The 72,089-nt window shown below is 34.8% G+C and overlaps 3 protein-coding genes and 1 long non-coding RNA gene across 6 annotated transcripts; 1 reads left to right on the top strand and 3 right to left on the bottom strand.

Moving 5' to 3' along the window:
• Nucleotides 1–4,503: 4,503 nt before the first annotated feature.
• Nucleotides 4,504–11,229, bottom strand: LOC120203691. Its single transcript, XR_005523888.1, has 3 exons — nt 11,181–11,229; nt 4,842–4,936; nt 4,504–4,721 (listed from the first exon to the last, which is right to left on the bottom strand). It is a non-coding gene; the product is annotated as an uncharacterized LOC120203691 (long non-coding RNA).
• Nucleotides 11,230–16,344: 5,115 nt separating this feature from the next.
• On the bottom strand, nt 16,345–18,540 carry LOC120203804 (protein GAMETE EXPRESSED 1-like). Its single transcript, XM_039203979.1, has 5 exons — nt 18,010–18,540; nt 17,322–17,909; nt 16,934–17,247; nt 16,701–16,848; nt 16,345–16,615 (listed from the first exon to the last, which is right to left on the bottom strand). Exons 1-5 carry the CDS (start codon nt 18,474–18,476, stop codon nt 16,345–16,347), a joined length of 1,788 nt encoding a protein of 595 aa, XP_039059910.1. The 5' UTR covers nt 18,477–18,540.
• Nucleotides 18,541–21,043: 2,503 nt separating this feature from the next.
• Nucleotides 21,044–23,970, bottom strand: LOC120203690 (probable BOI-related E3 ubiquitin-protein ligase 3). 2 transcript variants are annotated; one of them, XM_039203879.1, is made up of 4 exons: nt 23,851–23,970; nt 22,704–22,880; nt 22,222–22,583; nt 21,044–21,691 (listed from the first exon to the last, which is right to left on the bottom strand). In XM_039203879.1, exons 2-4 carry the CDS (start codon nt 22,813–22,815, stop codon nt 21,149–21,151), a joined length of 1,017 nt encoding a protein of 338 aa, XP_039059810.1. In that variant the 5' UTR covers nt 22,816–22,880; nt 23,851–23,970; the 3' UTR covers nt 21,044–21,148. The 2 variants fall into 2 exon arrangements, with proteins under 2 accessions (XP_039059810.1, XP_039059811.1); XM_039203880.1 differs by lacking the exon at nt 23,851–23,970 and having other exon boundaries at nt 22,704–22,924.
• Nucleotides 23,971–44,979: 21,009 nt separating this feature from the next.
• Nucleotides 44,980–48,810, top strand: LOC120203689. 2 transcript variants are annotated; one of them, XM_039203876.1, is made up of 8 exons: nt 44,980–45,083; nt 45,226–45,362; nt 45,634–45,776; nt 46,280–46,329; nt 46,430–47,019; nt 47,457–47,537; nt 48,287–48,349; nt 48,614–48,805. In XM_039203876.1, the coding sequence occupies exons 2-8, from the start codon at nt 45,309–45,311 to the stop codon at nt 48,668–48,670; spliced, it is 1,038 nt and encodes a 345-aa protein (XP_039059807.1). In that variant the 5' UTR covers nt 44,980–45,083; nt 45,226–45,308; the 3' UTR covers nt 48,671–48,805. The 2 variants fall into 2 exon arrangements, with proteins under 2 accessions (XP_039059807.1, XP_039059809.1); XM_039203878.1 differs by lacking the exon at nt 44,980–45,083 and adding an exon at nt 45,088–45,173 and having other exon boundaries at nt 45,300–45,362; nt 48,614–48,810.
• The last annotated feature ends 23,279 nt before the right edge of the window (nt 48,811–72,089 follow it).

Genomic DNA, 72,089 nt, shown 5'->3' with positions numbered 1-72,089 from the left:
GGTCTACGATTCGGACACGATGATGTAGGCCGGTACACTCGTCATATCACCCGCCCATCATGGTTATCCAGGGTTTTTCCTGATGAGTCAATAGAGAAGCCGAACTTACACGTCGACGACATGAAGAAATTGTTTAATAAGAAAGATGGTTTTACTCGGATGAATGACGTCGATGTTGTCCGAGTATGCCTTCTACTACTTTTGTATGCCGGTTTTTTAGGCAGAGAGGCCAGACAACCTATTCCTCAGGAGCTAATATTATTGGTAGAGGACCTAAATGCATGGAATCTGTTTCCGTGGGGTTCGTATATATGGAAAGCTACCTGGACTAAGTTGTCGTCTGCCTTTGATGACCGTAAAAGTTTACGGGGCGATGGGTCGAAATACACTTTGTCAGGCTTTGTTTGGGCCTTTAAGGTAAGAATTTCTATATAATGTTTTCAAAATTATAATTAATTATTTAACAATTACTAATGTTTGTTATTATATTGTTTGTAGATTTGGATATTCGAGTACTTTCCCGCCATGAAGACATAAGCAATAAAAACTTCAAATGATATTCCCAGGGCTATTTCCTGGAAGAGGAAACGTATGTTGGATTGGGAAGACTTAATACCATATGCGACAATAAATAATGTAAGTTAACACAAATACTATCATATATAAACAAGTTATTAATAGTAGACGTTTAACTTTGTTTGAGTTTTTATATTTTTAGGAGGCCAACATTCCATTAATTAGACTGACACTCACGGAGGCTGCGCTTGCCATTGATTGGTGGCAAGCTAGTCAGCGTTTTCTTGATGGCACGAATGATGAGCAGCCTCCACTTCCTCCACTTCGAGAGCCATCACCTCACCCAGAGCCATCACCTGATCGACCCGACTATACACCTCTACAACGAGAGCCATCACCTATCCCGTCACATCATCGAGCCTCTTCTCCACCATCACCTCATGATAGGCGACCGGAAAAGATGCCAAGACTTCTATCTCCCTGTTCTCCACCTCCACGGGATGAGTCAAGGGAGTTACATGATGAGGTCAATGCCTTGCGTGAGGAGATCGGTACTCTACTCGATAACGATGGTGCATGGCGTGTGGAGGTGTCTACTTTACGTGGTGAGGTTGCCGCTCTACGTGAGATGGTAGTATCGTTGCAGAATGAGGTTCATACTCTATGCAACGAGGTAAGTTTAAGATTTTCCATATTTAACTTGATGATAAATTTACTCGTAATTTCACTTAAATTAACCATTTCACTTAGATTGCTTAGTAAATTTATTCGGTTGCTGCCAATACTGCTAAACTGTTTATTAACACTGTGAAGTTAGTATTTGTCTTTTTGCTTTGTCTTTTGGTTGAAGTAAATTTATTCGGTTGCTGCCAATTCTGCTAAACTGTGTATTCTTTAACATTGTGAAGTTAGCATTTGTCTTTGTTTTGTCTTTTGGTTGAAAGTTTGAAATATATTTGTCTTTGTTTTCACTGTTTAAATATCATGTCTGTTTATTTACTGATATTTGTATTTAATTATTTAGCGGACCGATAAGGTGGATGCTTTACGTCGGGTTTTTCTTGCACGACAGAGTTCACGCATCAGGCGGCGTGCACGTGCTATTAAGTCTCCGTATACCCCAATAGTACGAAGACACCGCAAGAAGAAGCCCGACTCGCCTGTCATCCCTCAAGAGTCCACTCCTATCGTTGAAGAGGCCCCTATCATTCCTCGAGAGTCCCCTCCCACCGTTCAAGAGGCCACTTTCATCCCTCAAGAGTCCACTCCTATCGTTGAAGAGGCCCCTATCATTCCTCGAGAGTCCCCTCCCACCGTTCAAGAGGCCACTGTCATCGTTGAAGAGGTCCCTCCCACCATTCAAGAGCACGATTCACATGGCGTCATATGTAGGATTCTTGAGAAACCCTCTGACGTGCCGGACATGATGGATTCAAGTTGGCTCTCATATGAGTTACCGGCCAGTACAATACCGGTATCTGAAGTGGAGAGGAAACAACTACCGGACACAATTTTGGATAACACCCTTTGGGCTAAGACCGCAGTTGATTTTTATCTACATGAGCGAAGCCAGGGGTGTTTCACTGACATATGCAAGCTCAACGATGATATCTATTTGTTGCTTGATCGGTCTTGGTGGGGCGTATTATTAGGGGTCGAAGACAATGGCTATTTCGATGGAGGGGTAAGTCTTATATTTTTCTTATATTTTAATTTGATTATTTTTTTGTAAATTTATGTAAGTTACTAATATGTCTTTTTTTGTAAAACAGCATATCGATACGTAGGTGTCACGTCTTCTAATAATTAGGAAACTTAAGGAAAATAAAAGAAATACACGATATACAATTATGCCGACGTCTTTTAACGTCGTTCACTTGAAGAATCAACGAGATGAATCATTTGCGTTGGGCAATGGACAAGCTAAACTTTATCCTGCATGGTGGGAGGTCGATAAGGTTAGTGTTTATTTTAGATTGAGTTTAAAGGTATTCATAAATAAGTGCGCAAATGAATGAATTATTACTTATGATTGCAGGTGTTTATCCCTGTTTTGGAACGTAACCATTGGCTTCTCGTCGAGCTTCAGATCTCATCCCTTAAGGCAATAGTATATGACAGCATGATAAATTACATATCATTGGCTGATTTAAGAGATATTATTAAGGGATGGAGCTCTTATTTGGCTAAATTCTTGGATGTGATAAATTATTGGACTCGTTCTGGAAACAAGAAGCCAAAGAAGCTCAATATTATAGTTAGCAGAGACGAGACCGCACCACAACAAACGAAATGACCCAGAGGGGATTGTGGTCCTCTCGTATGCTTGGCGTTGGACCGTTTGATCACAGGAAGTATAAAGTATCTACCTCCCACCGATATAGATAGAGCTGCAGTAGGCTTGTGGTTTCGACATTATATGGCTAGATCGATATATACGAGACGCTTCCTACCTGCATCCGCGTTATAAAAATGTCCATAAACAATTGGTATGTTTATAGGCTTGTGGTTTGAAAATGTTTGGTTAAGTACCTAGAATTCAATAATTTGCTGTTTGTAGGTTTTAGATGTGTAGTAAGTATCGCATTGCGATAGTCAGTATCGCATTGCGATTTACTTATTCGCATTGAGAATTGGAAAAATCGCAACGACACTGTAGACCATCGCAACGCGAAATGCAACGCGAATTTGCGATAATGGAGATCGCGTTGCGAATTAGCGATCGCATTGCGATTTTGTTGGTCATTTTGGCAAATCCGGAAAAAATTGGTTAAAATCGTATATTATATGGGAATTTTGGTCACTGAGGCGATTTTCTCATTCTACAATAACAGGATACGGAGATGATAAAAGTACGACATATAAAAATTTAATAGACGTAAAATATCATAAATAAATTTAATATTTCATAAAAACTTTAGTAAGTAAAACCCACAAGTAAATCACAATATTAAAACATCAAATCTCAATACTCCTATTTTAGTGCATTAATTGTTTGTTAACTAACGATTTTAGTCCACATATGACTTTTTATCTTAAATTAAATGTTAAAGGGATAAAATATTCTATAAAATGAGGGTTAAAGTAATTATTTAATCACGTGTTAGGATAATTTTTTGACATTATATCTTAATTAAAACTAAAATAATTATTGTATTATAGATAACACTCAATGATGAATAGGAAACAAAGCAACAAGAATACCATAAAACAAAACTGGCAATAGAAACTACATCACCTAAATCAGTTTAAACACACAGCACAATTGCTTCAACGCCATCTTCTCAGGTCACTAAGCCAAATTTTCGGCAACCAAGAGGTAGAATAGCCCCATAACTCTGATATGTTGTTGGATACTTCTGTTGTTTGACTCTAGAATTAGAGTCTCCCTTTTAGATATCTTCGCACTTTCTGGCTTCGGGTAGCAGGTCGACATTCCTACGACATACAGCTTCATTTCGGGTAGCAGGTAGAATACCCTCTTTCTATCTGATAATTTTTTTATTATTATTTTTTAATGAAAAATGTCAAAATTACCCCTGGAAATGCATTTGATAGTCACATGCAGTCACCGAAATGTCCTCTGGTAAACATCAAACGTCCCCAAGTTCATTCAGCCGTACCTCTCCCCCGTGGCACGTCCCTGGTACGTACCCCTGCAGTCCCCGTGCCATCCCCGGTGTACCCCAACCGTCCCCGTGTCAGGGACGTATCGGGTACTTGAAAAGGCGTTCCTTTGCCGTACCCATAGCCCATTAATATACTACGCGTTTGCCGGGGACGTATCGGGTATTTGAAACGGCATTCCTTTGTCGTACCCGTTCTTCATAGCCCATTAATATACTACGCGTCCTAAACAAGCCTGTAGCAATGCAACTAACAAAACTGAAAGTCGTTCCCTGCTACATGGATCCGACATTCAGGATAAGTACCCTTAAGCGTCAAATTCATTATTCATTGTCGTTGACCACGTATAGTTTCATTCACTTTCAGCATTTCAAATCCCACATAGTTTTCATACATACAGGGATCCATTATAGAACTAAAACTGAAGACAACTAGAGTAGTAATATTCTAGTCCTTCCATTTTTCTGGATTCAGACCATGGTACACTTGCACAAATCTGAGAATCAAGCACTCACACAAACCGCAACAGATCATTAAGTACTACATGTTTCCTCAACTGGTCTCTGACTTCTCCAACGCTGCCCAAAAAAAAAAAGCAGAGCGTCAGTGGAAGAGAATACAAAAAAAAAAGGCAGCACTAAAATGAATGAATAGAAACATGAGATGTAGAGAGAATCCAAACAGAGTAAGGGCCAGACTGTTATAATTCAGAAGCTTCTCAATGAGGTCAACATGAGTCATAAGCATTCTCCTACAGCAATATCGAACTAATCCCAAAGCATCAAGAGCATCTCTGCGGGTTAAACAGTTCACAATTTACTAAATACTATTCTGAGTGTTGATGTTTGGATGACTATCGTTAAAACATAAATTTTATTATGACTCACATCAACTTGCAACATAATCCATTTCCCTCAATCTATATATATAAAAATATCTAGCCAACATCAACAATCTTGCATTGGGGTGGGGGTTGGAGAATAGGTAAAACTCCATCAGTAGTTCCTCCACTCAACTTTGGGAGGATAAAACTTGATGTTTCAATGTTTACCTTCAACTTCCTTTTCAATAATGAGAGCTTACTGTAATTAATGTTCAATTCAGCAAATGGTACAGGTACAAAACAAAAGTCGATGGAGCTGAATGATTTCAGCACATGATTGTGGAATGGTTCAGATTTCAAATTACTCAAAAGCAATTAGAATTGACTTTTTATTAAGCTCAAGCAGTTCTTTCTTTAGCAATATATCCCTCCACTTCCAGAACGCTCATATTCCCTTAACAATCAAGCAACCTCGCTTTCCAATATTTCCTGTTAAATTCATCCAGTTCCCTATTATATCCTCATTATAGTTTTCCCTAGAAGTTAAATTTTCTAGAAAAAAAATGTCAGGTTTGCACCTAAAATGGAGAGAAATGGTTGAAGAAACAGAGAGAAAGGTAGATTACAAAAAGAAGTTCTTAGTATTTTTCATTCATAATCTTCATTTTTCAATTACATTTCTATATATTCCCCAGCTTGTTCAATTATTTATTGACAACTGGTATATTCTTTCTAACAAACATAATTGTTCCTTGTCCAGCTCAACTATGGCCCGCATCATCTTTATCTGCTAATTGCCTTTCAGATCAGTTACCATCCTCAACCCAATTGTCGTGCCCAGTTGTCGTTTAGTCCAGCTACCAGCCTCATCATCTGCCCGATAACAGGTAACTTCGAAATCCCTAATTCAATTCTCAATTCTCCCATTTTCTCATCTCCAATCCCTAATTCCTCCTCCCCTCTTTCTAATTTCTCATCCAAGGTCATGTCAATACCCCCTTCTACAGTCGATTCTTGTCCCCAAGGATCGAAATCAAGGAACTGCGATTTCAGTACATTAAAATCCTCCCAGGTAGCGTTATCTGGTCCAAAATTCACCCACTGAATTAACAACTAAGTGACTACCTTTTTGTCTCTTTTCACTATACGTTTGTCTAATACCAAGGAAGGAAAAACACGAAGTTGACCCTTGGCATTGACCTCTGGTGGATCTCTAGAGGTAATTGCTTTCTCTCCAATTTTCTTTTTCAATAAGCTAATATGAAAGACAGGATGTATTTTCGAGTTTTCAGGCAATTGCAATTTGTAAGTCACTGATCTGATTTTTTCTATAACTTTGTAGGGTCCATAGTACCTAGCTGATAGTTTCAGATTCTTCCTTAATGCCACTGATGTCTGTCGATATGGCTATAATTTAAGGTAAACTTCATCTCCCACTTGTAATACTCTATCACTTCTTTTTTTATCTGCATAGTGCTTCATGTGTTGTTGTGCTTTGTCAAGCTGATCATGTAGAATTGTATTCATATTGTCTCTCTCCTGTAATAACTTTTGTACATCTGCTACTTTTGAGTCTGTTGACCAAGTCATAGTAGGGGGAGTGTACCCATAGAGGGTTGTGAATGGAGTTGTTCCCAAAGTAGTGTGGAAGCTGGTATTATACCACCATTCTACTTGGGACAACCATTTACTCCAACTTGTAGGTTTCATGAAACACATCCCTCGTAAATATTGTTCCAAACATTGGTTTAATCTCTCTGTTTAACCATCAGTTTCTGGATGGTAGGCTGTAGTGAAGAGGGTATTAGTTCCCAATAGCTTAAGTAATTATGTCCAGAAAAGACTTGTGAAAATCTTATCCCTGTCAGATAAAGCTATTTTGGCTGCCCATGTAGTTTATACACTTGATCCAAATAAACTTTAGCTACCTCTACTGCATTAAATGGGTGTACTGGGGCTATGAAGTGTGCATATTTAGTAAACTTGTCAATGATTGAGGTTGGAAGTCCTTCAATAAAGTCCATAGTAATAAATTCCCAAGCCTGTTGGGGGAATTGGGAGTGGTTGAAGTAACACTGGTTTCAAAACATGCTCATCTTTTATCCTTTGGCAAATGTCACACTGCTGAACATAATCTTTAATCATCTTTTTCATCCCTTTCCAATAAAAATAGGACTTCACTCTATGATAGGTAGCTTGGATTCCTGAGTGACCACCTTGGGGTGAGTCATGTAGAGTCTCTATGATCTGCCTTCTTAAGAAACTTGTCTGTCTAATATAAACCTTACCCCTGTTCCTTAAGACACTCTTTGAATAAGACCATTCTGTTGCATCTTGAGTAGAGACAGCTAGCTTAGTAATCATTTCTGCAGCCACTGAATCATTCTGATAACTCTGCTCAACCTCTTGAACCCATGTTGAAATAACAACAGTAGCTGTTAATTGTTGTAATTCCACCTCATCCTCATCTCTTTTAGATAGGGCATCTGCTGCCAAATTATGTATGTCTTTCCTGTACTGAATAACATAATTCAGTCCCAATAACTTTGTGAGCCCCTTCTTCTGTATAGAAGTAGTCAACATATGTTCCAACAAATGCTTTAAAGCCTCATGATCTGTCTTTATAATAAAAGACCCCTTTTAAATAATACCTCCACTTAGAAATGGCCATTAGTATAGCCAAGTACTCCTTTTCATATATGGACAGATCCAATTGTTTAGGTCCTAAGGCCTTACTGAGATAAGCCACTGGTCTACCTTCTTGAGATAAAATTGCTCCAATTCCTTTAGAGCTTGCATCTGTCTCCAAGCAGAAACCTTTAGTGAAGTTAGGCAGTGCTAAAACATGAGCATGACACATTGCATTCTTAAGTAGTTCAAAGGCAACTTTGCTTTCTTTTGTCCACTGAAAGTTATCCTTTTTAAGCATAGTAGTTAAAGGTTTAGCAATCTTCCCATACCCTTTTATAAATCTCCTATAATATCCTGTCAAGCCCAGGAAACCTCTTAGAGATTTTAGGATTTTAGCAATTTCCATTGCTGCATTGCCTGAATCTTTGCTGGATCAATAGCTACTCCTTGTCTAGATATAATGTAGCCTAGATACTCCACTTCCATTTGACCAAAGAAACACTTGATTCTTTTTGCAAACAACTGATTCTGCTTTGTAACTTCCAAAACAGTTTTGAGATGTCTGGCATGACTTTCCAAATCAAGACTGTAGATAAGTATATCATAAAAAAAACAGTACAAATTTTCTTAGATAATGCTCAAATAATTTGTTCATTAAGGCCTGAAAAGTTGCTGGGGCATTTGTCAACCCAAAAGGCATAACTTTGAACTCAAAGTGGCCATGATGAGTCTTAAAGGCTGTTTTAGGAATGTCTTCAGGAGTAATTCTAATCTGCCAGTACCCTGACCTCAAATCCAATTTAGAAAAATAAGTTGCTCCAGTCAACTCATCCAACAAGTCTTCCACCACAAGAATGGAAAACTTATTTTTTTATAGTTAAGTCATTCGATTGCCTATAATCTATACACATCCTCCAACTTCCGTCTTTCTTCTTAACCAACAGACAAGGTAAGGCAAATGGGCTTTTACTTGTCTGAATTATAGAATAAGATAACATTTCTTTAACTTGATTTTCAACCTCCAAAATCTGATGGTAGGGGCTGATGTTCACTTCCTCTGTACCCTCTTTTAATATGATTGAATGATAATGTTCCCTTAGGGGTGGCATCCCTTTTGGTTCCTAAAAAACAACTGAATATTCCTCCAATAAACTTTGTAACTCAGCATGTACCTTATTACAACTAACCTCCCCACTCAACATAAAAATTTCTCCTGTGATATCATTGTTTTTCTCCATCAATTTCTGCAGTTTACTGATTGATATCAATCTAACAGTAGATGGACTATGTCCTCCTTTTAGGGTAACATCTTTCCTATCTTTCTAAAAGCTCAAAGTAATATGATTAAAATCCATCAGCAGTGGACTATATTTTCTCAGCCATTCCACCCCTAATACCATGTCACTACCTTCCAAGACTAAAACTATGAAATCATGTTCAAACTGAGAACCTTGCATTCTCATATTAAGTTTTTACTCATGGTTGAACTGTACAATTTTTCTCCATTAGCAACTACTGTAATGGTTAAAGGATGGGTCTGCTCCAATTCTACTTCTTCCTTAGACCACTGACCAGTTATAAAATTGTGGGTGCTTCCACTATCTATTAGGATGTTAAGAGGTTTCCCTGATATGTGACCTTGTATCCTTAAGGTGTTATAGCATGTGTGGCCTATTATAGCAGTTATAGAAATTTCAAGTTCTCATTCCACAGATTCTTCTATCTTGGGCTCATTATATTCTGGTTTCACATTCTTAAAATCTCATGTATCCTCTATCTCCTCCATAGAATTCAGCTGTTTGACTTTACATTATTGTCTTGGACTAAATTTCTCACCACATTTGTAACACAGTCCATGTGTTCTTCTATATTCCACCAATGACTATCTATTCTGATTAGTATTTCGAGTAACTCCCTTTTGTGGTTGATTTAAGGTAGTATTAGAAGATTTATACATAGAATTTTGTCCTGTAGATACCACCCTAGGTTGAAACCTCAGCTTTCTGTTTTCCACCTCCCAAGTCAACTCAACCAATTTTGCTAATCTAAAAGCAGTAGCCAAAGTTGTTGGATTATGAGGTTTAACTCTGTGTTTAATTTCTTCATTCAGTCCACTAAAAAAACTGGAAACAAAATACCCTTCTTCTAAATATGGAATATACTACAACATATAAGACCTCAACTCTTCAAACTTCTCATGATAATCTTCTACAGATTTTCTTTGAGTCAACTTTTAAACTCCTCCACAATGTCATTACAATTCTGATCACAAAATCTATGGCATATATCTTCTGTAAACTCATGCCAATTCACCCTATGCTTCTGAGCTATATAACCATCAAACCAAGTCTCAGCCTTCCCAATTAAGTACATTGTAGCTAATTCCACTTTCTGGTATTCAGGTACTTTTGGTATTTCATTAACCACCCTCTCGGATTTGTCCTATCAAACATTTGGATTTCTATTTTAGGCCTAAAAACATAGTTTGACTGAACATCTCCACCAATAGATGACTCCCCTAAATCCATTGTATTTCCTTTCATTTTTAGTTTTTGCACATTTATAGTGTCATTATGTGGACTTTCACCATTTTGAGGAATAACATGTCTAGATGATAATATTCCAGGTTCATCTTTCTTATAAGTATATTTCTCATGCTCATTAAGAATTTTTATTAAGCATGGATGCTTACCCTCATTCCTGGTCTGATTAATAGTTGCTTGCAATCGACCTTTATCTAAAAGAGTTGAATTCTTTTCCTCAGCTGCCTGGCTCACCATCTGCAAGATCCTCTGTAAATATCCATTATTCTCAGTCATTCCAGTTTCCAGTTTTTGTATCCTTGCTTTCATCTCACTTTTCTGAACAGTCTACCACAATGGTAAGGTCTCCTCATTCTTAGCTTCCACTGATTGTTCTGGTACCTCTGTGGTTCCAGTTTTCTGTATCTTTATTGTCTTACCCAGCGTGAATATAATCTTGGGATCAATAATCTAGCTCTGATTACCAATTGTCAGGTTTGCACCTGAAATGGAGAGAAATAGTTGAAGAAATAGAGAGAAAGGTAGATTACAGAAAGAAGTTCTTAGTATTTTTCATTCATAATCTTCAATTTTCAATTACATTTCTATATATTCCTCAGCTTGTTCAATTATTTATTGACAGCTGTTATATTCTTTCTAACAAACATAATCGTTCCTTGTCCAGCTCAGCTATGACCCGCATTATCTTTATCTGCTAATTGCCTTTCAGCCCAGTTACCATCCTCAGCCCAATTGTCGTGCCCAGTTTTCGTTTAGTCCAGCTACCAGCCTCATCATCTGCCCGATAACAGGTAACTTCAAAATCCCTAATTCATTTCTCAATTCTCCCATTTTCTCATCTCTAATCCCTAATTCCTCATCCCCTCTTTCTAATTTCTCATCCAAGGTCATGACAAAAAAAACTAGCACCTTTATTTTAACCAAACTCGAACTATAGAAAATCGGTAGTGAACAAGTTTCTAGAACAAAAGATTAATCATCAAAGAAGAGACTTAATTTCTTCAAAAACATTAAAAAAAGAGGATGATGTCGTCACAAACCCTTCGGTATAGTCAGCCTGAAGAAGATCAAGATAAATGTTCCATTTGTTGCCAATGACCTACAAAATAACCAAAACAAAATTGCAATTTAAGAAGAAAGAAAAAAACCTAAAATCCAGTTGGAAAGGAAGAAAACCAAAGGGAAAATACCTTTCCACAGGTGAAGCAACGAATTGGGATAATCATCTTCCTCGGCTACTTGTTAGTCTTAACTCCGAAATTTGCCCTAACTCTTTCGATCACTAACCTTTTTTTTTATACTACTCCTAGCACGAGAGCCTCTCACAGGGATTTTAACTTTGCCTTTAGGTGATGTCGTCATTCCACCAAACACTGCTTCCTCTAAACTATGTTGTTTCATAATGAACACTACATTACCCCCCAAACTATATTTTCAGTAATCTTGATTCTATATTAGCTCAAATTTTAAAATATTTTAATTACTTTTTAAAATTATCGACGTATATTCATTAGCATGTTAATAAAATTAGTAATATATTCATTAAATATATCATATTCTATGTATATTATGTTAAAATATAATGTGATATAATTTATGATTAATTTAGATTTAAATAGAATTTAGATTTATGTTTTGATTAATTTAAAGGGTAGAGCAAAGTTTTTTTAAATTAGAGGATATTATTCTTGGGGAAAAATTAGAGGTTTGGACTATATGTAACTCAATTTAGAGATTTGAGGTAGTTTATATAGTATCTCATAAAATTATTGTATGGATAAGACGAATTAGGTAAAATTATTAAAGCTTCTGAAAGTTAGTAGGGTTATCATACATCATTTTTACACTAAAGTAACGTCTAAAATGTCCACAACAACTGATCAAGCACCTAACCCCTACATGTTTTTTCACCTCATACAAACAAGTCATGTTAAATGTTATGCACTATGAATAGTAGAAAAGAGTTACAATGTGTTATCTTAGCCTTTAAGCTGCCCAAATACCTCTTAAGCTCACAATAGAATAAAGTCTTCATAGCTTTTGCTCTTTAGGGGTCTTTACACCATATATTCACCATCCAAAAGTCAATCAATGATTTTAACATGAAAATGACTAATGAAAGTTTTTAAACAATAACTAAACTACACAAAAATCAGATGGAAACAATGAGAGGAAATATTTGGAGCTCAAACCCTCTCAAACCTCTAAATGAGCTCATGATCAACATTGAAGAAGATGATGATCTTATCTCAGAACTTATGATCAAAGGATCATGATTCTTACCTTAGATTTTTCGGATGGATTAAAGAGATAAAAAAATATGAAAGTTTTGTTACTTCTCTTGCTTGGAAAAAGGGAAAAAAAGAATGAAGAGAAAAGATAAAGGAGAGAAGTTTGGAAAGATAAAAAAAATGGTCTTCATCCCTCCAAAACTCACGCCCAAAGTCAGCACCAAATCCTCAAAATATCAACACGATTTTCCCAATGAGAAAATTACATCCTAGGTCCTTATCATTCTTTTACAAGTTTAATTTTTTTATTTCCAAGTTTAATTTTTTTATCTCCAATTAAGCTAAATTCTCACATGATTGAACACAAATTCAAACTAATGAATCATCATACCATAATAAATATATTAAATAAATTTTTGGGTTGACACTCAAATGTTGAATTAGAAATTTGGATCGTTACAAAATGTATGTTATTGTCTGTCTCTTCAAGAACATTAAAATCATATGCTATATAACCACATCATTGAAATGCCTCTACTTATTATACATTATTTATTCAAGAAAGTCGATATAACACCCAATTTCCTGTTTACGTTTCCGTACACGAGTTATATATGTCACATCACTTTTAAAACTTTCCACTTTTGAAAAAACAATAAAAATTTGTGTTTCCAATCTTAAAATATTTTCATTTAATGAATTAAAAACATTCAATTACTTATAATATGTAAATAGATCTTAAAGGTTTGAACATCTTTAATTTTTACATCATCATAGTTTAAAAATACTTTTCAGAGCATTATAATAAATCTATTACATGCTAGCTAACAACATCAAAAGTGGACATAGTTGTCGTATAGTTACTGATGAGGCGACCCTTGAATTACAATGTCAGATGCACCCCTTACTCTGCTCGCTAAAACCTGCGCGTGAAATAAACACACGTTAAGTATTTACTTAGTGAGGCAATAACACTAATGAGGTGAAATCAATACATCAGTATATCATAACTATCAAATACGAATTTATTGCTTCAAATCATTATAAGTTCTTTGGGGTGCACACATAGTGTTGATACGGTCGTTCATAAACTTATTATGAATTCTGTGGGTTGCACACCTAGTGCTGATACGATCGTTCATAAACTTATTATGATTTCCGTGGGTTGCACACTTAGTGTCGATATGGTCGTTCATAAACTTATTATGAATTTCGTGTGTTGCACACTTAGTGTCAATATGGTCATTCATAAACTTATTATGAATTCTATGGGTTGCACACTTAGTGCCGATACGATCGTTCATAAACTTATAATGAATTCTGTGGGTTGCACACTTAGTGTCGATACGGTCGTTCATAAACTTATTATGAATTCCGTGGGTTGCATAGTGTCGATACAGTCATTCATAAGCTCATTACGAATTATGTGGGTCACACACTTAGTGTCGATAATACACATAATACTGATATAAAAATGCAACATATGCATTTAACAACATGCACCTATAACTCTTAATGTACTTAATAAATACACTCACCTAGAATGTCTCACTAGTATACAGCAATGATGTCCAACTATTCAGCAACTTTATCATTGCCCTTTTTCTTGCTGGACTCTGGAGCTTGGTTACAATCTACACAAACATCCATTATTTACACATACCATACATATGTTAGTTTACTTTCTAACACTTATACTTTTAATAATACTTAAAAGTACTATTATTTTCAATTTCTATAAAAATTCATCCTATATAAAAATTACAGGCTTCATAGTATCGGTACCCCTACTATGGTATCGATACTCCCTTCAGTATCGATACCATTTTTTTATTATGGAATCCATAGTATCGATATCTTCCTCTTAGTATCGATACTAATCTGATGCGGAGTCTGATTAGTTGTTGATTTGGTATAATATTTTTAATTGGTTGTTTTTCTTAATAATAGTTATATTGATTATTTTTTTTAATTGGATGTTTTTCTTTAAACTTGCAGTGAAATTTGGATCATGTTGTTTGGAGCTGTTTAGGATCATGTTACTGTTTGGAGCTGCTGTTGTTTGGAGTTGCTGATGTCTGGAGCTGTTTTTGGATCATGTTGTTATTTTGAATGTGTTGGCAGTGTTGTTTTATGGAATCTGTTGGAGTCTATTGTATTTTTTTCTTTATCTAAACTGTGATTTGTTGCAATATGGATGCTTGTAGCTTGGGTTGCTGTTCTGGAATGCTTTGAATTTGAACAATTGCACAACTTTTAGTAGTGTATTTGAAGTTTAGAATTTTAACAATTGCATAACTTTTAGTAGTGTATTTGGGGTTTAGAATTTGAACAATGTGCTATTTGAATCAATTTGAGTTGAAACAAAAAACAAAATTCCTCTACAATATAGATGCATACTGAAATTTTGAAGTCTGATTTTTGTTTCATTACATTGAATGTTATGATCTGTGTTTTCAGGTGTTGGTGAATGTTTACAGTACTGGAAATGGAATGCCTAATTGCATAGAAGGGAACCTTTTATGCATATTTAATTATGTTCCATAGAAATGATCTGTGTTTATAGTACTGGAATACCTAATTGCAGGTCACAGCATTGAAACATATGGAGATTTTGGAAAGCAAGGCAGTTAAGGTAAATTCTGAACCATTTGTGTTGGGATGATATAATTTTGAAAAATTAGAATCCAAAAATCGCACAAATCCAAACCGAATCAAACCGTACTTAATTTGATCGGATCGGAAATGATTTTTTTAGAAACATCCAAACCGATCCAAACCGCAAACATTTATTCTTTCGGATCGGATGAACTTTTAGCCAAAAACCGATCCAAACCGACTGCGAACACCCCTAACTGCAACAGAGGTTTTGAAGGAAATGTTTTGAAGGAAATCTTCAATGCAATATTGAAAGGCCTCTATTATGAATAAGTAATGTTGAGATATCTTCACACACCTTCTACAGTTTTCCTCTGAAAGCGTTGAGATACATCCACATATTATAGTCTTTCTATAAGGGTGTAGAGTTGCATCCATCCTAACTTACGGCTTATGAAATTTACTCAAAGGATAGGGGTTCCTCCATTATATTTTAAAGAGTGTTAGGATGCTTTTGCCCTAGCGAGCTGAATCCTCGCATAGCTTCTACAAAGGAGAAGATGCCTCAGCTCAATCTATAGTGTTCCTCTAAAGGCGTGAAGATACCTCTGCTCCTCCTAAAGTCCCTCTAAAAGGGTTGAGTTACCTCCTCTACTGTCCAAGAGCATTGAAATGCCTCTGCTCCTCCTTACCTAAAAGAACTCTTCCACTATTTTTCTAATATCAACCAAAAGAAAGTATAATTAACCATAAAAAATGAGAGGGCAAAGTATAATTAATCATAAAAAATAAGGGGGTGAAATCAAAATAAACTTAAAGTTAAAGGTCTAATTTAATATTTACCCATGCATATTTTTAAATTATAAAAAATAGGGGACAATAAACCCTAAGACGAAGCATAGCTTCATCCCTGTTGATATGCCTCCATTCTTTAAATGAGAGTCTCTCCATTGCACTCATAGAACGTTGAAATGCCTCCACCATGAAAGCGTCAAGATACCTTCGCATATTTCGTAGTATTCCATCATGGATGTAGAGTTGCATCTAAGATTTTTGTCTAAAATAATCGAAACTAGAATAACACATATCTGTCAACTATAACACATATCGCATCATGCTTCATCTGTGTTAAAGGTAATCTAATACAAAATCCGTTATAATATTATCCTATTTCCACTTAGAAACGGAATGTAATACCCGAACCCAATTCATTCAGAAATCAAGCCGAAGAGTTTAATTATAAATAAAATCATCAAAAGAGTTTATTAGTCAATCACGAGATAAAATGAGGAGTAAAATTGTACATAGTAGAACTTTGAGTTGTAATTCTCATACAATATAGTAGCAGATGTAATAGTTTTGTAAGGTTAAAGCTTTAAGTAAGATTAGAGTATTTGCGTTGGCGGAGATTATATTTTCTTGTGGTGGAAGAAGTTGAAACCCAACTCTGTTCCATTTCTTCTCCAATTACAAAGTCTGGGTCTTTCAGTTTGTCCACATCTTCCGGTAACTCTACATCAACCCATGAAGACCACTCCACGTCACTATCCTCCGTTTCCCATGACAATGATGCTTTATTCCTCTGCATTTTATCCACTTTCTCCATCAATGTTAATAGCATCTGATGGTTCAATAATTCATAGTCCCTGCATGCATATTATCATCACCAACTCCTTCAATCCATTTATTAATATGTTTGCATATACTTTCATTGTTAATTGCCCGCCATACCTGTACGTGCAAACGGCATATAGAATCTGAATACAAGCAACCAGCACATACAGTGACCTAACCAGATTTATCATCCATGTTTGCTGTTCGATATCATTTTCCATGAACCGAAGGATGCCGACTTCCATCGAGAATGTAGCACATAGTCCTGCAACCAAAAGAGATATGAGTTTTACAACTAAATTTCAAGCTTTTTCTCATGTCCAAGTAAGGCAAAATGCATGTAGACGTACCGATATATAGCCTTGTTCTTACGGGATATGTTTGCTTTGTGCTGGTGAACATGTAGATGATGAAGGTTGACATAGAGTAGATAAAGAAAGCTTTAATTAGTCTTGATTCAAGCAGCATGGCATTGTGCAGAGCAAATATCTTGTCTAGTGCTATAAACATGCTTGCTTGTTTTGATTCAAATGCCTCCTGAGCTGCCAATATTGATTTCGAATTCTCCACCAAATGATCATGGACTTGTTGAAGCTGTTCTTGTCGTTTTAGAAGCTCCTCTTGTTGTTTTCGTCCATACTCGGCTAACCGCTGCAGAGTATTCCTATAAGTCATAAAAAGAATAAGCAAAATCATTCAAGTTACCAAGTTTGATAATTTTCTTTGTTTTAATTTTACCTGCTCTCTTCCAGTGCTTCGGATTGAAATTGAGTAAGAAACCGAAGACCCTCAAGCGCCATCGACTGCCCATCTAGAAGCTGCTGCTGCTTGTCTAGTGAGGCACCTGCCTTATCTCTAATATCATCTGATGTTGTTTTGAGATTGTTCATGCTTGAAGACATTGAATTTCCAACTTTGTTAATCTCATTCTGTATTGCAATGGCCTCACTTCTCAGGCTATCCACTTGATACCCCAAATTCTTGTAAGCACCATCAAGCATCGATATTCCTTCCTTGAGTTGATCATTCATTATTGCTTGATCATCACGCAACTCTCTCTGCGAATCCACCATCTCTGAAGCTTTCTTGTGAATCGTCCTCGAATGCTCAATCAAACTCTCCATGTATCCTTCTAAACCCTGAGTCATCTGATCGACGTTATGGATTCGAACATCGATTGCATTCAAGGAATCACTAATCTCATTCGAACTCCGCAACACGGCATTCGTCGATTCCTCTATAGAATCTAGTTTGTCCTGTGCATATTGTGCAGAGTGTTTGAGTTCATTGACGAGTCTCTCTGTTTCAATCTTGAACGCCTGGCTCCTGATAAAACAACACAAATGACAGGCCCAAATTCATGTAAGCATTTCAAAACATCAGAAAAATCAAAACTGGGCTTTGTAAGAAAAAGGGTTTACTCAACTGTAACTGATAACAGATTGAATTTGTCTCAAGCCAGAAGTCAAGATAAACCTTGTGTTCCAAGTCGTTCAACTTCTTCAGACAATCAACCATGGCGGAATCTGTGTGACAGAAGGGCAAAGGTGGTCTCCCGGAATCCTTTTGAAAACAATCGCTTAAATGCCAAGCGAATCTCGAACGTTTCTCGGATGTAGCGATGATGTCTTTGCACCCGGAAAGGAGATGTTCGTAGGCAGTTCTCCAGCAAGAATTTGTCCCGACCAACCTGGTTTTAGCATCTTGGAGCAACCTCGTTCCCTTCTCATCGTTTAGGCAATCCATGGAGAATTCGGCCACCGAGTCGCCGTGGGAGAGTTCTTCAGGACTGTGAGATGGTTTGGAAGAGAAAGAGAAAAAACTCCAGGACTGGCATATTGTTGAAACCGAGAGCAATATTAACAGAAAGTGAAGAATTCCATGAGAATCCATTGATGGTTTGGAAAATAGGAAACCTGGACTTATGGATTCAAAGAAAACAGAAAACCCTGACTCAATTGTGTTTATATACACTCCACTGGACAAACTTGGAGGCCAAGGAACGTTAAATAAAAAAATTTGGTTTTATTATTATATTAATCGTTAATCCCAGAAAACCAAAAGATTTGTTTAATGGGTTAAGAAAAAGATCTGTTGATTTTGATTTCCTATTCTCCTTTTTTTAAAAAAAAAAAACCAGAGAGTCGCTAGGGGAACCAGCCGAATGTGAAACGGCGTGTTTCCTTTTTATTTCATTTTGTACAGATCTAATGTTTTATGAAAGGGTTTGGGGTTTTATTAATTAGGGTAAATTTAGTATTTAGTTATTTACCTATTACTTTGGTTTCGTTTGATCACAGACTAATTTTTTTAAATTATATCTAATATTACGTTTTGATCACTCGTTATTAAATAATAAACAAACTATTGCTGTAACATTCTTTATTTCTTCCAATAATAATGTGTCATCATCTTAGGGTAACACATCGGTATCGTCGTTAATATTTTTAACAGTCAGTGATCAAACTGAGACGTTACTATGATTTTAAAAAAAATAATTAAGTGATCAAAATGAAACTAAAGTGATAATTGGGTAACTAAATATATAATTTACTCTATTAATTAATTAAAGTATTCACATAATTTAAGAAAATTATTTTTATTGTATAATGTTTGTGTATCATTAATCACTAATAAAAAGACAATGTTTTGTTATTTGATTTAGTGTTTTAGAGTGGATATTTAAATGTGTTTTATCAATCTATCAATTAAAAAAATCTTTTTTCTGTATCTATGTAAAAATATTAATCAATTAAAATTTAAAAAGGAAATAATATATAAAAGATACGTCCCATCAATCAGTTTAAACTATTGCACTTTATTATATCCATTAAATGTTTCACACATCAGTTTAATTTAGTTTATTCCAACAAAAAGGAAATCAGTGTTGATATGGCTGAGCAAGGGGAGTAGAGAACAGTTCAATGAATTTCATAGGGATTCATTGAACAAGAACAATTTTTCTGAAAATGTAACAGGGAAATTAGTAAAATATTCTCCATCTGATTATTTTACCTTATAAAGTATTTATTTTTCTATATTAAATGCTTATTGAATCTTATGGTTAGTATATGGTAAAAATAGTATATGCTAATATTTTATAGGATAATTTATTCGTATGACCACTTAACTATTGTATCTTTTTCCATTTTGATAACCGATTTAAAATTTTGTCAATCGGATCATTTAATTATTTAAATGTATCAATCAAGTCATCTGTCACTAACCTTTAACAGAGATGATGATGTGACAGTCAAAATTTTTATATAATTACACATTTGATCCATGTTACTTACATATTCTATCAATTTTATCTTAATTTTAATAAATTAAAATAAAGTTAATCCTCCAATATAATGATGACACATGTCATTTACATAGGATGACAATTAAAAATTCTGATATAATTACATATTTGATACATGTTACTTACATATTATATCAATTTTATCCTAATTTTAATAAAGTAAAAGAAATTTAACATTCTAATATAATAATGGCACGTATCACTTATAAAGGATGACACATGTCACATTCTGATTTAAAGAAAACAACCTGAAATGAGAGAACAAGAGGACTCAAACTTTAGTTCCACGATTAACCAAACATAAGATAAATCCATTAACCCGAAACCATTTCTTAGTTTAAAATAGACACCATGATATATATTTTTTATATCTTAGTATTTAAATTAAGATGTGAATTTAAGTTAAAGATATATAAAATATTATGAGTTTAAGTCAAATATTTATAAATTAAGGTACAAAATATACACATCATGTTTTTTTCAAAAAAAAAATGGTATTGACTCAATGGTTGGTCTTATACCTTATTAGAGTCCTCTTGCTCTCTCTTGCTCTCCCATTCCAGGCGTAGTTTAATTTCAGAGTGAAAAATAAATATATCAAAATTGAGACAAAATTAAAAGAATAAGTAATATGAACTAAATGTATAATTATATCAATTTTTTTTAGTTTTTATTTCACTTTTTAGATTACATGTTAATGATAGATGACTTAATTAACACTTAATAGTTAAATGGTCTATTGACAAAATTTCAAAATCAATGGTCAAAATAAAAAGAAAAAGTTTAATATCTCAAGTCTCCGGCCGACTCCTTTTTAAAGAAGTTTTGATGGCTTTTAGTGTTTTATTGAAGATCAAAATTTCACAAAAGGCCAACCACTAAAATCAAAAGTAGGAGGAAGAAGCTAGAAAACTCCAAGACAGGGACAAACAGCAACCACCAGCACCAGGTATCATCATTTAACTTGGCCAAACTCTTCACCAAACAATTTAAACCATTCAATATTTGAAAACCATTTTTCTTACTACTTTAATAGACAAACACCACCTAGCATTGTGACACGCATCACGGAAAACACACAAAATGTAAGATGGGGTAGCTAGGGAGAGACCCAACAAAGTATGCTTTTTGCAAACTCCATTTCAAGAAAATGTCATACATTGTCTCAGTTTAGGAGAAAAGAAGGTAGCAAATTGCTGGATGTCGCACACAAGGGAAGGGTATATTGTTCAAGACTTTTGCTTCACACTTCACAGTTTCAGGATAAGTACACTTGGACACCAGCAGTTTTCATTACCTGGCATACAGGACAAACATTGATTGATAAATCACAGTCTTTACATAAGCAGAGATGCCTACATGGCATCAACAAAATGGATACCTCCTTTGCCTTGCATGCTCTGCAAATGACGTGTTCCTTCATGCCCCTGGAAACACCTTTTGCAGCACTGAGGGGGGTGCTGAGGAAGTTGTTTGGGTCAATATATGAGGCAGCATCATCCACTTCACTGTCTCCGAAACCCTCCTTCCCGTGTTGAGCTCCCTGCGAGATTACTTGCTGAAGGTTGTTCTTCAACACATTAACAACTGACTCGTTGTATTTTGCTCTGTAATGCCAATTTTGGGCTTCTGCAGTCACCTGCTTTATTCTCTCAACCAGTTTCCTATTCTTGTTATTCACAGTCTCTAGTTCTATGTCTTTCTCCCTAAGCTTCTTGCCGATACCTTTCTCAATAGCAGCAAGAAAAGAAGCCATTTGTTTCTGCTTCATCTCTCTTATTCCCTTTGTCATGTGCTCTTCCTATTAAGAGAATAAAATGAACAAGTCACAAAATCATGCAAACGAATTTAAACCAATATCCAATTACATAGTTCTATTAAAAACCTTTTTATTAGAATAATGTGACAGATAATCAATCAACGATAAATAATAATCACAATAAACTGTGTAAGCTTCCTAAGCATCTTAACATAAGCATAACAAACAACCATGAGCATATAAAATGTACTGACCATGAAATGCAAATGCTATGTCATTATCATGACAGAAGTTTAGATCTTAGAAGCGAGAATACTCCAAACAGAAGATTCATCTGAATTATTACAAACATGGAAAATATCGAGAGAGTGCCTTTGGGCCAGCCAATAGCAAATGCATCAACATATATATTTGCTATTAGTTAATACTATGCTACGTATCAGTAAACCAACCTAGAAGACCAGCAGCCTATAGTTTGTTCTTTCTAAAAAGGGAGAGCATCTGATTGTAGTTAAACTATTTCAAATCTGTAATTAAGGAATCCCTGAGACATTCTGTTACCACAATAATACCTGAACTTTTATGTACAGATCAAACTCCTCTTTCTGACGATCAAGTTCTCTTCTAACATGGTCACCAAGAGACAAGATCATCGATGGTCCTTGCATCATGCTTCCACTACCAGAAGTCACAGTTGAATTTCGCTCATCATCATCATATGATAGCCGTAAGCCAGTTGACACAGCATTAGGATTTGGAATGCTAGCCGGACAGTCGGCTTCCTCTTTACAAACATTATAATTCAAGGAAATTTGTAGGTTTTGCTGCTTTTGAATATCTTCGGTTTCTCTGCCACTTTTATTGGGTTGAATCATGGGAGTGAGATGTTCATTTCCAAAATAATTGACAGGATCAACATGGCACCCAACTGGCACTGCAGGTTAAAAAAGTATGAATCAGTTACAACTGAATTTAAGAGGATACAAAATAGGGAAGTGAAAGAAATAATTAAAAAAAGATTCTAATTGCAAAATAAAGTGAAAAAAAAACTTACAGCATCCAAATAACTGCAGTTGGTTTGATGCATTAGTCTGATTCTGATATTGAAGATGATTCTCATCGAGGAAAATGGGAAGCACAGGATTACTGCTGTTGCCTCCTAACATTTTCCTATAAAACCCAAATTACTGTGATTTAGCTCTCTGAGGAATACTCACAACTGAGAATTTGCCTGCCAAAATAGGAAAATACAGTTATACTGCACGTTATAAATAATGAATTATGGAAGTACAAATACAGCACAATGAGCCTAAGATATGGGTTCCTTGTCTAGATATTCAACACCACCATAACACAATGTCCAATTATACTATGTATGTCTGAGAAATATGATCCCATTCAAATAATACATGTTCAATCTATATATTCAGGAAAAAAGAAAAAGAGTGATCATGTACTTTTCTTCCTTATATTAGGTTCAAAATAAATGGAATTCACAATGAACTCGCATGGTTAATCACTCGAAAGTTCAAGCACATGAATATGTGCAAATCCCATATTCTATAAAAAAAAATCTTTAGAAATTCAAACATAAACACTTTGTTGGGGGGGGGGGGGGAATCACTTTTATAAAGTTCTACTTCTACCTCAGTAAAGTAAATTCTACACAAATGAAAGGGTAAAAAAAAGATCACGCCAAAGCTTTGGTGATGGTCTCAAGAATCAAGCTTCAAAAGAAATAAGACTGAAATCGCGGATATTGCTTCCAGGAAAAATACCCATATCTTAAAGAAAAAAAGGGTTTCTTTGTATACTAAGAAATTCCATGATAATTATAGATAAAAGCAAAGGTAAAACCCAGATAGCCAGAGATAAGAATCCAGTTTAGAACTTGTTTAAACGGTAAAAATCTTTACACAAAGAGCGAGATTTAGATCTCTTTGACGATTAAGTTGAATCTCCCTACATAATAAAATAAAAGAAAAAGAAAGAATCAAAACAAAGCATCATCAAAGGCGTGAAACCCCCAAACAAAAAAAAAACCGGGGGAGACGAAAGCAAGACCGAATTCAATTCCAACAAAAAGTAACAACCCAGATCCTGAAATTTCAAAACCAATCTTGAAATTGCCAGAAAAGAAGAAAAAAGCCCATAAACAAGACACGATAAATAGCGAGTAAAAAAGAAAAATAAAAACGCACCTCAAAACGTAAAGCTTGCGGAGAAGAAATCAAAGAGAAGAAGCGATCATTTAGGATCTGAAAGGATTGGGCTCATCAAAAATAGATTACAAAGCAAAAAAGGAACGGTTAGAGAATGGGGAAAAGGCAATGGGGAAGTTGGAGAGAGCAAAGAATTATTGAAAATAAATAAATAAAGATGATGTGATTAATTAAAGAAGTAATAGGTTAAAATTTAGATCAGTTATGTTATATTATTTAATCGAAAATATTATCAAGCATAATAATATATTAGGTACCGCTTATATAATGTAATAAGTAGCGTTTATATAATAAAATAGACATTTAACTAGAAATATTATTAAATACAATAACATATTAGGTAGCGCTTATATAATATAATAGGTAGCGCTTAATTGACTTATTTTCTCATAAACCCGGTCAATTTCAACTGGCTACATTGTAAATTGACCTATTACATTATAATTATCGGTTTCGATGTTTTTGGGATCGATACAATTTTAAATGTATCGACACTTTATGCGTACACCTGTTTGTGCTTTTATTTTGGAAAAAAAGTATCAACACATATTTAAAGAGTGTCTATACATAATGTAGACATATTTGCTAATTAACCGGTATATTTTTACCGGTTACATTGTAACCTATTACATTGTAACCTCGTCTGGACAAATGTATCGACACAAATTTATAAAGTGTTGATATTTTATGTTAACCTATTCTCTCATTAACCCGGTATATTTCTATCGGTTACATTGTAAATGTATCGACACTTTATGCGTGCCTGTCGTTTGGCCATTCATTCTAGACAATAAGTATCGACACAAATTCTAATAGTGTCGATACTTTATGTTGAAATGATTTATAATTAATCGGTATATGTATACTGTTACATTGTTAATTTACCTATTACATTATAATTATTTGTTTCGATGTTTTTGGGGTCGATACTTTTGAAAAATGTATTGACACATATGTTTACATATGTATCGAAACAAATCTTTGTGTTTACTAATTTTGTTATTAAAAAGTATATTTTTACTACCTACATTGTAATTTTATCTATTACTTTAAAGTTATTGAATTTTGTAGTTATTGTACATACCTGAATATGTCATGCAAATTTAATGTTGTACCCACCCTTCAACAACCACTACCAATACCACATCCTATTGAAAGCACCACTGAAACATGTTGTTCAATGAACTTTTACTTACATCTTCATCAACTCCTGTTGGGACCACTTAAATTGTACAACAAAATTTTTGCCATGGATCATACTGATGCAGACAATGTTAAGCCAACCGAGGAATGCCATGAAATACATAATATTGATGAATCTAACATATTGGTTGGTAAGCTATTCTCTTCACGTGATCAAGCTTGGTACTTTTATAAGGGATTCGCACGGGAACATGGGTTTAGTACACGTCGGTGAATAACACGGCTTGACATGGAAGGGAATGTGAAGACACAAGAATTTTCTTGTTCGAAAGAAGGGTTTCGAGTATCAAAAGTCAATACCGTTAATCGTCAACGTGCTCATACGCTAGTCACAAGAACAGGATGCAAGGCTAGAGTCATAGTTACAGCAACAAATACAAACGATCAGTGGGTTATAAGTAAGTCTTATCAGAAACATAATCATGCATTGTGCACACCTGCTATGACACCATTTATGCATTTTAATAGAGTTGTAAGTAAGGCTGATATCGATGAGGCAACAACATTGAAAGAGGTAGGTGTTAGCACGTCACAAGTAATGAACTATTTAATGCAGTAGGCAGGGGGCTATCATAATGTTGGATTTACACATAAAGACCTCTACAATGCACTTCAAAGAGGTAAAGCAAAGGAAATCGTCGATGGGGATGTAAATGCGCTTATTACTTACTTTGATTATAAGAAACATGATGATCCCGGGTTTTTTGTGACATACTCGGTAGACGAATCAGGGGCGTTGCATAATCTTATTTGGTCAGATTCTACATCGAGATCATATTACATATGCTTCGGTGAAGTAATTGAGTTGACACAACGCACAAAGATAATTGGTATGTTCCACCAATTATGCTTATTGTCGGTATCAATCATCACCATAACATAATTGTGTTTGTTACTACCATAATCATTGACGAGACGTCCCAATCTTTCGAGTGGGTGCTACAGAATTTTTTAGAGCCATGATGAACAAATCGCCTATTTCAGTTGTCACCGATGGGGATAGGGCAATGTAGAGGGCTATCAAATCTATTATCCCTAATGCTAAACACATATTATATTCTTGGCATCTTTCTCGCAATGCACAAGGTAACATTGGTGACCCAAAATTTACAACAGCATTCTCAAAATGTATAGCTTCCTGGTGGACAACCGATGAATTTGATATTCAATGGCGTTCAGTTGTTTCAGAATTCAACGTCGAAAAGCATCCATGGGTGATTGAGAATGGAAATACTCGGCATTTATGGGAACAAGCATATCTAATCGGTCATTTCTTTGCTAATATTCGCTCAACACAAAGGTGCGAGTCTATGAATGCTTCACTCGCAATTGCACTGAAACACAAGAAGACATATTTAGATGTTGTTCGTACAATTGAAGATATAATTAGTAGAATGCGTCTGAACAAGTTGAAAGCGGATTACTTAAGTTCACAGACGAAGCCCTTCCAGGTCACAAAACTGGTTGAATTTGAAAGTCATGCTTCTGAGATTTTTACGCGCGAATCTTTTCATGCGTTCCAAGAAGAACTTCAATGGGAGACATTGTACCGGATTCAGGAAGAGATTCAGTCCTTATCAGATAAATGTCAATATTTTTATTTGAAAAAGTACAAAGAAAAAATAGGACATTTGAAATTAGTTTTGATTCTCGTACAAAAACCCTAAATTACTCATGCAAAAAATTCAAGACCGTTGGACTTCCATGTCGCTATCAACTTCACGTTTTGAAGCACTTGGATTACACATATTTGCCCGGGTCTTTGATTCAAAGTAGGTGGACTAAGGATGCGAAGGCTTCTGCACCTAGTTTTGTTGATTTGAATGTGCCTCCAGAAATAACGCAAATGGTAAGGTTTGCTTCTCTACGTGCAACAGCAAGTATGTTATGCTACGATGCATCAAAGATAGGTGCGTCTTTCAAAACCGCAAGAGATGAGATGAAAAGATTAACAGAAGAATTTGGGAACTTGTTTGGTTTGAATGATTCAGTCAATCGGAGCAGTGTATTAAACAACGTTCGCGACCCTCAACGAAAACAACGCAAGTGAAAAGAAGTAACAAAGAACAAGGTTGAGAAGAAAATTAGGCGATATGGGTTCTGCAACGGTGAGGGACATAACAAGCTAACATGTCCTAAAGTCAAGCTGGGTTTGAATACAAGTACGCAGCCTACTTCAACTGATGTTTTTGAAGACAGAATGAAATGGTCATTCAGTCCAGCACATGATGTTAGAGACATTTGGTATAATGCAAACAACGATATCCATATATCATAAGTATCAACATGACTCCTACTGTGTATAAGAAACATGCACAACAACCTATTGTTATTGCTAACTTTTATCATCTCGTACATAATTACATTCACATTCAAATTGTCAGTACGTTAAGTATTGTAAACCACAACATTCAATCTACGACTTTTAACAATTTAACCGCAAACTTTTTTTTAATTCCACTTAAAAAATCACCAGTTGCTCCTCTAGAATCGATCATTTCCATCTGCCATCAACTTCAGATTATCTAGGTTAATCATGTTGACTGCATAGCCAATAAAACCTGGGGGTCCAAATGGTCAGCTAGGAATTGGTAAGACAAGCTTCATTTGGGGGTTTAGGGACTGAATCCCTCCAACGTAAGGAGTTCATGTTTGAACATTACAACTATATTTGTATAAAATTAAAAACAATTCTTCAACAACTGAATACAACTATTATATGTAATGTTCAATCATGTACTCCTTACGTTGTAGGGATTCAGTCCCTAAACCCTAAAAAAAACTTATCTTATCAATTCCTAGCTTACCATTTGGACCCTGAAAGAGTATTTTATTGGTTATGCAGTCAACATGATTATGAGCTTTCTTTATCATTTTGCATTCAGTCAGACTGTAGAGATTTGAAATTTGTAATCACTTAAAAGTTCTTAAACACTTGAATCCAATTACCATTTCAAGAACAATTACATGAATACATTGATATTTACTGGTCGCTTTCGATTTTCTTCAATGTTGATACATTGGGGCTCCATTTGAAGGTCATCACCATCGGAGTGGAAGAGTTCTCTGCCTTTAGGGTTTTTCGATTTGAGTTTTGTATATAAATAATGAAGGGAAAAAAACACACGTAATTTAAAAAAGTGTTGACACGAATTTAAAAAGTGTCGACACATTATGTTAACCTATTTTCTATTTACACCGGTAAATTTCAACCGGTGACATTGTAAATTGACCTATTACATTATAATTTCCGGTCTCGATGTATTTGGGGTCGATACATTTTATAAATGTATCAACACTTTATGTGTGGACATCGTTTGGCATTAATTATGGACATAAAGTATCAACACAAATGTATAAAGTATCGATACATTATGTAGACCTATTTTCTCATAAAACCGATAAATTTAAATCGGTTACATTGTAAAGTGACCTATTACATTATAATTTTTGGTCTCGATGTTTTTGGGATCGATACTTGTTATAAATGTATCGACACTTTATGTGTGCACATAGTTTGGGAACTCATTATGGATAAAAGTATCGACACATATGTATAAAGTATCGATACATTATGTAGACCTATTTGCTCATAAAACCGGTAAATTTAAACCGGTTACACTATAAAGTGACATATTACATTATAATTTTTGGTCTCGATGTATTTGGGGTCGACACTCTTAATAAATGTATCAACACTTTATGCGTGGACATCGTTTGGCATTCATTATGGACAAAAAGTATCGACACAAATGTATACAGTGTCGATACATTATGTAGACCTATTTTCTCATAAAACCAGTAAATTTAAACTGGTTACATTGTGAAGTAACCTATTACATTATAATTATGGGTTTCGATGTTTTTGGGATCGACACTTGTTATAAATGTATCGACACTTTTTCGTGCACTTGGTTTGGAAAATATATTCTGGATAAAAAGTATCAACACTTGTTTAATTTGTGTCGACACTTTATGTATACCTGTTTTCTCATAAATCGGTATATGTGGACCGGTTACATTGTTATTTTACCTATTACATTATAATTATGTGTTTTGATGTTTTTGGCATGGACACTTGTTATAAATGTATCGAAACTTTTTTGTGCACTTGGTTTGGAAAATACATTCTGGACAAAAAGTATTGACACTTGTTGGATTTGTGTCGATACTTTATGTATACATGTTTTCTCATAAACCGGTGTATTTAGGTCGGTTACATTGTTATTTTACCTATTACATTATATCTTTGTGTTTCGATGTTTTTAGTATCGACACTTGTTATAAATGTATCGACACTTTGTCGTGCACTTGGTTTGGAAAATACATTTTGGACAAAAAGTATCGACACTTGGTGAATTTGTGTCGATACTTTATGTATATATATTTTCTCAAAAACAGGTATATTTAGACCGGTTACATTGTTAATTTACCTATTACATTATAATTACGTGTTTCAATGTTTTTGGGATCGATACTTGTTATAAATGTATCGTCACTTTTTTCGTGCACTTGGTTTGGAAATACATTATGGCAACATGTATCGACGTGAATTAATAAAGCAAATTCATTATGCACATTATCACTAGTGTTGATATTTGAAAAAGGAAAGTTGTTACCTTAGAAATGGAATTTGATGTTATCTCCCGATGCATCCATTGAGTAAGTTATTTTTTGGATGGATGAAATTTTGGTTTAGGGCTAATATTTACAGTGGAGCCGAAATTTACATTTAAATTCAAACTCAAATTGAAATTGAAATTCAAACTCTAATTATAAATTAAATGAAATGCAATGTTAAATTGAACATGGAAATTGCATAATTGATTCATACTGTTCAATTAACATGCTTTATGAACCATAAAGCTGGTAAAAGACAATATTGATTCAGTACGAAGCTGAGTTGTGAGTTGATGGGGTTGTCACACTTGTCACATAGAAGAGATAGATAGGCCATCTGAATGGGATATTTACTGTATTAGTCACATGTTATAATGTAATATTCATATTAAAAGACACAATTACTGTGTTATATGATTTATTTTTTTGAATGGAATGAAAATATACACAAAATATAATCAAACCAAAACATACATACACAACAAATTTATAGATAACAATGCTCAAATAATGTACCTACAACGAAATTAATCTGATGGAAAAGGGTTATCGCTAACGAAGTCTAGAACATTAGGCGTCTTCAACAAATTTTCCAAATACTCGCGTATTTTATCACCTTTTTCTGAGGACATATATAAATAATTTCAATTATCAAACTAATCAGGTGCAATTTTACTAACAAGAAACTAAATGAGCATAATCAGGAATAAATTTGTGTTATACTTAGAGCATCGTCGTCTGAATGGGAAGCAGCGTCGAAAGAATGTGGACATATGTAATTGTTTATCTAATAAAAAACATAAATTGTTAATCAATCTATCTATGAACAACTGTGTAACTATAAAAATATGGCATGAATGTAACTTACCGGATTATGAATCATTTTTCGCAGTGAATCATCGACCAACAGTGTATTTAGGGCGTTAAAATCAATAAACTCGTTTCAAACATCATTGAGATCTTTACAGTAGGTAAACTTATCTTCTGTTTTGTACTTTCTTTGATCCTGTTTACAAACAGTCAAACATAAATATGTAGGAATCTTAGACAAATTAAAGTTAGCAAAGTGTAATGATAATCATCTTACCCAAACAAATAGAAAGTGGCCAGAGAACAAACGTAGTTTATCAAGTACACGGTCCATGTTATGCCTGAGATTGTAATCAAGTTTGAATGTTAACATTTAATTGTATATTAACGATTTTGGCTATAGTAATTTGAATTGCTCAATAGTTCTAACCTCATCTTGGATGACCAAATGGCAATAACAAAATTCTGTAAACAAAATTGCATAAATTCATATAATCCATTTCTGAGGAGAACATCTACAACATGAAGAAAATGAGATTAAAGTTGTACACTTATATGTTAAAATAATGGATACAAATTAACAGAATTGAAACCTTCTGGATGTCTTGGGATGTAGGCAAAGACACCATTGACATAAAAAATTACTAGTTTTTTTTATAGGCGGCATTGCAGACACGATATACTTGTTTGGATCATCATCATCATCTTCATTGACCGCTTGGTTGTCCACATCTGTTAAAAGAAAATAAAATACATTTCAGAACGTGTAAATGTTTAGAAACATAAATAATTAATTACCTAACTCATTTGATGTCGTTGACGTAATTCGTCACGCAACATGGAGACTTCATCGCGCAATGATGAAATATCGGCTCGCATTCCGCTCACAAGGGAATCAATATGCTCCCGAAAATTGACCATGTATTCCATCGCTGTCGTAATTGTGACATCCTGTCCAACTTGAGCTTCTGGGGCTTCTGCAGCTTTTTCCATCATTGCGTCTCCCATTGGTTGGTCGTCTTCATTATCCTCCATCTCTAGATCTAATCCGACATCCTTGACATGCTTCCAACCGACTTTTTCAACAAAATCATATCCCATTTTTTTAATAAATAACATGTCAATCTTGCGGGTTAATCGAACAGGGGAGTCAAATGAAAAATCAACTTGTTTTTTATTCAACAGATGGGTGATGACACATCCATATGGTAGTGAAGTTGAAATTGATGTTCCCTTTGTGACCATATATACAATTGTATTAAAAATCAGTTTAGCAATGTTTAGAGCCATTTTGGGTTTGGATTTATACTTTTCTATCCACCAATAATCACTGTCTCAAATCGTTGAATGTTTCCCCCCACTAGGCCGAATAAACCAAGTCGGCATTTTGTGAAACACTCTCAACTCTACATCTAGGTGAATTAGGCTATTTCTAGCAACCCGTTTAATTGTAGACCAATCTACATCATTTTCATCTGAATTCCTTTTATTCGCTACACCTAAACCCTTCATAATAGTTTCCGAAGATATATATATATATATATATCATTCCCCATGACATGGGTATTAATTCCTATTATATTACTCTTATTAGGCTCATACTTGAAGAAAATATTGTTGTAGAATACTCTAACTAGGTTGGGGTAATATTTTGGTTCTACACCAAGGAATTCAAGCCAACCCCAAGATGTAAACGTGGATTTAAAACTAAAATCATATTTATCATCGAACAAGAAACCCAAGTCAATGAGACGTTCGGGACGAATCTTCCTTACTTTAAAACTCCTTTGCCATCTTTCTTTCTCCGCATCGGATCTAAAGTTGTCAGTTTCGAACGACCTGATTTCCTCAGAAGGGGCGATTGTTTGAGAATGAGGTTGTGTTTGAGAAGAGTTGGGTTGGGAAGAGGTGGGTTGAGAAGAGCTTTGAGAAAGACCCCGCTTCTGATGCTGACGTTTCGGAGCCATTTTGGGTGTAGATGTTGTTACATTGGAACAAAAACACATTAAGGAAAAAAAAGACCAATCTGCAAATCAAACAAACCCTAATTTATGGTAAAATATCGACAAATCTACCTGAATATCTGATCGTAACTGTTATGAATGCTGGTATTTGTCGGAGTCGATGAGTTCTCTTCTGCCTTTAGGTTTAGGGTTTTTTGATTTGGAGTTTGTATCATATAAATAATGAATGAAAAAAATGAGTAATTTAAAAAGGCATCGACACAAATTAATAATGTGTCGATACATTATGGTGACATGTTTTCAAATTAAACCGATATATTTATACCGGTTACATTGCAAAATGACCTATTACATTAAAATTATGGGTTTTAATGTTCTTAGGATCGACACTTTTTCGTGCACTTGGTTTGGAAATATATTCTGGACCAAAAAAATCGACACTTGTTTTATTTGTGTCGATACTTTTTGTACACCTGTTTTCTCAAAAAACGGTATATTTAGACCAGTTACATTGTTAATTTACCTATTACATTATAATTATGGGTTTCGATGTTTTTGGGATCGACACTTATTATAAATGTATCGACACTTTTTCGTGCACTTGGTTTAGAAATACATTATGGACCAAAAGTATCGATACTTGTTTTATTTGTGTCGATAATTTTGTACACCTGTTTTCTCAAAAACCGGAATATTTAGACCATTTACATTGTTAATTTACCTATTACATTATAATTATGGGTTTCGATGTTTTTGGGATCGACACTTATTATAAATGTATCGACACTTTTTCGTGCACTTGGTTTAGAAATACATTCTGGACCAAAAGTATCGACACTTGTTTTATTTGTGTCGATACTTTTTGTACACCTGTTTTCTCAAAAATCGGTATATTTAGACCGGTTACATTGTTAATTTACCTATTACATTATAATTATGGGTTTCGATGTTTTTGGGATCGACACTTATTATAAATTTATTGACACTTTTTCGTGCACTTGGTTTAGAAATACATTATGGACCAAACGTATCGACACTTGTTTTATTTGTGTCGATACTTTTTGTACACCTGTTTTCTCAAAAATCGGTATATTTAGACCGGTTACATTGTTAATTTACCTATTACATTATAATTATGGGTTTCGATGTTTTTGGGATCGACACTTATTATAAATGTATCGACACTTTTTCATGCACTTGGTTTAGAAATACATTCTGGACCAAAAGTATCGACACTTGTTTTATTTGTGTCGATACTTTTTGTACATCTGTTTTCTCAAAAACCGGTATATTTAGACTGGTTACATTGATAATTTACCTATTACATTATAATTATGGGTTTCGATGTTTTTGGGATCGAAACTTATTATAAATGTATCGATACTTTTTCTTGCACTTGGTTTAGAAATACATTATGGACCAAAAGTATCGACACTTGTTTTATTTGTGTCGATATTTTTTGTACACCTGTTTTCTCAAAAACCTGTATATTTAGACCAGTTACATTGTTAATTTATCTATTAGATTATAATTATGGGTTTCGATACTTGTTATAAATGTATCGACACATAAGTTTACATATTCTCTCATTAAACCGGTATATTTTACCTATTAAGTTTGGGAACCATACTTGGATGAAATGTTGGAATCAAATCTTTGTGTTTAATAATTTTGTCATTATTATATTATATTTTTACCACCTACATTGTAAATTTACCTATTACTTTAAAGTTATTGCATTTTGTAGTTATTGAACATACCTAAATATGAAATGGTCATTCAGTCCCGCTCATGATGACAATTATGTTAGTAACATTTGGAATAATACAGACAACGATCTCCATATATCGTAACTATCAACATGACTCCTACTGTGTATAAGAAACATGTACAAAAAACATTTGGATAACTTTTCCCATCTCATACATAATTACTTTCACATACAAAATTATAAATCGTATACAAAATTAAAAATCTTATACAAAATTAACCATACATTTACATCAACCCTTCTTTTTGTTATTCTTGTGTAGCATGATAGCTTTTGTCATCTTCTCTCTTAGTTGATTTTGATTGTGGCTAACGAGATCGTTTAATATTCGCATACGATCACATTCTCCAACAACCTATATTCAAATTATCAGTACGTTAAGTATTGTAAACCACAACATTCAATCTACGACTTTTAACAATTTAACAGCAAACTAATTTTTAATTCTACTTACAAAATCACCAGTAGCCCCTCTAGAACCGATCGATTCCATCCACATCATCACATAAATGCCGCAATCATATCCATTCGATTGCTCGTTCATCTTATGCTCCACGAATTTGAATCTTTGCAAGGGGAAATTTTCTAGAGATCCACATGCTTCTACCCAAATGCGTTTCTTATTATAACTATCTAATATTTTCATATGCATTAAAAATATAAAGTTATGATCCAAACAAATTATGCATTATAATTTACATAATTTCCTTTCATACATACCAATCTCTTAACATGATTCACTCTCTGTTTAGCTGCTTCAGATGTAAACAGACTATTATATACAGTTGCAACACGGTCTACCATATCCAACACCAATATATACCAATGTGAATTATTATGGTTTATTGTGATCATGATCTGCAACAAATTTCACACCCAATTTGACAAAATTCAACATTATATATCCAAAAACATCATTTATGTCTATTCGTATGGTGTCTTAACTTCTCACAGTTGGTGAATTTCACATAGTTATGCAACATGGGACCCCAAAAACTCACAATACCCTCAACATTACAAATGTTACCACTTTGTTGGTGAAATTAGAGTTTATCGCACCACAGTCGGATACATCAAGGAATAGAGATGATAACCATTGTTGTTACCACATTGCCCATAATTTAAAGTTTTGATCCAGCTCATGATGGATAAGGAGAACTGGAATTTTATGAAGAAATCTGAGATTCTCCGGAAGCAGATGTTTGCGCTACTGGAGAATTATCTGAAAAAAGATACGGTAGGGGTAGTCCTTTGATAATTACCCATAAGGTGAAGATAGTAGAAAAGACACAAGCAAATGTGGTGATCACAGCACCCTGACCTTTTTTCTACAAGGACAGCCGACAAGTGCCATGAAAATACGAATGCCAAGTGAGCACCCTAAACGAAGATGATAGCGAAGTGGGGTAGGCTGCGGGGAAGCGCTACTTCCAAGAGGCTAAGTCCCTCAGAGATCACTTGAACCCTTCAAAGGGGATGTGTTGGTAATCAATGAGTCGATAAAGAAGGAATAAGCTTTAGAGTTTCTGAAATTTTTAAAGCACAGCGAATACAACATCGTAGAATAGCTGCATAGCTTACCGACACGCACTTCAATGTTGGCATTCCTACTAAGCTCGGAGGCACACAGGGAGACACTTTTGGAGGTCTTGAATCAGACGTTTGTGCCACAAGACATACCAGTCAACAATTTGGATCGTCTGGTTAACAACATTCAAGCTGATAATCTCTTCTCATTTTTATATGATGAGATTTTGTCTGAATGAAGAGGTCGAGCTAAGACATTACACATCACCACTCATTGTAAGGGGCACGCCTTACCGAGTGTGTTAATTGACATGGTTCAACCCTTAATGTGATATCTTTAGTTACATTAAAAAGGCTACCAATGGATACCTTTCACATGAGAACCTGCCAGAGCGTGGTCCGAGCATTTGATGGGACAAATGCTCAGACCAAGAGGGAGGTAATTGGCAAGATTGAGGTGCCTTTAACCATCGAACCGACCACTTAAACATTGAATTTTTAGTGATGTACATCATGCCTTCCTACAATTGCCTTTTGGTAAGTCCTTGGATTCATCAAGCTGGTGCAATATCATCCACACTGCACCAAAAAGTCAAGTTTGTCATTGATAAAGTTCTGGTAATTATTAATGCCGAAGAAGACATTGTAGCGAGTATGACCACGGATGCTCCATACATTGAAGTAGATGAGGAGGCGGTAGAATGTTCATTCTGGTCCTTATTATTTGTGAATGACACAATTATGGCTGAAAGAAAAAAGATTTCCAAACCTCGACTTTCCGAGTGCACTAAAATAGAGATCATGAAGACCTTGGGAAGAGGTGCCAAGACAGGAAGAGGATTTGGTTAGATGCTGCAATGAAGGATTAATCTCATCATTACTATATCAAAGTTAGATCAATTTGAGCTTGGTTTTCAGCCCAATCAGCAACAAAAGAGGAGGGAAATTTAGAAGAACCAAGAAAGAAGAATGACCAGATTAATTGGAACTGAATTTCAATGGGAATCCACGATATTCCCATCTCTTTATGACACATTTAAATAAGGTGGTTATGTGTTTGAAACTACCTCACCAAATTTGGAAATGGCTCTAAAAGACTTGAATATCAACGTCGTAATCACAGTGAATGCTGAAGATGCAGATAGATCTGAAATTCGCCCACTACCACCTGGGTATATGCTTACTAACTGGTCGGCGAAAGAACTACCTGTGATTTTCAAATTTCATTCAGAGTAATATTCAAACTAACCTTATTCGCATATACCCGGGGTAATATATAATCTTTTGTAAGGGTGAATAAATGTTTTGTTTTAAATTTAATAAAAGATGTAATTTATTTCATGGAAAACATTTTTCTTATTTCATTTCTTTTGAATTCAATTTTTTCTTCATTTCAGTACTCTGTTTCATTCTCTTTCAAGTTTAATTTCTGATTGTTCCTTGTTGGATATTTTCCTCTCACGTATACACATTTCTTTTTTCCTTCAGGTCCCAAGATAACGATAATGCAGGCATTGATGATCCTGATTCGGAGGTGGATTTTGAATCATCCATTTGTCTCGGTGAAACAGATGAATGCAACAATGAAAAGGAGTGCAACTTACCTACCGAATTGTTGAGAATGGTAGAAAGAGAAGATAAACAAATACTGCCACATGAAGAGAAAATCGAAGTCTTGAATCTGGGCACCGAAGAGGATAGAAATGAGGTCAAAATAGGCAGAACTCTTTCAGCTGAAGTAAGACGAACTTGATAGTCTTACTTCAAGAATACAGAGATGTCTTTGCATGGTTGTATCAAGGTATGTCGGGGCTAGACACATATATTGTAGTCCACAAACTGCCTATTAAACCATAATACAAACCCGTGCAACAAAAGCTAAGGAGTATCCGACCTAAAATGCTCCTTAAGATCAAAGAAAATGTTAAGAAGCAATTCGATGATAGTTTCCTTTAGGTGGCCAAGTATCTGAAATGGATGGCCAACATAGTGTCGGTTCCAAAGAAAGACGAGAAACTGCGCATGTGTGTTGATTACCGGGACCTTAACAAGGTAAGTCCCAAAGACAATTTTCTTCTACCGTACATAGACACTTTAGTGGATAATACAACTGGGAACACTTTCTTCTCATTCATGGATGAATTCTCAGGAAATAACCAGATTAAGATGCATTATGATGATATGGAAAAGACCACATTTGTCACAATGTGGGGAATCTTCTACTACAAAGTTATGCCCTTCGGATTGAAGAATGCTGGGGCAACATATCAGAGAGCCATGGTGACCATGTTCCATGACATGATGCACAAAGAAGTCGAAGTTTATGTTGGCGACATGGTTGTCAAGGCACAAATTGAGAATGAACATGTCGAGAATTTGGGAAAGCTATTTCAGAGATTAAGAAAGTTCCAGCTGAGATTGAACCCTAGAAAATGCACCTTCAGAGTAACCTCTGGGAAATTGTTAGTCTCTGTGGTCAGTAGGAAAAACATCGAAGTCGATCCCAATAATGTTCAGGTCATCCAAAATTTACCTCATCCATAAACAAAAAAAGAAATTCAAAGTTTTCTTGGCATATTAAATTATATAGAACGGTTCATATCTCAGTTAACCAATAAATGCGACCCAATCTTTTACCTTCTTCGAAAGAACAACCTTGGAACATGGGATGAGAACTACCAAACTGCATTCGAGAAAATAAAGTAGTACTTTTATCACACTCCTATCCTGATGTCCTTCATCCCGGGAAAACCTCTATTCTTGTATTTATCCATATTCGAGAATTCAATGGGGTGTGTCCTGAGTTAACATGATGAATCCGGGAGAAAGGAAAAAGCCATATACTACCTAAGCAAGAAGTTCACCGATTGCAAGGTCATATATCCTCTCATCGAAAAGGTTTGTTGTACTTTAGTCCCGGCTGCACGAAGACTTAGATAATATATGTTGTATCAAAACACTTGGTTGATTTCCAAGTTAGATCCATTAAAGTATATGATGGGTGTGCCTGCTCTCTTCGGAAGATTAGCCCGATGTCAGATGTTGTTATTCGAATTTGACATTGAGTATGTTAGCCAAAAAGCCATAAAAAGAAGTGTCATATCGGATTTCAGAACTGCTAAAAATTACGAGCCGCTGGACTTTGACTTCCCAGACGAAGACTTAATGGCCATATCCTTAGAAGAAGAAAATATTTCTACTGACAATTCCTGGAAAATGCATTTTGATGGTGCATCAAATGCATTAGGAAATGGCATTGGGCTATATTGGTCTCCCCAGAAAGAAATCATTACCCATTCACTAGCAGACTGAATTTTGATTACAGGAACAACATGACATAATATGAGCCTTAGTAATCTACCAGCTCCGTGGATAATGGGAAACCAAGGATGTAAAGCTGGTGGAGTATCAGAAGCTAATATTGGATCTGCTCGAAGAATTCGATGAAGTCACCTTCCACTATGTGCCTAGAGAATAAAATCAAATGGTTGATACTTTAACTACCTTGGCAGTCGTATTCAAGAATGGCAGGGAGTATAATATGATGTCAATTGATATGCAATCGTATGAGTACCCGGCTCATTGTTACCAAATCGAGAAAGCAAAAGACACTAAGCCCTGGTACCACAACATTCTATAATACATTAATAATCGAAGTTATCCAGAGGAGGTCACTGAAACTGATAAAAGAACCATTAAAAGGATGACAATTGGATATGTCCTTGATGGGGAAGTCTTATACAAGAAAAGTCATGATCAAGTCCTCTTAAGATGTGTAGATACATAAGAGGCAAAGATGATAGTAGAAGAAATACACAACGGAGTTTGTGGAACGCATGCGAATGAACATATAATGTCGAGGAAAATAATGAGATACAAATATTTTTTGTCGACATTGGAAAGTGACTGCATCAACCATGCTAGCAGATATCATAAGTGTCAGATCTACGGGGATAAAATAAATGTTCCACCTCAAAATCTTCATGTGATGACATCACCATGGTCTTTTTCTATGTGGGGCATGGATGTTATCAGTCAAATCTATCCGAAGGCTTCAAATGGTCATTGGTTCATTCTTGTGGAAATTGATTATTTCACAAAATGGGTAGAGGTTGCATCATATGCCAGTGTCACTCAGCCCACTATTTGTAAGTTTTTGAAGAAATAGATCATATGTCGGTATGGTTTACCTGAAAGGATCATTACCAATAATGGTACAAACTTGAACAATAAGATGATGGATTATTCTTATGAGCAATTCAACATAAAACATCACAACTCTACTACTTATAGACCGAAAATGAACGGAGCGGTAGAAGCAGCAAATAAAAACATCAAGAAGATAATGGAGAAAACAATTGAGACCTACAAGGATTGGCAAGAGAAATCGCCTTTTGCTTTGTTTACTTACCGAACCTTGGGGCGAAATTCGACTGGGGCAACCCTGTTTTCATTAACATATGGGATGAAAGCAGTGTTGCCCATTGAGGTGGAAATTTCGTCACTCCGGGTCTTGTCAGAAGTCAAACTAGATGATGCAGAATGGATGTAATCCCGATATGATCAATTGAACCTAATAGAGGAAAAGAAATTGAAAGTCATTCATCATGGTCAACTCTACCAGAAACGAATGATTCGGGCACATAATAAAAAGGTGTGCTCAAGAGTATTCCATGAAGGATATCTTATGCTAAAGAGGATTTGGCCAATTCAAAAGGACTCCAGAGGGAAACGAATGCCAAATTGGGAGGAACCTTACGCCATGAAAAATGTCTTCTCTGGAGGAGCACTTATCCTGACTGAAATAGATGGATCGAAACTACTTAATACTGTTAATTTGGATGCAGTCAAAAAATACTTTGGTTAGGATGAAAACCCTAGAGGGCGTCCTAAATTAAAAAAGAAAAAAAAAGAAAAAAAGTTTAGGGTGAAAACCCGAAAGAGCACCCTAAATTGAAAAAAATTGAAAAAGGAAAAGAAAATAAGGTGGATCTAAGATGAAAATCCGAAAAGGGTGTCTTGAAACCAAGGATGGGTCCAAGTTGAAAACTCGAAAGGGCGATTTAGATAATGATTCAGAATCCATAAAGTAAAGCGTCACGGCATCCGAATCTTCTACAAACTTAACGAGTCGGAGAAATGTTGCACTCTCCTAAACATTGTCGCATCTTCAAAGATCCCTTGACAAAGGTTGTGTTCAAAGTTATCTAACATCGTATCAGTTCCGAAGCACCCACATTATTGAGATTTAAGGCCTCCACTCATACTCCATTTATGTATTCACTTTTTAGAATATTTGTCATGTATTGTTTGTTCTTTTTCCCCCTTATGAATAAAGACACCATTTCTCTAAATCAATTCCATTTAAGCATCTTGGGTTGAATTTAAATCTAATGATTTATTCACTTTTGAAAAAGATAATTGCATATTACTGTACAAAGATTTTTCTTGAAAAATACAGATGCTCGGAAGCTAATCAAAGCTTAGTTACCATACTTAAGACGGTTGAAAGCCATTTCCCAAATCAAGAATAAAAAACTACATTCTGCACATCAGATTTAAACATGTTAAAGAATCCAAGATAAAAAAATCAGAAAATCAGATTCTAGAGTCAAAAGTCGTCAAGACTGACAACCAGAGATTGAGATTTATCTACATATCCTAAAATAACATATTTCACATATGCATTTTAGTCACACATAAGAGCATTGCATCCATAAGCATCACATATATGCATAATTTTGCAAATTCTTGTTAGAGTCAATTTCAACTTCACAACGAAGGATATTGAACTCGAAGTGGTCAATTTACACGATGAGATTTCAACTTCACAACGAAGGAAATCCAATTCAAAGTCCAACTTCACAACGAATGATCCATCCACGATTTCAACTTTACGAAGAAGGATATCGTGGCCAACGGATCGACTTAATTTCACAGCAAATGAGTCATCTGCAACAACATATAACTCAATGTGAGAAGAGTTATTTGTCAACAAGTGCCTTCGAGAACGATTTCATTCACCTCGAGGACGTATTACCACAAGCTAGCAGCAAGGAACTACTTTATAGTCAAAATTTCACACCAGGGTCTTTAAATCAAGAAGAAGACCAAGATTGACCCAGATTGGCAACAAATAGCCACTTTCCGATTCACCTACGATTTCAACTTCATAATGAAGGATATTATACCCAAAATATTAACCCAACTTCACGATGAATGAGTCATCTATAACGCAATAATGAAAAAACCAGTTCCATACCAAAATCATCAGGGTAAATTTTAGCTTCACGACGAAGTATATTGGGCTAGAAGATGATCCATGAGATACTTTCCAATGCTTTGAGCTTGGTTTCAACTTTGTAACGAAACATATCGTTCTCAGAATTTTCCAGTTCAACTCAACCTCACGGCGAGGGAGCCATCTCAAGATTCAGTCCAAATTAACAAACCAATCATCATATTTCAACTCTATGACGGAGAATATTCAATAATATGGGGATTGATCCCCCTAATAAAGGATGTTAAACTCAGTGATACATTCGTGATAGACGAAAATTGTGTCTCGTAATCGTTTCCCTATTCCCGCTACGCGACTATGGGCAAAGAGGGGCAGCTGTAGCCACACATTTTCGTCTGACCTTGTATTTCATTATATAATATATTCATATTTATTATGTGACTTATTTTATATGATATACGATAGGGTGAATACACATGGCATAGTTATGACGTATATGGTGTGCATACATTATTATATTATATACATTGTGTTTATATTTATAGTATATAGTATTGTGCATATATTGTATGATATTATATCTATATATATATATATATTATATACATGATATTTGTCAATGTGGTTTCATTTTATTTTCAGGCCCAAACATAATCCCAATGACCATTACAAATGGTGACCCAATACCAACAGACTCAGCAACCCATAACACAACTGCAGCCCGGATCCAAATGCAAATGGAGCCCCGACCCGAGACCCGGTTTAAACTCGAGCCAATCTAACCTTCCACCCGAAGTATATAGGATTTTCGAACCCTAAATCTTTTGCATCTCAGCACCGCATGTCTGGCATTGTTGGATCAACAGGCCACGATCCAACAGTCAAGATGATAGTTGGGAGAGTCCTCACTCCAGCCGCATCTCCCACATCCCGGATTTGTCGAAGCCGTCATGGGAATCAAGCCAAAACAATAACCAAGTCAGACTATCAAAAGACCAACAATTTTAGTCCTAATAAGAGTCTAAATCCGAACTGAAAATATGACTTTAGCACTATAAATACACATGTAACAAGTTAGAAAAAAATACACTAGAAATACACAAGGAAATCAGAGCAAAAGTTGTAAACTTTCGAAAGAAAATACAAAATAAAAAAGGTATTGTTTCGTTCTTACCTTCTTCGAGTTGCTTGTGGCTTTAGTGGTATTTGTTTTGCTTTTTCTTGATTCGAAAGACCCTCGGAAGAGGAACGACCGATGATCGGAGATGAGGGTATTCGAGAAGTCTTTCTCAGATCCAACCCTCCCCGAGGTTATTTTGTAAAAAAAAATATGATTTTTGAAAGGATGATGAAACGGGCTCTCAAAAGATGTATTTTTTGGGGGGTCTCACCGTCGATGAACAGTGGCCGATCGGAAACTGGGTTTGAGGGTGTTTGTTCTTTGTGCATGAAGAACACGAAGAACAATTGAGAGAAAAATGGGTTTTGATCGAAATGGGAGAAAGAGGAAAAATAAGAAAGTGTTTTTGAAAGTTGGCTTTTATAGTGACCCGCCAACCTAATCCATGACCTGATGACCAGACCAGATCCTTGTGTTTTTGAATGGAAAAATGGTTAATTTCATTTCCAGTCCCTCTTTTGTTTTTGAAGTTTATTTTGCTCCCTAAATTAAATTTTTACCCCGATTTGCTTTTTAATTTTACCACCTACTTTTTTTTCTTTCAATTTAGTCTTGTCTATTTAATTTTTGTTTTAATTAAAGTGTTTTTTTAATTTAATTTAATTTAATTTCTTTTCCTTCTTTTAATTATTTTTAATCTTATTTTATTTTTTTATTTCTTATTATTTTATTTATTTTTCTTCTTTTTATTTTTTTAAATTAATTTTTTATTGTTATTGTTATTGTTATTTCTGTTTCTTTTTCTTCTTTTTGTATTATTTTTGTATTATTTTTTCTTTTTAATTTTAGCTAACTTTTTTTTCTTTTTATTTATTTATTTATTTCATTTATTTATTTCTTCCTCTTTTTCATTTAATTACTTTCTTTTTTGGGTATATATATTTTTATTATATTTCTGTTATTTTTTATGACTTTGTTTATATTTAAATTTTGCAATTAATATTTTTTTTACCTTAATTAGTAGACCTTTTATTTGACGTATAATTTTAATAGTAAATTGATTTTGTTTTTATTTCTTTTAATTTCTCAGGATGCATATATATTTTTTTAAGGCATCATAATTTGACCATTGTCTTTTCCTTTGTTCAATTAAGCATTTTTGTTTTGTAATCTAACATTTTGGTGAACTTTTAGGGGTATTTTAATTAATTGAAGATAAATAATTTGGATCGAACTTTTATCTTTCAATTTAAATTTAAATTTTCTTAAATAAGACAACTGGGGAAAATTAATTAGTATTGAAATGACAATTTAAGGGTACTAATCATTCCTTGACTGTAACTGACTCCCGAATCTGACATATCTTTGGTAAGATGTAGATCAGATAAGAAATTAAGATATCCAATCAACCCGTTTTTTCTTAAAATAAATAATCGGTGACGACTCTAATCCATTTCTTTAAGTCGAAGTCTAATTCTAGACCCATCCGAAATACGAAAACACATACAATGACACACCGTCCATCCTTCGTAATAACAACCGAGTAGTAGACGCTCTTGCCAAAATAGCAACTCCTCCCAGACCTACCACCCACGGTGGAAACTATGCTCCAAAAAGAGCTCTGTTGTAGTTAGTTGCTAAATTTTCAATCATTAAAAAAAATAGAATTTAATTGATATGCATCTAATTTGATTATCTCTTTTTTTTTTAAATAAAATAAAATTGTAGACTGTAGAGTGAGATTTAAAAATAAACAATTCTCAATAGGGACAAAATAGTTGATGGACGTCTCATATTGGTTAAACGAATCTGACGTCTAGTATTGAATGAACAAACAAAACCAACAGCATTGAAATTTTTCCACAATTCCTCGTTCTTCTCTTTTCCTTTTTCTTCTACGTTCTCGGATTCTCTTTGCCAAACCCTAAAATTCCCACACAAGAATTTGTTCTTAAAACAGCGGCCTTTACTTTGCACGTCTGTCTTTTTCCTCACTATCGAAGTTTAAAATCTCTAAAAATAAACGGCTAATTTTTCATCATTGAGGTGTTTTAGGGTTTCTGTTCTTCTACGTTTTTTTTTATTAAAAAAGGCTCTGATAAGCATCATTTTAGTTTATATTTCAGAAGTCATTACCGAAAGAACCGATTAATCGATCTTTAACTTGTCCAGGGTTTCTTCATGGCAGAAGCTTCGCGGAGTCGTGTTACTATTACTCTCGGTCGTACTGGCCAGGTTTTTTTTTACTTTATTTTCTTTTTTAACATTTTTTTGGTGATGTTGTTCAATTGTTTGCCTGGTTTCTGGTTAATTTTAGAAAATAGGCTCGAGGTAGTAGGATTTTATCCTTTGAGCATAAATTTTATCCAATTTGACTTTGAACGAATCAATGTAGCTTGGTGGATTTCTCCCTGTTATTCATTAAAGCATTTAAGCTTTTTCTTCCCTAAAAATATTGTTGTAGTTCCCCTAATTTTTTTTTGTTGGCTCGTTGATGTTGGTGTAGGTGGTGAAGAGGGCTGGACCTGAATCCAGTGGTGATTTTTCTGATTCTCATCCTGTTTCTGGAAGTAAACGGTCTGTAAGAGATAGGTTGGGAAGTAACGTAGATGGTTCTTTATTGCACGGAAGTCAGCTGAACAACAAACGGTATGCTTTTAAGAATTTTTCTGTTTTATCAGCATTTCTAAATCTTGGTTTGCTACGTCGGTGCATGTGCAATGGCAATTTAGTAATTTTCTGTATTTCCTTGTGGAAGATAGTGATGTTGTATTGTATCATGTGGAGTTTGCAAATTAGACCACATAGTTTAGGGGTTTTTTAAACTAAAACAATGTATTCGGTAATATGGGTTGCCTGGACTTGACACTGCCTATTACACATTAATATGTTCAGTTTCCTTTTTCATTCAACATTATTTGTAATAATTTGGAATTCAGGACTGCATCCTGCTTTTACTTCAACTGTTGGATATTTGTTTGATAAGGATTTTCCAAGAAAAAATAAATTGCTGCTCCATAGGCCATGAGAAGTAATTCATTGCCCCACCTCTGGCTCTTATTTTCTCTGTTTATAAACTTTCGCCCTATTAGTTTATCAGGGAAGTTTACTCGTGTAAAAAAAGTTATTGTGCTGGTTTGCCTTTTCGACAGACAAAGAGGTGATGGTTATACTACAAGCTTGAATACCAATGGCTTGAATGGTAACAAACTTATGCCTCTGTGTTGCAAAATATTATTTTTCCTGTTCTATGAACTGTTTGTGAGATTACTAATGTAACTTCTTTTTTGGGGGAAAAAAAGCTGTTCACATTGGTAAAAATGACCTCCGATTTAAACTCATGCAAAAAAATGTGTTTAGACGGGCTCAGAGTGATGTAAACCAGAAGGATATGGACCTTTGTGCAAAGTTGTCAAGAACGGGACAGCCTTATGAGACACATCAAATGCCTGATTCTAAGGAGCGAATACCTCAACCGAGGGAGAGAGTGCCAGAGTCTAGGGAAATTAGTATCCCTGGCAGAATTCCTTCCACAAGAAGTGTAGATGATTTGCCTCGTGTTACCACTTCAAGAAGTTCTTTTTCTCCTTGGACTTTAGATCATTTAAGACAATGTTCTCCAGAGAGAGTAAGGGGTACTTCTAGGGGTTTATCTCCCCCAAGAAATGTTGGAGAGATTCAGAGAAGGCAAGTAAACAAGACATATGATGATGCCAGAGCAGTTTCATACATGGGAAAAGATATTTTTGATGCTCCAGGGCCTGTGAGTGCAACATCTTTTGTTACAAAGTCTAGATTGCCAACCACTTCAACAAAGCTCATACCCCTAGGCCCCCAAATTCCATGTCCAGCTCCTCCTGCAAGTAGTATTGTACAAAAGCCTTCCTTTGCGGTACATACTATTTGCCATCAACTTTCTATTCTACTATTGAATCGTGCAAGGTGCAACTAACATGTTTTACATCTATTTTTCTGATTGGATTTTCTTGTGAACTTCGGCTTATGTTCATGAATTAAGTTTGTTCCTTACCATATAACGCATGGTGTACTTTGTATGATAATTTATCATGTCTCCATCTTTTAAACGGTCCAATGAAATGTGTTAATCTTATTCTCAGACTATTATGCTGGGAAAGTCAAGACTTGCACAAAATATCTCTATCTGAGGTGGATAAGAATCTAGTAACTTATTGAGTGTTCAATAAAATCTAGTATATGTGTGGTCCCAAAGACTTTCTTTTAAATAGTTGTGTACCTTGATTTATAAAATGGCATTTAGATGGATTTCTTACCATTCTTTCCCCTTCATTTTGGGTGGCTGCTATATAGGGTGTTGAGCAATATACTGTTGAAGGCTTGCTGCATTCACTGGGGCTGGGAAAGTATGCAATTACTTTCAAGGCAGAAGAAGTAAGTAATCTAGAGCCTTAGTTTCCGAGTAAGGATAATTTTTTTTTTTGGAAAGATAAAAGGTGTTTGTAGATGCTTTGGAAGACTATTCAGCTATGGACAAAGATGCATTTTCATTTTATATGTTATTTCTTGTTAGTAATTTGTTGATTGCTAATTTTTTCTTCATAGTTTACATCTTATCATGTAACCATCTTTATGAGTTCCTCTTGTATTTACAAGATAAAAAAGGATGATTTGTGTGCCCTCATTTCCCTCCCCATTCCCGATCAACAGCCCTTTCCCTGAAGAGACAGAAAAGGGGTGGAGGATTTTAATCAAGTAGTAGAATGACAGAAAATGTGTATATGTGGGCGCTATGCTACATGGTTGTAGGTGCAGATTTTATTGATGTTACTTTAAATAAAATAGAAAAATACTCTAATAAATCTCGGAGATGTTTATTCTGCCCACTATGGCTGATATTGGTCTGTTTGAAATGGTAATGTTGTTAAACTTGTGAATGTCGTATAAAGCAATGCTAAGTATCGTCAAGACATTTGGTTACTAATGTTTCTAAACAGATTGTTGTATGTAGAGAAATATCCTGTATTTCCTGCAGCTGTTCTATCATGCAAAACTTGAAGATTTGCTTAAGTTACTGAAATATCATGGACCTATATTTTGGTTTTGATTGGAAAATTGCTTGTTTTTGTTTTTTTCTCTATTCTCCATGATCAGCTGATCTGTCGATTCGATATTTAACTCAGGTGGACATGACTGCACTAAAGCAGATGGGGGAAAATGACCTTAAAGAGCTAGGAATACCTATGGTATTTCACCATCTTTTCTGTACTTGTATTATTTATTGTAAAAATTTTGTTCTTCATTTTCATAATCGATGTGCTGAAATGAATAACTGTCCCGCATATAGAAACATATAATTGTGATGATAAGTATCATAGTTTCTTCATTAGGCTTGTGTGTGTTTTACTTGAATTTCTGATCACCCAAATTCATTCAACTCAAGGCGCTCATTCAATTTTGAGTAAGCAGTATGAAGTAGGAAATGAAGGATTTTGAATGGTGATTTGCAGGGCCCTAGGAAAAAGATTCTTCTTGCTCTCTTGCCCCGTCACAAAAGGCAGCCATGATTCTCCCTTCAGATTCCGAGGATATCCCTCTTTCCCAGTTAAAGAAGGCACTCTTTTCTTTCATGTATTTAAGGCTGATCAAAATATTTGTAGTCGTGGCAACACATTTTTAAGATGCCTAGAAAGTATTCATTTGGCCTGGGTGTTCATGTTTTTTTTTATCAATATATTATGCGTTTCTCTTACATGATTTTATTATTATTATTATTCCGTGGTTTTTAGTTTATTTATATATTTTACCTTTCAAATTTTCATTTTAAAAATAAAAAGTAGCAATTTAACCGAGCCAAAATAAACTGGTTTTCATGCATCTATTTCTGACTCGTAAATCATATAAAAAAAATGGTCGCCGCCGTCAGTTTTATTAGATAATAAGCAAATAAGATTTCGTCCACCTTTGATCCTAATAATAATTTTGATACGCTTTTAGTCAAAGTTAATTTATTCATTGATTCAATTGTGGTCTATGATGTTTCGGGGCGGGTTTTGCTCCCTCTCCCCGAAATGAATCCCCATCCTCGTTCCCACCCTGTTTCTCGTCGGGTTTTTTATTAGGGTACTCCGTTGGGAATTTTTTTTGCTCCGTCCCCGACTCGATCCCGAGAATCCGAACCCGAGAAAAACAAGCAACTGTATGTTTCATAAAAAATAGAAAAAACGATCACAAAAAATGAAAAATTAGTCTACATAATTTACAATTCAAACTACAATCACAATTTCAAACCCAATTCTAAATAATAGTCTAAACTCCAAAATAAAACACATACATAATTAAATACAAACTTGTTCCGATATTCAAATCATACAACGAAGATACATACGTAATATTAAGTAATATAAAGTTATCCAAAATCGTCGTACCATTTTTGTCACTTTCTTTGGTAACTCCCTATATCGAGAAATTTATCAATAAATCAACCAAATTTCACTTTAATAATTATAAAAGCTAGTGTTTAGGGTTTATGGTTTAAATATTTAGGGTTTGTATTATATAATTAATATAAAAAATATAAAATATTATATATATATATATATAATTAATATAAAATATATAAAATATTATATATATAATCAGGGCGTGGTGGAAAGCGGTGGGGATACCTTATCCCGAACCTAAAAAAATTCACGAATTTTACCCCGATACTCGACTCGACCTGATATTAATCAAACTGACCCGACCCAAACTTAGTCGGGTTTCAGGTTTCTTTACCTCAAAAGTAATCATCATGCTGCCTTTTACGACAAAATTATTAACAAATTTTGAAATTTCTGTACGAACAAAACGTCAAAAATCTTAAAAATCAAGGCCACCTTGTTTCATTAGTGCTTGCATGTATCTTTTTCATTGGCTTACTATTCTCTCAATGTGCATTTAATTGTCATTTGATGTTTTCCCTTGTTTCTAAGAAATTCATATTTTTAAAATTGCAAAATGTATGGCGTTACATGTATTTAGGAGTGTAAATGAATAGAGTGTTTAACTAATTCAGATTGACCTACATCACATACTTGACTTTGGTCAGTGAGTCTCCAAACAAGTATTTTCTACATACACAATGACTCTAACTTAAAATCTTGTTTAAGCGACATCAAACTACTTACCACTTGAACCAAATATTATTGGTTATATGTTTTTTAATATAATATAATACAATATTTTCATGTACTTAATGTTTAGGTTCGAGTTCGAGTTTGAGCTTCAATCAAGCTAAGTCTAAGAATATTTCGAGTTCGAGTCAAGCTCCAATTTTTTATATTGAGTTGAGCTTAAAAATTTTAAGCTTGTGAGCTTTCAAGTTAAGTCGAGTTTTAATTTTTTTTATTTCAAGTTCAAAGTGAGTTTAATAATTTTAAACTCGTGACTTTTCAAGTCAAATTAAATTGAATTTAATTTTACACTTTTAAAATCAAATTGAAGTTAATACTACCTAAACTCTCAACTCATATATTTGTATGTATATATCTCAAAGCAGTTGATAAATGAATTGAATTTTAACCCAAATCAATCAATTCATTTTAAATCAAACCAATCAACCCACCATGAGATGATAGCATGCCTCATTACAATTCTTCTCCTAAAACCAATAAACTACTTTTATATTAAATAAAAAAAAATTATCAAAGCTATGTATAGACTTTGAATTCACAACATAATCTAATATCCCCAAAGTCTGGTCCAACACATGTGCTTTGATTATGTATAATTTCATATTACTTTATTCACCTTAATTATAACACTCATTTATTTGTGGTTTAAATAGGTTAGGGTCTTTTCTCATTTCAAATTGATCCATTATCCGTTAAATAAATATATTAAAGGAAGGAAATAATTATTAATTTATCCCTTAATTTTTTTATAAAAAAATTCTATCATTAATTGAATAATCTAAAATTTAAATTATCTACATTTACCCTTTTTTAAGGATCAATAAATAATTAATGATAAAATTATATAAAAATTAATAAAATAACATAAATTTTTACATAAAAATAATATAGAGAGCCAATGCTTTGCAAATTTAAAGCAGGTAAATTAATTTATAAATTCTGAAATAATATAGACACCCCTTTAGCATATTTAAACCTTAATTCTAAAAAGAAATTCGGGTGAAGGGGAGCTACACCAAGTGCTGAATAATCTCACTTTTCCTAGAACTCGGAATTTATTAAGCATTTATTTGGTGGATATACATATTTAATTAAGGGCTTTATTATATTTTAATTTGGAGAAACTTACGCACGTTGCTAATTACATGGTCAATGTTAGTTGGTTTAATTTAAGGCATAATGCAAACAAATACCCTTAACGTTTGACAATATATGGATTTTGCCCCTATTGTTTTTTTTGGAACATTTGACCTCCCCATGTTTCATTTTGGGTCAAAAAACACCCTCTTTGGATGAAAACCATTAGTCAACTGATGGTCAACGCTTGAAGCTGACTCAACAAGAACATGTGGAGGGAGATACTGGCGTAGCATGTTCATATCATAGTAGATGAAGATATGGCAGATCACGTAGACTAAATGCTGATGTGGCATGTCCATGTGTGATGACACGTTAGCAATTTTTTAAAAAAATTAATTAATAATAAATAATTATTTTTACTAAATTAATAGAAACCAATCAGATGTTGCCACGTGACACATAGATTTTTTATTAAATTAAAAAAGGAGGGATTAAACCTCCATAAAATTTTACAACCCATGATATTTGAACCTTGGTATAAGGGATGAAAGCCTTAAATACCTAACCACCAAGCCAAGTCACTTGGTTGTTATTGAATGGCTAATAACATGATCAATTTGTAGTTGTGTTCACCAACGACATACTGATGTATTCTCGAACTGAAGCAGAACATGATAAGCATTTAAAGATTGTTCTGCAGACTCTGAGGGAAAAGAAGTTATATGCCAAGTTGAAAAAATGTGAGTTCTGGCTCAGCGAAGTGACTTTTCTTGGACATATCATTTTTGCTGAGGGTATCCGAGTGGATCCGAGTAAAGTGGAGGCTAATATGAATTAGAAGCAACCCAAGAACGTCTCAAAAATCCGTAGTTTCTTGGGCTTAGCTGGTTATGACCGTTGTTTCGTTGAGGGGCTCTCCATTATTATGACTCCTCTAACGAAACTATTAAGGAAATGTGCTCTATTTGTCTGGTCTGAGGACCAACAAGCTAACTTTGAGAAACTAAAGACTCTTATGACTCAAGCCCGAGTGTTGATTCAGTCTGTGTCTGGGAAGGATTTTTTTTGTCTACAATGATGCTTCTCACTCTGGATTAGGATGGGTTTTGATGCTAGATGGGAAGGTTGTCTCTTTTGCGTCATGTCAGTTAAAGTCGCATGATCTAGAGTTAACTGCCTTGGTTTTTGCTTTGAAGATTTGAAGACATTATCTCTACAGAGATAAATGTTATATCTATACCGATCATAAGAGTCTGAAGTATTTGCATACTCAGAAAGATTTGAATTTGAGACAGCGACGCTGGTTGGAGCTTCTAAAGGACCATGATTATGAGATAGAGTATCATTCAAGGAAAGCTAATGTGGTGGTCAACTCCTTGATTTGTAAGACGATACCTGATCTGAGAGTCTTGCTTGCCAGTTTGAGTTTATTTGATGATGGCAGCCTGTTAGCAGAGTTATAAATTAAAACCACTTTGGTCAAGGAGATTAAGGCCAAACAACTCCTAGATAGCTCATTACTTCCCATTATTAGACAGGTTGAGCAGGGAATGAGTTTAAAGTATACTTTTGATCAGGATAGTATCCTGTGCTTTCATGGTCGTTACTGCGTCCGTAAAGATGATGAATTAAGACATACTATTCTTTAGGAGGCTCATAGTTGTCCTTATGTCATGCATCCTGGTGGGGACAAAATGCATGAAGAAGGATATTTCATATTTTGTGGCAAGGTGTCTGACTTGTTAGTAGGTTAAGGTATAACACCAAGATTCATTGACATTATTGTAGTCTATTAGATTCCTGAGTAAAAGTGGGATCGTATTAAAATGGACTTCGTTACCGGTTTTCCTCTAAAACCTTCCAAAAAGGATTCTGTTTGGGTGATTGTGGATCGACTCACAAAGTCAGCTCACTTTATTCCTGTTTGGGTTAATTATTCTTTGGACAAGTTGGCTAAATTGTATATATATTTGAGATCGTTAGAATCCACTGTGTTTCATTGTTTATCATCTCCAACCGAGATCCGAGGTTTACTTATAGGTTTTGAAAGGCTTTACACGAGGCTCTAGGTACTCGTTTGAATTTCAGTACAACTTTTCACTCACAAACTGATGGTCAGTCTGAGTGAGTAATTCAGGTGCTAGAGGATATGCTACGGGGTTGTGTGATTGACGTGGTAGTTAGGAAGATTTCTTGCCTTTAGCCGAGTTTGCTTACAATAATAATTACCATGTAAGTATTCACATGGCATCGCATGAGGCTCTGTATGGACGCCATTTTTATTTCTATCTGTTGGATCAAGTTACATGATAGGAAGACTTTGGGTCCATAATTAGTTTGATAGATTGAGGATACTGTTAGATTGATTTGTGATCACTTGATAGAGGCATTTGATATGCATAAATCTTATGCAGATCAACAAAGAAAGGATATTAAGTTTGAGGTTGGGGATCACGTATGTCTAAAGGTATCTCTATGGAAGAAAGCGCCGAGATTTGGACGTAAGGGTAAATTGAGCCCGAGATTTATTGGCTCGTATCATATTATGAAGAAAGGCATACCTATTGCTTATCAGCTTGAGTTTCCTTCCCAGCTCAGTCGCATTCATGATGTTTTTCATGTATCCATATTGAGGTGATATCGTCCAGATCTAGATCACATCATTCAGATTAAGGAGGTAGAGTTGAGATTTGGTTTGTCTTATGAAGAGGAGCCCGTTCAAATATTAGTTCGGGATGAGAGAGTTTTTCGGAATAGGTGTATTTTGATGGTCAAAATTCAATAGAGTAACTGTGGCCCCTTAGAAGCTACTTGGGAAATATTAGAGTCAATGGAGACTCAATTTTCACAAATTTTTTCCATCAGGTAAATTTCGAGGATGAAATTTCTTTTAAGGGGGAGTTGTCAGACACAAACTTAGGGCTTAAAATTTTTCAAGGACTAAATTAAAATTTTAACTAAATCTGAGGGGTCAAAAGAAATTTTGATTAAATTCAAATCCAATTTAGAAAGTAATTAAAATTGGAGGAGATAGAGTGTAATTGTACCATTTTTCCTTAATGTGGGTTTATTAAAGGCCAAAAAATCAGAAACTTTCCATTTTTGGGAAAGTTTAAACCCTTATTTTCTCTCTTCAACTCTTCCCCATTTAGAATAAAACCTTTGATTAACATTTTGTCACTAACCGTTGCTCCGTTTTCAACACCTCTTGGACCATCGTGTTCATTGAGTCATCCCGAGTCCACTGGTGTCTATCTTTTCTCCGTTGCCACTGACGTGTGAGGAAGTGAGAAAAGTCAAGTTTATGACATTTTGAAATCGGGCTCTCCACCGTTCACTGTTGTGAACTAAGCTTGGTAAGTGTCTCAAAACCCTTAAAATGCATTATAATTTTTTTTTCACAATTTTTATGACCCTATAATACCCCGCACGCTCCCTCACGCACCGCCATTACGCGTGGGTAAATCCACCGCCTGGTGGGCTGCTTGATAATGGGTCGACCCGACTGACCCACCTGCTCGATCCAACCCGTGTTCGACCTGATATGACCCGACCCGAACCGAATCGATCAGCTGTTGACCATTAACTGGTGTTGACTTTTTTCAAAAACATCTATCTTGATGTTGTTCGATGTCTTAAGTTTGATTCCACGATTCATTTTGCCAAATTCTGACTAGAAAGCTCCGAATCGAGCCCATTAATCCAAAAATACTTAGTATTTTTAGTATTTTGCTTATTTATTTGGGATTTGATTATGGAATTGATTTGAGAATATATTTTTATGAAGGTACTTATATTTCACGAGACCAAGGGTCAGTTAGATTTAGTGCTTCCCGTATGTCAAATCCTACGATTTGTGTTCCTCGAGAGTTATTCGTAGATTTCTATAAATTGTTTAAATAGGCGTTATTATATTTCATATTAGGATTCCGATATTGGTTTTGCAATTCGTAGGATCTAGCACTGCCGTTGATTGTGATCGACACACTCAGTAGTATGCTTTCTTATCAGACTACTAAGACTAGAACATGTGTGTTTCTTGTTACTATTACATTACTATTTTAACTATTCTTCTGAACCGCTTTAGACTTCTGATGATACTGAATATTTTTACGTCACGATACCTGATTTTCTAAATATTGTTTATCTGAAATATAATTTACTATACATTTTTGATATGATCTCTGATTTATGTATTTCTGTATCTGATTTTTGAGTCTAGAATATTTCATGTTTTAATGGATTAAACTATCGTTTTCACTTGAATACATACATGTTTATATTGTCATTGGAGGTATTACTGGAAGAAGTATATCATGCCTAGTCTATGACTTGTAAGACCTTACCGCAGGCTCCTCTGCTTTGTGGTCAGTGTAAGTCCTTACCGCAGGTCCTTATGCTATATGTATAAAGCCTTACCGGGTATACAGGTGGGTGTATGGTTCTGAGGAACCTACACATTCTGGTGATCAGATGGAGGTAGTGTTCATATTTTTAAAACATGTTTGATGAACTATTTTTGTTACCAAAGTATTTTATCTGTATGATTTTATACACCGTAAGGAGTACACTGGGCTTTTTAGCTCATTTTGTAAATTTTTACCTTTTCAAATAGTAACAAACCGTAGGCTAGAAGGCTTGGCATCAGGAGGACCGACTACTCCTATTTTTGTACCACTGTATATCTCTATATGCCTTTTTGTTATACTTTGGTAACACTTGCTTTTGCTACCGTCTCGATCTATCTGTATTACTGTATTTTTCTATGTATATATTTTATACGGTTTTTCTTATATATGTATATATTGATATATAGATGTTTATTGTATAAACCTTTATTATAACTAATTTCATATTATGTTGTTATATGGATTTTAACGTTATTTTAAATATGAAAAGAAATTCTTGAATAAGATATGTAACCGCCTAGATTTGGGCATAACGTCTAGGCAGGGTCTAGGGGTTACACGCCTCATCAGATTATGGTCATTTTATTGCCATTCAAGTTGTCATGAGAGACACCTCCCTCACCATGTTGTTCCCATTGTCATCATGAACAAAACCATATTGGTTTCATTCCATTATCGATCGCCGCTAGCAAGAGAGTGGAGAGCAAAATTTTGGGTTTTGCTAAACTTGTATCTCTTCTACGAACTGTCGCAAACCAATCACGGTGACCCACTCTCTCCCGAGTGCTCGCCAGTGAACTCAGATTCGTCTGATCCTGTTCATATTAATCTTGACGGTTCGACTAGAGTTAAACTTTCTCACGCTGTTGAACCTAGTGCTACTAAACGTGAGAAACATGTTTAGAGTTAGTGCTATAGGTTGCTAGAGATATGCTCTTGTTCAATGCTACATGTGCTATACTTGAATGTGCAATGTATATGATATGTTTGAGAATTGATGATATGATATGTAAATTTATGTTTTATATTTACCAATGTGTGTTTTTACTAAATAATTGAATTATATTTATATCAATGAGTAAAACATGATGAATTGAATATGTTATAATCATTCTACTTAAATATGAACATGTGTATTATTCATATCATTACTTATGTTGCATCAGGGTGGAATTGTGTTACAAAAGTGACCAAATTATCGAATGGTTAATCCACTAGGATGATAAATCCAATTACTGATTGGTTCATCCACTAGGATGATAAATTTAACTACCGACTGGTTCATCACATCATGATGGTAAACCCAATAATCGTATGGTGATGTAATGGTGTTAAATGGGTTGTGTTGCATTGCATCCATATCGTGTATGACGTTTTATATGTATATCGTGTTTTTATGATATGGATTGAAACTTTGGTGTTTTTATGTATATTGTCACAAAGCAACTGAACTCCACCTTGCTGAACACCCAACTCATTCACTAAACTCCACCCAATGCTTTGCAAATTTAAAGCAGGTAAATTAATTTATAAATTCTGAAATAATATAGACACCCCTTTAGCATATTTAAACCTTAATTCTAAACAGAAATTCGGGTGAAGGGGAGCTACACCAAGTGCTGAATAATCTCACTTTTCCTAGAACTCGGAATTGATTAAGCATTTATTTGGTGGATATACATATTTAATTAAGGGCTTTATTATATTTTAATTTGGAGAAACTTACGCACGTTGCTAATTACATGGTCAATGTTAGTTGGTTTAATTTAAGGCATAATGCAAACAAATACCCTTAACGTTTGACAATATATGAATTTTGCCCCTATTGTTTTTTTTTGGAACATTTGACCTCCCCATGTTTCATTTTGGGTCAAAAAACACCCTCTTTGGATGAAAACCGTTAGTCAACTGTTGGTCAACGCTTGAAGCTGACTCAACAAGAACATGTGGAGGGAGATACTGGCGTAGCATGTTCATATCATAGTAGATGAAGATATGGCAGATCACGTAGACTAAATGCTGACGTGGCATGTCCATGTGTGATGCCACGTTAGCAATTTTTTAAAAAAATTAATTAATAATAAATAATTATTTTTACTAAATTAATAGAAACCAATCAGATGTTGCCACGTGACACATATATTTTTTATTAAATTAAAAAAGGAGGGATTAAACCTCTATAAAATTTTACAACCCATGAGATTTGAACCTTGGTATAAGGGATGAAAGCCTTAAATACCTAACCACCAAGCCAAGTCACTTGGTTGTTATTGAATGGCTAATAACATGATCAATTTGTAGTTGTGTTCATCAACGACATACTGATGTATTCTCGAACTGAAGCAGAACATGATAAGCATTTAAAGATTGTTCTGCAGACTCTGAGGGCCAAGTTGAAACAATGTGAGTTCTGGCTCAGCGAAGTGACTTTTCTTGGACATATCATTTTTGCTGAGGGTATCCGAGTGGATCCGAGTAAAGTGGAGGCTAATATGAATTAGAAGCAACCCAAGAACGTCTCAGAAATCCGTAGTTTCTTGGGCTTAGCTGGTTATGACCGTTGTTTCATTGAGGGGCTCTCCATTATTGTGACTCCTCTAACGAAACTATTAAGGAAATGTGCTCTATTTGTCTTATTGTGACTCCCTCTTTGCCATTTTTATTTCTATCTGTTTGATCGAGTTACATGATAGGAAGACTTTGGGTCCATAATTAGTTTGATAGATTGAGGATACTGTTAGATTGATTTGTGATCACTTGATAGGCATTGGATATGCATAATCTTATGCAGATCACAAAGAAAGGATATAAGTTTGAGGTTGGGGATCACGTATGTCTGAAGGTATCTCTATGGAAGAAAGTGCCGAGATTTGGACGTAAAGGTAAATTGAGCCCGAGATTTATTGGCTCGTATCATATTATGAAGAAAGGCATACCTATTGCTTATCAGCTTGAGTTACCTTCCCAGTTCAATCGCATTCATGATGTTTTTCATGTATCCATGTTGAGGTGATATCGTCCAGATCTAGATCACATCATTCAGATTAAGGAGGTAGAGTTGAGATTTGGTTTGTCTTATGAAGAGGAGCTCGTTCAAATATAGTTCGGGATGAGAGTTTTTTCGGAATAGGTGTATTTGATGGTCAACAATAGAGTAACTGTGGCCCCTTAGAAGCTACTTGGGAAATATTAGAGTCAATGGAGACTCAATTTTCACAAATTTTTTCCATCAGGTAAATTTCGAGGATGAAATTTCTTTTAAGGGGGAGTTATCAGACCCAAACTTAGGGCTTAAAATTTTTCAAGGACTAAATTAAAATTTTAACTAAATCTGAGGGGTCAAAAGAAATTTTGATTAAATTCAAATCCAATTTGGAAAGTAACTAAAATTGGAGGAGATAGAGTGTAATTGTACCATTTTTCCTTAATGTGGGTTTATTAAAAGCCAAAAAATCAGAAACTTTCCATTTTTGGGAAGTTTAAACCCTTATTTTCTCTCTTCAACTCTTCCCCATTTAGAATAAAACCTTTGATTAACATTTTGTCACTAACCGTTGCTCCGTTTTCGACACCTCTTGGACCATCATGTTCATTGAGTCATCCCAATTCCACTGGTGTGTATCTTTTCTCCGTTGCCACTGACATGTGAGGAAGTGAGAAAAGTCAAGTTTATGACGTTTTGAAATCGGGCTCTCCACCTTTCACTGTTGTGAACTAAGCTTGGTAAGTGTCTCAAAACCCTTAAAATGCATTTAATTTTTTTCACAATTTTTATGACCTATAATACCCCGCACGCTCCCTCACGCGTCGCTATTACGCGTGGGTAAATCCACCGCCTGGTGAGCTGCTTGATAATGGGTAGACCCGACTGACCCTCCTGCTCGATCCAACCCGTGTTCGACCTGATATGACCCGACCCGAACCAAATCGATCAGCTGTTGACACTGGTGTGACTTTCACTCTCTCTTGATGTTGTTCGATGTCTTAAGTTTGATTCCACGATTCATTTTGCCAAATTCTGACTTGAAAGCCCCAAATCGAGCCCATTAATCCAAAAATACTTAGTATTTTTAGTCTTTTGCTTATTTATTTGGGATTTGATTATGGAATTGATTTGAGAATATATTTTTATGAAGGTACTTATATTTCACCAGACCAAGGGTCAGTTAGATTTAGTGCTTCCCGTATGTCAGATCCTACGATTTGTGTTCCTCGAGAGTTATTCGTAGATTTCTATAAATTGTTTAAATAGGCGTTATTATATTTCATATTAGGATTCCGATATTGGTTTTGCAATTCATAGGATCTAGCACTGCCGTTGATTATGATCGACATACTCAGTAGTATGCTTTCTTATCAGACTACTAAGACTAGAACATGTGTGTTTCTTGTTACTATTACATTACTATTTTAATTATTCTTCTGAACCGCTTTAGACTTCTGATGAACTGAATATTTTTACGTCACGATACCTGATTTTCTAAATATTGTTTATCTGAAATATAATTACTATACATTTTTGATATGATCTCTGATTTATGATTTTTGTATCTGATTTTTGAGTCTAGAATATCATGTTTTAATGGATTAAACTATCGTTTTTTTCACTTGAATACATACATTTTATATTGTCATTGGAGTATTACTGGAAGAAGTATATCATGCCTAGTCTATGACTTGTAAGACCTTACCGCAGGCTCCTCTGCTTTGTGCTCAGTGTAAGTCCTTACCGCAGGTCCTTATCTATATGTATAAAGCCTTACCGGTATACAGTGGGTGTAGGTTCTGAGGAACCTACACATTCTGGTGATCAGATGGAGGTAGTGTTCATTTTTTAAAACATGTTTGATGAACTATTTTTGTTACCAAAGTATTTATCTGTATGATTTATACACCATAAGGAGTACACTGGGCTTTTTAGCTCATTTTAAATTTTTACCTTTTCAAATAGTAACAAACCGTAGGCTAGAAGGCTTGGCATCAGGAGGATCGACTACTCCTATTTTTGTACCACTGTTTATCTCTATATGCCTTTTTGTTATACTTTGGTAACACTTGCTTTTGCTACCGTCTCGATCTATCTGTATTACTGTATTTTTCTATGTATATGTTTTATACGGTTTTTCTTATATATGTATATATTGATATATATAGATGTTTATTGTATAAACCTTTATTATAACTAATTTCCTATTAGTTGTTATGAATTTTAACGTATTTAAATATGAAAAGAAATTCTTGAATAGATATGTAACCGCCTAGATTTGGGCATAACATCTAGGCAGGGTCTAGGGGTTACACGCCTCATCAGATTATGGTCATTTTATTGCCATTCAAGTTGTCATGATAGACACCTCCCTCATCATGTTGTTCCCCTTGTCATCATGAACAAAACCATATTGGTTTCATTCCATTATCGATCGCCGCTAGCAAGAGAGTGGAGAGCAAAATTTTGGGTTTTGCTAAACTTGTATCTTTTCTACGAACTGTCGCAAACCAATCACGGTGACCCACTCTCTCCTGAGTGCTCGCCAGTGAACTCAGATTCGTCTGATCCTGTTCATATTAATCTTAACGGTTCGACTAGAGTTAAACTTTCTCACGCTGTTGAACCTAGTGCTACTAAATGTGAGAAACATGTTTAGAGTTAGTGCTATAGGTTGCTAGATATATGCTCCTTGTTCAATGCTACATGTGCTATACTTGAATGTGCAATGTATATGATATGTTTGAGAATTGATGATATGATATGTAAATTTATGTTTTATATTTACCAAGTGTGTTTTTACTAAATAATTATATTTATATCAATAAGTAAAACATGATGAATTGAATATGTTATAATCGTTCTACTTAAATATGAACATATGTATTATTCATATCGTTACTTATGTTGCATCAGGGTGGAATTGTGTTACAGAAGTGACCAAATTATCTAATGGTTAATCCACTAGGATGATAAATCCAATTACTGACTGGTTCATCCACTAGGATGATAAATTTAACTACCGACTGGTTCATCACATCATGATGGTAAACCCAATAATCGTATGGTGATGTAATGGTGTTAAATGGGTTGTGTTGCATTGCATCCATATCATGTATGACGTTTTATATGTATATCGTGTTTTTATGATATGGATTGAAACTTTGGTGTTTTTATGTATATTGTCACAAAGCAACTGAACTCCACTTTGCTGAACACCCAACTCATTCACTAAACTAATAAGCCATAAAGCTTCTTTTGTAGCTTCAGTCGTTGCCATGTATTCAGCTTAAGTTGTAGATAATGCCACAAAAGATTGAACAGTAGACTTTCAACAAATAGGCCCTCCACCAAGAGTAAATACATACCCTGCCTTAGATATTTTATTATCCAAGTTACTCGCATAGTCTGAATCCACATATCCTGCAACGAAAGGATTATCCCAGTGACTACCAAAAACAATTCCATATCCCACAGTACCCTTTAAAGTACCTAAAAATCAACTTGACTGCTTCCCAATGTTGTTTACCAGGTTTAGACATGTACTTACAAACTTGACTGACAACATGAGCTAAATCAGGATGAGTACATACCATTACATACATCAAGTAGCCAACAACATTAGAATACATAACCTTTGTCATATCTTCAGCTTCCTTATCTTTCTTAGGGAACAATTTTGATGATAGCTTAAAGTGATTCGCCAATAGAGTGCTAACTGGTTTTGCGCTGCTCTTCGCAAACCTTTCTAGCATTTTCTCGACATAACCCCGTTGAGATAGCCACAGTTTCCTTGAGTCTCTGTCCCTATAAATTTCTATTCCAAGAATTTTCTTTGCAGCACCTAAATCTTTCATATCAAATTCCTGACTCAATAAAATTTTCAAACCTATAACATGATCCATGTTCTTCACAACAATTAACATATCATCAACATACAATAACAGAAAAATAAAAGAACCATCATCAAGGCTTTTAACATAGACACAACAATCATACTCACATTGCTTGTAGCCAATCTTGATCATATATGAGTCAAACCATTTGTACCATTGTCTCGGAGACTGTTTCAACCCATACAAAGATTTATTCAATCTGCAAACTAAATGCTCATTTCTAGGTTGAGTGAAATCTTCAGGCTGCCACATGTAGATCTGCACCTCTAAATCACCATGCAAAAAAGCAGTTTTCACATCCATCTACTCTAAATGCAAATCCCAACTAGTCACCAATACAAGTACTGCTCGGATTGAAGTGTGTCTGACCACAAGAGAGAAAATTTCATCATAATCAACTCCTTTCTATTGTGAAAAACCCTTTGCTACCAAACGAGCCTTGAACTTCTCCACCTCTTTTTCTGTTACTGATGGTTTCTTCTTATATACCCATTTTCAACCAATCGACTTCTTACCCTCAGGAAGGTGTACTAACTCCCATGTATGATTGTGATTCAAAATCTCCATCTCCTCAACCATGACAACCATCCACTTGTCGTTTTCCTGACTAGTAACAACATCATGAAAAGTAACTGGATCATGACTGCTAACAGTAAGTGCAAAAGAGACCAAGTCTTCAAAACCCAATATGTTCGGAGGCTTTATATTTGTTCGTCTCACCCTGTCTCTGGCAAGACTATAATCTTGCAAATCATCCGTAGCGAAACCACCAGAAGTCGGTTGAGAAGTTTCTATTTTCTCAACTGGAGACTACTCGAAATCCACCACTTTCGTGTTTTTCTTCTGCTGCAACATGGGTTGTTCATCAAAAACAACATCTCTACTAATCACAATTTTCTTCGCAACTGGATCCCATAACTTGAATCTTTTGACACCTTTCTTGTAACCTAGAAAAATGCACTCCTTCGATTTTGTATCAAGTTTGGATCTCATTAGCATGTACATGCACACAAGCAGGACAATCAAAAATTCGTAAGTGATCAAAAGTAACATCATGACCAGTTCATACCTATTCTACAACTTTCTCAGCTAGTGACGCCCTTGGAAATCTGTTGATAAGATAACACGCCATGTTAACAGCCTCAACCCAGAAGTGTTTGGGAAACCTCTTATTCAACCGCAAATATCTGGCTCTTTCATTCAATGACATGTTCATCCGTTTCGCAACAGCATTCTATTGTGGTGTCTTGTGCACTGTAAAATGCCTCTTAATCCCATACTCCTTACAGAAGTGTAGAAACTATGAATCTATGTACTCCGTACCATTGTTAGACCACAAACACTTGATTTTTGGTCCCGTTTGGTTTTCTACCTCAACTTTTCACAGCTTGAACTTCTCAAAAACGTCAAACTTCTGTTTCAAAAAATACACCCAAACTTTTCATGAAAAATCGTCAATAAAAGTAATATAATACCTAGATCCACCCAGAGACGATGTCGTGGAAGGCCCCCATACATCAGAATGCACATAATCAAGAATCCCTTCAGTTGTGTGCTTCGTAGTCTTGAAACGAACTTTAGTCTGTTTACCAAGAACACAATACTTACAAAAATCGAGCTTACAACTTTAAACACCATGCAACAGATTTCTTTTATGTAATTCAGCCATACCACGTTCACTAAGATGAGTAAGACGCATATGCCACAGTTTGGTAGTATAATCACATGACTCAACAAAATGAACTCCACCTACAACGGTACTCCCTAATAATCTGTAAATATTCCCTGTAGTCATTTTTCCTTTCATCACAATCAAAGCTCCTTTAACAATCCGAACAGTTTCCCTATCCTCACCAGTTTTAGGGATAAAACCATTCTTGTGCAAAGTGCCCAAAGAAAACAAATTCTTCTTCAAATCTGGGATATGCCGAACACCACTCAACGTCCGAACAGAGCCATCATACATCTTAATTCTGACATCACCAATACCAACAATATTGTAACATCGATCATCACCCAAATAAACAGAACCATAATTAATCGACCTATATATTGAAAACCATTCCCTATTTGGCGTGATGTGATAAAAACATCCATAATCAAGAATCCAAACATCTGTCAATTGAGTCATTGAAATAGAGAGCATATCACCCTCACTATAATCAAAATTGTCATCCTCGACCACATTTACAGACTTGGACGAGTCATCACGCTTCTCATTAGTCAACTTTTTCAACTTCGGACAATCTCGTTTCATATGTCCCGCCTCTTGCACTTATAATAGTGAATTGTCTTCTTTTCCCTAGATTTAGATCTGAAATTCCGCTTCCCAAACCCTACATTCTGTGGCTTCCGTCCACGGTCTCGATTACCATTAACATATAAACTATCAGCTTGAGAAATTTCCCCTACATTCTGCTTCCGCTGGTTGTGAGCCAACAAGGCTGCAGTAATCTCCTCAACTTTGATAGTCTCATTCCCATATGTAAGAGTAGTCACCATGTGTTCGTAAGAGGGAGGCAACGAACACAACAAAATCATCGCTTTGTCTTCACCCTCAATTTTCACAGCAAGTCGAGCCAAATCAGAAATAATTTGATTGAAGACATTCACGTGTTGCGCCAAATCATTATCGTCCTGCATCTTCAGCCCATACAGTCGCTGTTTTAGATACAGTTTAGTCGTTAAGGATTTCGACATAAACTGACTTTCCAACTTCTCCCAAATTTCATCTGGAGACGATAGATGCATGATGTGATACATGACCTCGTCCGCCAAACATAACCGTATAGTTTCTTCCACTCGCTACTGTAATTCTTCCCAATCTTTCTCCTCCATCGACGTCGACTTTGTAGGTCGCAAAGCCTTTAGGATCCCTTGCTACGCCAACAGATCCTTCACCCTTGTTTGTCATAATCCGAAATTACCCTGACCATCGAATTTCGCAACTTCGAATTTGGCTCCTGACATCTTATACCAATTGTTGAATAATCGGGTAAAGAAAACAAAAAGAACACAAGAATTTTAACGAGGTTCAACAATGTGCTTAAGTACTCGGTGCCTTAGGCGGCGCTAGTTTTTTTTATTCAATTCAATGTCTCATAGGTTTAGGTTACATTTCATTTTATAATAAATAAACCCTGGTACATATTTACAAAAATAACCCTATACCATACCACGGGGCCGCAACCCCCGCACCCTCAACCCACATAATCGTAACCTCTACTACGAGACTTTCTCGGTATATTTATGAGCCATACCTAACAAAAATAAACTTTAAGAAATCATAAAATGGTTTTCCTAAAATTCTTAGGACCAACCAACATAATGTAAAGAGTCACTCCACACGACCACACGTCTTCCATCTGAAAAGAAATTAAATCCAAAATTTAGGAAAGACTCGCTAAAGCTTGGGCTGAAGTTTATCTTTGGTGTGACAAAATAATCCACTCCATAAAGCTGCACTAGCTCTAATAATGCCCTATTTGTGGATTTCTAGCAAGTGATTGATCTTTTATCAAGCATATAGTCACTTATAATGTGTGACGAGTAACACAAGCTCATTTTTAGACCAACATGTAAAGGCATCGCTTACTCTAGCACACAAGATCATTTATCATAAGTACATAATCATAACTAAAATAACAAAGTGTAATAAAGAACCATATATAAAAACATTTGGAAAAAGTGGATAACACCAAATTACCTTGTCATCATATTCTCTTCAAGAAAGAACTTCTGGTGCAATATATGCTGGAGTTACAACCGTTGACTTGGGTCTTGAATACAACAGTGATGACTGGAAAATGGGGATAAGGAAGTATAGACACTAAATTTTTGTCCCGATTTTTTATTTATATTATTATTTATTATATATTTTTATATTATTAATATTATTATTATTACAAATAGGCCCAGATTACACGACCCAATTACAAATCCCGGAGGCCCAATTCTAGCCCAACTGAGCTAGCCCAATGGAAACCCTAAACTAGATTAGGGTTTTCAGCTTCTCCAGCCGCCTCAATCTCAGCCGTTGGATTTGAGAGATCCAACGGCCCACATTCATCCAGAGCAAACCCTAGGGTAATGATACCCTAGGGACCACGCGGCCGCCGTTCGCCAACCTCTGCTACCACGCTGCCACGACGCCAACTGAAGGATCCAGAAGCTTAAGCCATAGCCGCACACGTTGCCCTCAACGGTGAGTCACCACTGGAAGTTCTGTGACTCACCGAACTCTACTCTTTTACCCGGTCCGAGACAAGCGCCGGTGATGGCTATAAAGCCACCATCGAACCTGCAAAGAAAAAAAACCAACAACCACAGAGCAACCAAAACCGAGAGCAAAGATACAAAAAAATAGAGACCAACTCATAACAACCAGCAATCAAACCGAGAAGAGAGAAGGAAGAGTTTACCTTATCAGAGAACCCCAAACGGCACCTGAGAACCAAAAATACCGAAGGTATTTTCCTTAGATCTAGGAAAATCCATAACTTTTTAGGATAAAAGAAGGGTGTAATTTTTAAATGTTAAACCCTGTCTGTAGTCCCTCTATTTTATATGTATTACATTTTAGTCACTGAATCAAATTTATGATCATTTTAATTTGGTCTCTAAATTTTATTTATTTATATTTTAGCCTTTAACCGTAATTATAAATATTTTAGATAAAATACGTATTTAGTCCTTTAATTTTAATAATTAATATTTTAATCTCGAGTACATATTTTTAATTTATTTTAATCTGATATTCAAATTTTATATAATTTAGTTTAGTCACTAAATTAATAATAAAGAGAATAACATGTTTAGTCACTCAAATTTTAAATAATTATGAATTAGGTATTTAATTCTATTAAGTTACAATTTAGTCACTAATTTCAATTATTATTTATTTTAAATATATAGTTTTAATTTTGTTCATTGTTTAGTTATATGTTAATTATTACTATTATTATTATCATTATTATTTAACCATATATATCTTTGTATAATAAATAATATGTATTTTATTTATTAAAATCTTAGTTAATTATTTTTAACTTATTTTAATCCTATTTTAATACTTATCTATTTTCCAATATTAAGAAAGGGCAATCTTAAAATAACTGGATGTCCATTTTCTGATATTAAAAAAAAATAAAGATCTTATTTTATAAATTATATATTAATTGTTTTAATTAATTATTTATTTTTTAATATCAAAGAAAAGAGTTGTCTTAAGGCACCTAGAAGTCATTTTCTGATATTTCTAAATAATAAATATTTTATTATATAAATATATATAAATTAATATATTTTTCATAATTATAATCTTAAAATAGGATTATAAATTAAATATTTTGAATTTTAAATTTATAATAATAGAGACAATGTATAATTAAAAAGTACCAATTTTTGGGCGTTGTAGGGGTGCTAATCCTTCCCTAAACGTAATCGACCACGAATCCCTTTTTATCATTAAAAAGAATGAATTTTTGGTTAAAACGCAGATCAGTTTATCTTTTAATCGATGTTTTCTGAAAAACTCTTTTAAAGGATGATTTTTAGGTATTCGACCTACCTGATCCAAAAGGCCGATGGCGACTCCCAAATTATTTAAAAAAACATTTATTCACATCACTTTTTCCGCCAAGTAAAAAATTCGTGCCCGGACGAAAACCGGTTACAACAGCTTGGCGACTCCGCTGGGGACTTTTCCATGGTTAAGCTTTTAAAATCAAATATAAATTGTCTCTATTATTAGAAATTTTAAAAATTCAAAAATATATTTAATTTATAATTCTTTCTTTTCAAAATTTTTATATGCTTATTATTTTCATAATATTTATATGTATATTATTTTATTAGTGTTTCATTTTATTTTTCAAGTATTTTATTTGCATTATTTATTTTTCTGTTAGAGGTTTGAACATTTCTCCTCACACACAACACTTGTATTGCATAACATAAAGCTCTATAATTGAGTTTGTCCCTTTTAAGTAGAAGTGAAAGCGACGTCTTCGTGAGAATTTATTCTCCGTGTCAGACCTAGCAAGTAACTTTCGGGGTTGATATGCTCTATGTCTTCTTGAGAATTTATTCTCCGTGTCAGGCATAGAGAAGTGTATCCCTTCGAATTAAACTCGATCCACTTTAGTCTGTGACGGACTAGGATTGAGGGTTAGCAACCCAAGGGGGCACTAACAAGGACAATTCGGGTACCTTTATTCTTAGATCTGAAACCCTGCATATAATAAACCCTAGAAACTCTTCCGATTTGAAGCCATGCCGAAAGTTTGTCCAAAATAGGTGTACACACAGGAGAAATGAATTTTAACTTTCCTTTTAATTTATTTATTTATTTTCTTACTGATTAAATTGCATGTGAATTTAAATTATTTAAAGTATGAAGAAAACATGTTTAAATAAAGATATTTAGGTAGACATTATTATTAAATTATTTTTTTATGTAAACTAATTCATTTCTTTTTGTGTGTTCTTTATTTCTTCTGTTTGCATAGCATCATACAGGATAAAAGGCATTGATCCTCGTTTAATTGTCTCATTGGAAAACCTTCGTCCTGGATAAAAGTTTCAAATCAAATAGTTCTAAACTCGAAGTAAGACAGTGGGCTGAGGACTTACAAAGGCAAGGAGGAGACAGTCTGCAAGATGACTATGTATCTGATTTGGCCAGTTATGCTCCAGTTTCGCTAAAAAGAAATTATATGCAAGATTTATCAGACTTACAGAGACATCCCATATTTGCTCTATGTTGAAGTTGATGATGACTTACTTCGAGCCCTAATTCAATTCTGGAATCCAGGGTACAATTGCTTCACTCTCAATAAAGAGGACTTGGTCCCTACTATTGAAGAGTACACAACTTTGCTACATATAGAAGGGGCTTTGGAGAATCGAATTTATTCAAAGTCAATTAAAACTCAACATTTTCGAGTTAAATTAGCAAAGATTGCTGGAGTACGAGAAGAATGGGTGGCATCCCGTACAAAACAAAAGGGCGAAAGCGAAGGCATTGCTTGGACCAATATTAAAGAACTTATTCAGAGTCATCCAGACACAAAAGTACGATCCGATCTCTTTGCTCTGGGTATGTATGGTATGGTCATCTTCCCAAAAGTATTGGGATATATTGAAGCTGCAGTAGTAGATTTGTTTGAGCAGCTACCAAAAAAGATTAATCCTGCATCTACAATTCTAGCAGAGACTTTTAGATCATTAAACGCTTGTAGAAAGCTAGGAGGTGGAAGATTCTCAGGGTGTACCCAATTGTTATATGTCTGGATCCGTAGCCATTTCTGGAGGACAGAAAAGGTTTCATACCGACGCTTTAATACGGACTACTTACCATTGAAAGAATTTCTGGAGCAAGAATGGCCGAAAGAAATTAAGAAAGATATGTGGATTAATGCCTTTCGAAATCTGCAAAGCAATGACATTGTTTGGCGAGCCTCGTGGCAAATCCAAAGGGAATTCTTTTACAAATGTGGTGATTACAACTGGATAATGCTGCTCGGATTGTGGGGAGGAATTGGATATGCACCACTTCTGGTCATAAGACAGTATGAAGGTCGTCAATTTGTACATGTCACTGCTGGATTACATTCATCTGAGTTCGCATTCCACAGCAAAAATTATAAAAGAAATATCATGGAAGCCTTTACAGCTTGGAAAAAAACTTTTTGTATCCGAGCTAAAGCAGCAAAAGAAATGCTAACTCCTGATTATGAGGAATAAAGATCTGTCAGGAAAAATGAAAATATTCCTCTACCAGACCAAAATGAGGATATCTATATGGAAGATCGTATTAAGGTGGTTCCATCAGAGATTGAAATCCTGAGAGCTGAGTTTGAAGCAAAAAGAGAAGGTTGGTCGAGAGAATTAGAGCAAATGAGACTAGATAAAGCTATGTTGGGTATTGATATTGACTTTCATTCATCACAATGTGCAATGTTGAGAGAAAACAAAGAAAAAGTTGATAGTGAATTCAGAACATTAAAGAAAAATTACCAGGAGTTATATAAATCCCGGAAATCATCAGGACCGAGCCGATCAACAGTAAAGATGACTAGAGAATTAAACATCGAGAAAAGTCGAGTTGAAGATCTGAAAGGAAAGAATAGCCGTCTACTCAAAAGCCTTGAGAAAGGAAAGCAAAAAATGGAAGATTTTGAGGTTGACAGAAGAGAGCGAATTATAAAACACAAAGCTGAACACCGCGGGATCATGAATGAAATACAAAGAGAAAGGGATCAAGCCAAAGATTTAGAAGAGATGAAGAATGACATCTTTAATAAATTTGAAGGTGAGAAAAATATCATGTTCAAGGGATTTGAATCTGAAATGAACCATATGATTGCCGAACTTGAAGTCAGAGGCCAAATGATTGAAGAGTTCAATGTTGAAAAAGAAAAATGGGAGCTGGAAATAAAGAATTTCAACACCAAACTTGAGGTAGAGCAAGAAGTGGCTAACAATTGGATGCAAAGATGCAGAAACAAGAATGTTCAAATCCAGAAGCTTAATCAAAGAATACAAGAAGCACGAACAAAACTTGAAGAGGATCTAGATCAGTCTAGAAACAAAAACTCAGAATTTAATGCTTACATTTTGCAACTTGAAGAGTCATTATTTCAAGAAAAGGTTCGTCTAGGACCTAGTGATCTCAAAGAAAGTAATGAGGAAAGTGCTTCACTACGAAGACGCATTAGAGATCTTGAAAAAACTCTGCACAATTGTCAAGTCAGAATCACTGAGTTAGAGCAAACTCTCGAAGGAACTAATGAACAATGGCAAAAATCAATTGAATTCTATGTAGAAAGAAGTGAAGAAAGAAGTAATATGGTATTCGAGGCCATGGTACAAATGAGCGAAGTTGCTAGATATGTTGGGGAACTAGCTTTTAAAGCAAAAATATTGAGCATCACGTTGATCCAGTTTCTAAATTCGGAAAGAAGGTGTCATGGCTAATGAAAGAAATTATAGAGCTTAATAGGAAAGCTACGCCTTATTTGTAGTTATGAACTATTATAAAAAAACTTTTGTATACCGATGAAAGTTGTTCTATGACAGTTAACTTTTTGGGATCAATACCTTTTGCATACATTCATTGCATTATTTTCTTTATGTATAATTTTTATTATTAAGATAATATTCATTAATTAAAATTTGAAAAAATAATATCAAAAGATTTTTGAATCGCAGTTATTCTGGCCAAAAGAGAAATACAACATCACTACGGTACTAGACAAGCTATTAAGAGAATTATGGAGGATAAAATACAACGTATTGAGGAACATCATAATAAAGAACAAGCAGAAATAAGAATGAAGCTAGAGAAAATTGAAGCCAGTATTGCAAACTCACAAGACAGCATGATGCAGAAAATAGAAGACATGTTTAAAAGGCAAGCTATCATTGGAAAAATGCAT

Source organism: Hibiscus syriacus, unplaced genomic scaffold (assembly GCF_006381635.1).
Source record: "Hibiscus syriacus cultivar Baekdansim isolate YM2019G1 unplaced genomic scaffold, ASM638163v2 tig00010263_pilon, whole genome shotgun sequence".
Classification (NCBI taxonomy): domain Eukaryota; kingdom Viridiplantae; phylum Streptophyta; class Magnoliopsida; order Malvales; family Malvaceae; genus Hibiscus; species Hibiscus syriacus.
This window is presented reverse-complemented; position numbering and strand designations above follow the sequence as displayed.

What these genes read in the sequence shown, in the direction of transcription:
- LOC120203690 (XM_039203879.1), bottom strand. Translation starts at nt 22,815, where the DNA reads ATGTTAGGAGGCAACAGCAGTAATCCTGTGCTTCCCATTTTCCTCGAT. An exon ending in ACTGCAGTTATTTGGATGCT is followed by an intron (nt 22,584 to 22,703) that starts GTAAGTTTTTTT and finishes TTTAACCTGCAG; the next exon opens with TGCCAGTTGGGTGCCATGTT. An exon ending in ATCTGTACATAAAAGTTCAG is followed by an intron (nt 21,692 to 22,221) that starts GTATTATTGTGG and finishes TTCTCTTAATAG; the next exon opens with GAAGAGCACATGACAAAGGG.
- LOC120203804 (XM_039203979.1), bottom strand. Translation starts at nt 18,476, where the DNA reads ATGGATTCTCATGGAATTCTTCACTTTCTGTTAATATTGCTCTCGGTT. An exon ending in TCAATCTGTTATCAGTTACA is followed by an intron (nt 17,910 to 18,009) that starts GTTGAGTAAACC and finishes TTGTTTTATCAG; the next exon opens with GAGCCAGGCGTTCAAGATTG. An exon ending in TATGCCGTTTGCACGTACAG is followed by an intron (nt 16,616 to 16,700) that starts GTATGGCGGGCA and finishes ATATGCATGCAG; the next exon opens with GGACTATGAATTATTGAACC.
- LOC120203689 (XM_039203878.1), top strand. Translation starts at nt 45,309, where the DNA reads ATGGCAGAAGCTTCGCGGAGTCGTGTTACTATTACTCTCGGTCGTACT. An exon ending in TTACTTTCAAGGCAGAAGAA is followed by an intron (nt 47,538 to 48,286) that starts GTAAGTAATCTA and finishes TATTTAACTCAG; the next exon opens with GTGGACATGACTGCACTAAA. An exon ending in AAGAGCTAGGAATACCTATG is followed by an intron (nt 48,350 to 48,613) that starts GTATTTCACCAT and finishes GGTGATTTGCAG; the next exon opens with GGCCCTAGGAAAAAGATTCT.